The 72,089-nt window shown below is 35.6% G+C and overlaps 3 protein-coding genes and 2 long non-coding RNA genes across 5 annotated transcripts; 1 reads left to right on the top strand and 4 right to left on the bottom strand.

The window, feature by feature from the left end:
* Positions 1–4,063: 4,063 nt before the first annotated feature.
* On the bottom strand, positions 4,064–9,794 carry LOC132036772 (protein trichome birefringence-like 19). Its single transcript, XM_059427152.1, has 4 exons — positions 9,335–9,794; positions 8,556–8,694; positions 5,764–6,053; positions 4,064–4,846 (listed from the first exon to the last, which is right to left on the bottom strand). The coding sequence occupies exons 1-4, from the start codon at positions 9,670–9,672 to the stop codon at positions 4,330–4,332; spliced, it is 1,284 nt and encodes a 427-aa protein (XP_059283135.1). The 5' UTR covers positions 9,673–9,794; the 3' UTR covers positions 4,064–4,329.
* Positions 9,795–11,833: 2,039 nt separating this feature from the next.
* LOC132036960 (protein trichome birefringence-like 19) lies at positions 11,834–16,009 on the bottom strand. Its single transcript, XM_059427379.1, has 2 exons — positions 15,349–16,009; positions 11,834–12,738 (listed from the first exon to the last, which is right to left on the bottom strand). Exons 1-2 carry the CDS (start codon positions 15,772–15,774, stop codon positions 11,971–11,973), a joined length of 1,194 nt encoding a protein of 397 aa, XP_059283362.1. The 5' UTR covers positions 15,775–16,009; the 3' UTR covers positions 11,834–11,970.
* Positions 16,010–29,495: 13,486 nt separating this feature from the next.
* LOC132037602 (uncharacterized) lies at positions 29,496–33,428 on the bottom strand. Its single transcript, XR_009409931.1, has 2 exons — positions 33,264–33,428; positions 29,496–29,756 (listed from the first exon to the last, which is right to left on the bottom strand). It is a non-coding gene; the product is annotated as an uncharacterized LOC132037602 (long non-coding RNA).
* An 8,638-nt stretch (positions 33,429–42,066) lies between these two features.
* On the top strand, positions 42,067–47,125 carry LOC132037364 (uncharacterized). Its single transcript, XR_009409858.1, has 2 exons — positions 42,067–42,431; positions 46,652–47,125. It is a non-coding gene; the product is annotated as an uncharacterized LOC132037364 (long non-coding RNA).
* A 7,290-nt stretch (positions 47,126–54,415) lies between these two features.
* On the bottom strand, positions 54,416–55,478 carry LOC132037072 (stress-induced protein KIN2-like). The gene is made up of 3 exons (XM_059427510.1): positions 55,322–55,478; positions 55,134–55,202; positions 54,416–54,745 (listed from the first exon to the last, which is right to left on the bottom strand). The coding sequence occupies exons 1-3, from the start codon at positions 55,376–55,378 to the stop codon at positions 54,671–54,673; spliced, it is 201 nt and encodes a 66-aa protein (XP_059283493.1). The 5' UTR covers positions 55,379–55,478; the 3' UTR covers positions 54,416–54,670.
* Between the last annotated feature and the right edge of the window lie 16,611 nt (positions 55,479–72,089).

Raw genomic sequence — 72,089 nt, 5'->3', positions numbered from 1 at the left:
AAGGACTTCTTCAAATGACAGGCCTTTCTATACTCCCCCCTGAGCAGCAAATCCTGGTGGTTGCTCCATATACACCTTCTCATGGAGATCACCATGAAGGAATGCATTCTTGATATCCAAAGCGATGCAAAGGCCAATTCTCTGAAGCAGCTAGAGAAATGAACAAGGACGGGTGAGTTTGGCAACGGAGAAGGTGTCGAATAATCCACCCCCGCATAAGTTTGAGCATACCTTTTAGCCACAAGTTTAGCCTTTAGTCTCGCCGAAGAGGCATACCGGGTTAACTTTCACCGCAAAGACCCATTTGCAACCCGCGCTTTCATTCCACTTGGTAAATCCACTAAATCCCCAGTGTGATTTTTCTCAAGGCATATGTTTCCTCCAAAGATTGCTTGGACCATCCCGGGATGATTGAAAGCCTCTTTCACTGTTTTGGGTACACTAATGGAGTCTAGAGACGCAATCAAAGATCTAGACTTTGGAGATAAGTGGTCATAGGAAACAAAATTAGCAATGGGATATGTGGATTTGCAAGTACGTGTACCTTTGCGAAGAGCAATAGGAAGTTCAAGATTTTCCGGTGGATCAGGTGGAGAAAGATCTTATGATGAAGAAACTGGTGCAGGACATGTATCATTAGTCCCCCGCCTCCTAGAGTAAACCTAAACAACTGGCGGTCTTGTAGATGGATCCGGTGCGACAGGTACAATAGTCGATTGGTGATCAACTGAACTGGGCGATGTACGAGAAATGACACTATCTGATCTTTCTGGCACAACCCTAGTAAGCTGGTAGACTAACCATTCATCTTCCTCCCCCTAACTTGTAGAAACGGGAGGTGCATAGAAGAATGGTGTAGTTTCCAAAAATGTAACATCAGTTGATACCAGATATTTTCCAAGTTCAGTAGAATAACAACAATATCCTTTCTGAAGGCGAGAATAGCCCAAAAAAATGCACTTCAATGCCTTGGGATCCAACTTGGTAATAAATGGCCGAACATGTCGAACATAACATGTGCTTCCAAACACCTTATGCTCCACCGAAAATAGTGACTTATTTGGAAAAAGAACATTGTAAGGCATATTAGCAGAAAGCACAAACACTGTAAGGCATATTACCAGAAAGCAAAATAGATGGCATACGATTAATCAAAAAACAAGCCGTATAGACCGCATCTACCGAAAACTGTTTAGGAACCTTCATTTGGAAGAAAAGTGCTCGAGCTGTCTCAAATAGATGTCTATTTTTCCTCTCAGCAACTCCATTTTGAGAGGGTGTATCAACATATGAGGACTAATGGAGAATACCGTGTTTTCTCATATACGACTGGAATGATTCTGACATATATTCTTTAGCGTTGTCCCCCCTTAGAATACGTACCGAAGCATTAAATTGAGTTTTGACTTCAGCACAAGAGGAACAAAAGTGAGTAAACACTTCCGAGCGACTCTTCATAAAATAAATCCAAGTCATCCGAGAGAAATCATCCACAAAAGTGACAAAATACTTATGCCCACTTTTGGAAACAACAAGACATGGTCCCCAAACATCAGCATGAACTAACTCAAAAGCCGACTCCACCCGCTTATTAATCCTCGGACTTAGTGAGGTGCTATGATGTTTTGCAAATCGACATGACTCACATTCCAATGAAGAAATGATTATTAACCGAGGACGAGCTTTTTCAACGAGAGAAGGTTGTCCTAATCGACAATGTGCTTCAAATGGAGACACGACACTAGAGCAGGCAACAGAGTGAGGCTCCCATTCATCAAGGATGTATAAATCACCAGATACATGTCCTTTACTAATAACCTGACTCGTCTTAAGATCACGAAACATACAATGATTGGGGAAGAATGAAATATAACAATTAAGCTCTCTGGTAATTTTGCTAGCATAAATCAAATTAAAAGCCAACTTTGGAAGAATTAATACAGATGACAAGGTAATAGAGGAGGTTGGTTTAACAGTCCCATATCCAACACTATTACAAGTTGATCCATCAGCTACAGTAACGGGAGAGGGTGCTTTGTGTGAATGAAAGTCAGAAAATATATTAGGATTACTTGTCATGTGATTTGTAGCACCTGAATCAATCATCCATTTGCTTGAAGAGGAAATAAGACATGTTTTTCCTGACTCAGCAAGGGTAAGAACTGAAGTAGATTCCTTCAATGACTTCTGACACTGAGAGAATTTGGCAAACTCAACAAGGGTATTAACTGAAGGGGATTCTTTTAACGATTTCTAAGATTGAGAAAATTTATCCAACTCCTCAGCTGACACCAAAATCATTTTATCATAAGATGGACTAGAAGTAACAATATGATTACCCCTCTTGAGTTCTCTAATTGCGACCTTGCAATTTCTTACAGTACCATTTCATATGTCTCGGTTCATGGCAATAGTGACAGACAACACTACAAACGTCATTGTTATGTGCAGCCTTTCTTCCTCCTTTATTCATTTTCCAACAGATTTTTTTTTCTTTTTCCGTGGGCAAGATCGCAATATCTTAAGACAGGTTAGAACTCCGATAACCAGCAGTAATGACGACCAAAGACCAACCACGCAAAAATAATTGAACAAACCAATAGGTTATTCCACCAAATGCAGACCACGTTGATGATTTGGTCTCCCAATAGTCAAAATATTGAAAAGACAACTTTCCTTAATACTAGAAAATATTCCCATCAAACAATTTCAAAGAGCAACAGAGTCAAACTATAATCGTAAAGTTTCAGACTCAATCACTAGCAGATTTAACACAATATTCAGTCTCAAACAAATCGAAAAGCAGCAGCAAAAGTAGATTCGAAATCAAATCTGTTCGAGAAAGAACCTGATTTGAACAGCAACAAAAAAAAAAAAATCAAATATGTTCACGAATGAACCTGGTTCGTGGTGTTTATCCTTCAAAATCGTGGTCTGTTGATCATGAGACCACAAACAAATGTGTCGGAAACTTCAGTGCGAAATCAGATCAAAGTGGAACTCTGGCGAGTCGCCACAACTTTCGGCGACGGAAGTTAACAAAACTCCGATGAAATATTAAAGCCTGCTCTGATACCATGTAATTCAGAGAAGGTATGCAGAGAATAACTTATCTATTATTCAAAGAATACAATGATTTAAATACAGGTAAAGAAAAAGCTAACTAAGGTAACTAGATATCTAAATCCCTAGAAATAAGCTAGAATATTATACACAAGGAAACATATATCTCTATGATTCTCTAAATACTTTTATGATTCTCTAATTATCTTTATGATTCTCTAACAATTTACAAAAGCCCTTTAAATGTTACCTTTTTGAAAAAAATTTGATGTGAGGGATGACTAAAAATTATTAACAGAATGATTTTTTATTTGCTACTAAGTAATAACTTTTAGATGTGCTTCCAACACATTTTTTAGTAAATTAGTTATAAATTACTCATCTAATTTCTATATATGTAAATAATCAAAAATCAATTTTAGGATGTACAATTTAATTTCTGCATCAATTAATGTTGACTTCATACTTGAATTTGATTTTTCATAAGATTGGTATTTAGCTTACAACACTTTTACGATTTCACCTGATCACATTAGATGCCAAAAACAAAAACATATTGTCAATTGGAGACTTATAATTTTGTCTTTAAGGAGGATTGCTTGGGTTATATTGGGCTGGTTGGGATATGACCCGTTATTTTACACATATTGGCCCAACCCATATTGACCCAAGTAACTTTGGGCGGGTTGGGTTATGACCCGCCGAAATTTGACCCAACCTGCCCATTTGCCACCTCTCAAATGCCTCAAAAAAAAAAAAACACTTTGGGGGGGTGGGGGGTGGGGAGGGGATAAGCTTGGCCAAATAGGCTATAATTTCAACCCGTTATCTTTTTTCTTTTGAGCTGTGAGTATGACTTTCCTGAATTTACCAAATATTTACATCAAGTGCAGTCGTCAAGAAAGTATACCCTTTTGGGTTCCACTTAAGAACGCCCTATGTTTTGGGAGCTATCAAAGTTTTCATAGAACAAAATTTCATTACATAAACTGCAAGCTAGTTCTTAAAAAGATCCAAGCCAGTAACTCATTTCACATTAAATAAAAAATTACTACAAGTGTGCTTCAATCTCAAGTAAGATGGGATCAACTATATGAAATCTCTCTATAACAACATTCTGTTTAACCTCATCTCAGTTCAATAAAAGTAAAAATAAGAATTACAAGTTTTCTATATTTTCTATTGACTTAAAAATCTCCGACATGGCTATAATAAAAAAAAGTTATTTGTTTTTTTTTTTTTTTGGGTGAACTTTAACTCTTAGCTCTACTGATTCATAAATTGAAGCATTTCTTCATGGGATCTCCTTCCCTCCAACTTCAACATATGAAGCAAGAAATCACTCCAAGAATCGATAGGACCAGGCAAACACCAATGCACACAATCATTATACAACACTACATTTTCATTTGGCCAATGCCCATATCTACTTGGATGACCATCTGGTCTCAATAACATGGCTTGTGTTGTGTCCAATAATCTAAACCTTTTCCCCTTTTTCTTCCCTTCCTTTTCTGCTGCCCTAAATTCTTCAACTTGGATAGTATACAACTCCAAGTGAAGGCCCTCCAAAGATGTTTCATAGCTTGTAAATGGCCTTTTCCTCACACAATTCCCACCATTATTCCATTCTCCCCCTTCAAAATGAGAAGGTGCAAATGTCCTAATAAAAGTTATGCCCTTAAAGTTTTCCAAGTTGTTGATGGTTCTCAAAACAGTCCTAATTGCTTTCTGGTAGCCATAAGTAGATGGGAGGTCAGTAACATTTGGAAGTTGACAGTACCTGCAACAACAGGTTAATTTCACGTAAGGTCACTGAACTTTATGCACTATAATATTAAAGCTACAACACTATTTTTTGTCACATTAAAGTAACCGAATTATTAGAGGCACTAGACTTTACCAACTATAACAATAAAGTCACGAAATCTTTTGTGACATAAAAGTAATTAAAATTTTACCATTATAACAGTAAAGTCACTAGATTAAATCACGATAACAATAAAGCTTATCCATTAAGGTGATTTTAATGTTATAGTGGGTAAATTTTTGTGACCTTACTGTTATAGTCGATAAAATTTGGTTAATTTAATGTGATAAAGATAATTTTATGACTTTATTGTTTGAGTGAGTAAAGTTTGGTGGTCATACATGAAATTAACTTTACCAACTATAATAGTAAGGTTACAAAGTGTATCTTTTGTTATAATAATAATAAATTTTACCTATTGTAACAGAAAAGTCACTAAATTGAACTACTATAACGATAAAACTTACCGAACAAGGTGACTCTACTGCTATAAAGGGTAAAGTTTTGTGACTTACTGTTATAGACGATAAAATTAAAATGTGATAATTTTGGGACTTTATTGTTATAGTGAGTAAAGTTTAGTGGTCATACATGAAACTAACTTTACCAACTATAACAATAAAGTTGCAAAGCATATCTTTTAGTCATAATACACGTAATAAAATTTTACCTACTGTAACAATAAAATTTCTAAATTTGACCATTATAACGACAAAACTTACACAACAAGGTGATTTTATTGTTGTATTGGGTAAAGTTTTGTGACTTTGCTATTCTAATCGGTAAATTTTAGTTAATTTAATCATGTAAATTTTAGTTAATTTAATCATTTTGTGACTTTACTGTTATAGAAAGTAAATTTTAGTGATCATACGCGAAATTAACCGTACCTGCAGCCAACTAGTTGGTTATTCTCATAGTAAACACTGCACCTAGTAAACCAGTGGCCACCATTGATGATGACATAGTCGAATTCTTCAATTTGGGTTGCCCACTTCTCATCAGCTTCATCAAGATAAAGGTTGAAGAGTCCAGTTTTTGTTGGACCATCAGCATCTGTATCTTTCATTCTTACCCAGAATGGTGACCAATATGTTGCTAGGGTAAAGTTGTAGTCAACATATTTCCACCTTTTAAAATTTTCATCTGGACTAATAGAGACATCAATTGGATACACTGCCTGTACAGGGAAATTAAAAATAATAATAATAAAAAAAAAAGAATCAAGAAAACCATGAAATATTGACCCTCACATAATAATAGGGTCACGTAACATGGCACATATGGATTTGTATTTTAACGAAGGATTTAATCTATATACAGTACTAATTGTGTAAATTAATTTTATACAACTAATATAGTTTAATTCTAAAGTAATAATAGATCAATTACATTAATATTTTGCAGGTAACCCCTTTATATTTAGTTTATGAAATTGAGATTAACTTCTATATATTGATAATCTCGCTGTATCATAAGGACTAGGGAGTATCTACGAGAAATAGCCATTTTAGAACAATCATTTGGAGCTTGTCCTCATTGAAATGTACATACTCTTCACAGTTGGAATGTCATTTTCTCTTGCCCCTCATAATAAGTCAAGTTCTCACAGGAGGTTAACTTGTGTAATCAAATCGGTTCTAAAAGAAATTTTACACTGTCATATCAGCTAAGTGACAACCATAAAAGGATGTCCGTTAAAAAAAAAAAAGATTAATATCTTGAAAAATAAGACAAATTAAAATAGATTCTAGAATAAATATGATTACATTATCAGTGTACATAAGTTAATCTCAAAATAATTTATTTATTATTTTTCTCGTCCTTTATAAGTTGGGTTTTAGTCTTTTGTTCTTTTTATAAGAAATTTTCATTTTTACACAGAGATTTAAAAATAACACACAGGAGATCTTAAAAGATCATTTTTTTTAATTCTTAAATGATCAGATTATAATATAAAAACTCTTTAGCTTAACGGTCTATAGGCATTATTAAATTGTCTACTGAAACGAATATTTAGACACATGAAGAAGCACATGAGGTGTTTAGGAGCCTGGACAAAAAAAAAAAAAAAAAAAAAAAAAAAAAGAAAAGCCTCGATATTTTATAGAGAATCTGGTGGTTCCTGGCTTATTCTCCAGCTTAATATTTTTAAATTAACAAAAAACTACTATTTTTTAAAAGGGGAAGAGATAGAGATCAATTGTCTTGGAGCTTGGTTTGTCGATTATTTAGTCAACAAATATGTGGAAAGGGACAATTATCCTCTGAATTTCTTAACATCATTATTAGTATTTTCTAGGGAATAACATGGTAGCTGGGAACCCACGTTGTCACTTGCACTCCTTCAGATTTTGTCACAAGGGCTGATAACTTTGAATCTAAGATAGTAACATAGAATTATTGTTACGGATTCAGAATGTTTTTTAAAATAGGTATATTATAAGAATTCAGAAAAAATGGCTGTACTATTATGAAAAGAGGATCTAAAATTTATATTTGATCGATTTAACCTTTAGGTTCTTATCATTGACTTATTACATTTTTGAAATTAAAGGGCGAAAATTAAACTCTATTTACAATTTTATTGATTTTCACGTAATATCTTACTCCGTATTGAACCCCGAAAATGTTGGAATTAATTAGTTGAGCAATTAACTATATGATACGCCCACTGCTAGTAGTTATAATATGGATACTTTTTAATTATATAAAATTTTACTATGATAGAGGTGGAATAAGAATTTCAATTTGTCAAACTTAGGATTTTGAAAGAATAAACCAAACAAAGAAAGAAAAAGAAAAAAAGTACCCCTAAACTCAGGTCTCGAAAATCAGAAGGAAAGAGTAACAATATAAGTGTAGAACTTGAACCACCGATTTCAGTTGTAGAGGTGCACCCAATAATTATTACACTATAATACACTTTGAGCTTGGGTGCGCGCGCACAAACACATCGTAAAATATAATATCGCTATACATGGTCTAATAAGAGGATCAGGGATTCACGTGAACTCATACCCCTGCGCCCCTAATCATTGTGGTTGTTTATTTTGTTTTTCAAATGACTAATTTCCCTTGCTATGGCCCCAAATCTAAACAAACCACTTTTAAGGATGAATGCATGATTGTTGATTTCGTACTCACAAGGAAAACAAGAAGAAAGAAATAGTAGAAATTTTTGTTCCAAAACTTGTTGGTGCCTTCAATAGAATTTCACCTAAACTTTGAAATACGTCTATTTTTTGGTAAACCAAACCTAACCACTGCATTATACTACAAAGATGTGTGCACTCAACCCAAGGTAAGCACAATAAGTTAAATATACATCCAATTTTCTAATCCAAGCCATAGCTTAGTACTATATATAGGAGGTAATTAGCAATAGATTTATGCAAATACTGTACAAAAAGATTTAAATTATACTACTGTATGTAAAGGTTCTTCACACCATCGGTATAATTTATTAACTTGCAATAGCGGTTAGTTATCATTTTTATCAGGTTATCAATTATTGTTCATTGTTAAATTTAACTTATAATAAGTTTATTAGTGACCTGATCATATAAATAATTTTTTACTTACCCCCAGCCAGTATATAGAATTTAAACTAGATAAAGATGGAGGAAAGTTGTAAGCAATGAACAATAATAAGAAGCATATATGAAGAGGAAAATGATACCCGGGATAAAAGACATATTAAGGATTGCATTTGGTTTCTTCCAACTGAGTCTCCAACAAATGCCAATGACTTGTTTCTCAGCATATCCAAGAATTGATATGGGTTGAAGATAGGCAATTCACATCCCTTAGGCTTCCACCTGTTGAAAATATAAAATTAATCAGATTCATTTCGAATACATGAATTTTTTTTTAGTTCATATTAAGAAATCAATATAAAAGTATATTTTCCATCTAGAAAAAAATTAGGATTAAATTATACTGCAATACATATAGATTTAGACTAGAAATTCTTCAGAAATAATTTCGAAATAAGATCCTTACATTGACCCTTTCCTAAAGGGAGAGGATTAGAGGAAAACAAGATCAAAATGTCCTATCTCCTCACACCCATAGGAGTAAGCACTAAGGAGCTAGCCCATTCATGTTAGAAAAGTACCTATAATTTATAGGTACTTTAAGTGTCTTACTTTTCCTTTTCCGTCTATCTAAAAAGAGTATCTCTTTTTATATTTGGTAAGTTTTAGATCATAAGATTTAAAAAACTATACACATCTTTAATTTAAGACCACAAGATTCAAAAATCTTCCTTTGTTTCTTAAACTCCGTATCTGGTCAAACTAAGACACTTGAAACTGGGACGAGGGAGTATATACTATAGCTATATAATTTATTAATGTCATTTTAATAGAAGCAAAGGCAATTTTTTTTTTCCATTTATCTTCAAAAGAATATGATTGATTAAAATTGCTCGTCCTGTGATCCACATTTCCAACATACCTCCATTTCAAGAAGTCGGTATCAGGCCTTCCATATTTCATGCAATTTTGGTGTTCATGGATCGCCCAACAAGTTGTGTTCGTATAATATGGACCATCTGGATTCGGAATCCACTCTCCTATGGCAATATCACATGTTTCATCATCCATAATCTTTATCTCCATATCTTCCATATGATATGTGGATGATTTTTCAGACTGCTTTGTAGCATGATACCACTTAGAAGTGTGGTGAAGAGGGATAATACCTAGAATAATAAATGTTAAAGCTAGAAGTATGAATATTTTTGGGGTTCTCTGAGATGCATATTCGGGATTTTTCCCACAAGGGAACTCCATTTGCTTGGAGCAAACTTCTTCAATGGAGGATTGAAAGTGAAAGCAAAGATGGGAGGAAGCAGAAAAAGTTAAGCTTTTATTTAAAATATAAGTTATGGAAATGGCATCAAGAAAAAAACAAATGACTAGTTGGCACTTATATGAGACACAAGCAACGTGCTAGTAGTATAATACTACTTGTTAGATTTAGTTGATGAGTTTAATTTTATGCACTGCCAATGTATAATATTTTTGCGTACTGTTACCTTATTTATAAGGTAATTACAAGTAGTAGATTTTTATAATAAATATAAAGTAATATTTGACTTGGTAAAATTAGTGTCTAACCAGTTATCATAGGCTAAACTATGTACATTGTTTATATAGTGTATAAAATATGTATATTGTTAGTGGATATAACTTGATTCACTTTCTATCACAGCGTTGATGTGGTATAAGATGAAAAATAGTATAATAATTTGCCATATATAGTTAAATTACATTGTAAATGTTCTTTAGTCAATGTACATGTCGATAACTTAGATCCTTTAGTTTGTACTTTATTCTCCTTAAGTGCCACCTTTTGGATCCTGATATGATCCTAAGAAGCTCATGGGCGATTATGGGGATTAAAATTCACGTTGGAGCTTTGGACGTACATTCTCATGTCACACGTCCTTTGGTGATGAAGATTGAGCCTTTGGAGGCCATGGAAAAACAATTCACAAGGGTATACATAGTGTGGATGATTGCTTGGAAGAGGCACAAAGATGATGGCCAAAAGATGGAAGCCACAAAAAGTGGCTAAGAGCGCAATTGGGTGTGTAAAGGCCTAATGTTGGGTTATTTGTGCAAAGGCCACTTTTGGACCTTTATTGTAATAGGGATTAATGGTTAAATGCCAAATGTGGCTAGTAGTTAATTAATTGTGGCTATGCATGTAAAGGCAAAACTATATAAGCTTGTCTTAGCCTATTTTCATTCCTTAGCTTGAGATTTATGATGAAACTCTTTTGAGTGTAGTTCTCCTTCTATGGAGTTTAGGTTAAGCTGGCATTAGCTAGTTAGGTAGTGGGTGGATTCCCTTTACTCTTACCTCGAATCTCTCTTGGATAATCTAGGATTATATTTCCATGTATGAGTTTAAGTCTCTTTCTCCCTTGGATTGAATTCATATAATTGTTTGTTGATTAATAGGTGTTGGTAACCAATCCAATGTTGATTAGTCTCAATAGATAGATGAATTGATCCCTTCTCATCCCTTAATTTCGTACTATCATTTCAAAGATTTGTTGTTTGATTTCGGATTCTCCCCGAGTCGAATCTTATTCTCCCGAGAGGTCACAATTGCCGCGAGCAAAGATATTAATGACGAGGAAGGCTTTTTTTGTTATGCTACTACTACTTGCTCTGCTATTCTGCCCAAGCCTGGCTGAAAAAGAGTTACAGGGTGTAAAACTATCGATCTATCTAGATGGGATACAAGCTAAATGATCCTCATATAATTGAGGAGTGCATTAATCAATGTATTGCTCGTGTTAATTTTTATGAATTGTCCTAATTTGACAATGTAATAAATTATCACTCATCTAAATGATCAGCACAACAAAAAAGTAAATTACAAAAATCTAATTATAGATCTTTCATTTAATAAGATTTATGTAACTAACTTCTTTAGTCAAATGGCGTAACTAACTCGTTTCACAGTACATTTGAAATTAGCTAGTAAAACCTTCACTTATTTTGTTTGTGGACCCAAATTTAAATTGCTCATATTCTTTGGCTCTTCATTCGAAAGTCTCTTAAATTTTTTGAACTAAATGGAAGCGTCGTGCCTTGGAGTTCCCACGGGGGAAAGTGAACAAATGACCGCTTGAAAGACTACTATTTAGAATATAGTCAAAGTTTATAAAGTATATAAATTTTAGCTATTTCAAAATCAAAGTTTAGACCTGTGATATGAAGTTTCAAATTTTAGTCGTTAATTAGTGTCTCAAGATAAAATTGGCCAAGTCTAACTTAAGACCCCAGGTAAGAAGACTACTTTTTGAATATGTATTGATAACTTAGCTCCTATAAATTGATTATATTAAACTTCACGCCAACCTTAACAATGTAATACATTCTTGAATTAATTTCATGTATGATCATTGAACTTTACATACTATAACGGTAATGTCACAAGACTACTTTTTGTTATATTAAAATAACTGAACTATGTGCATGTGAATTACTCAAAAGATACAAATAATTGGATGATCAAATTTCTTGTATCAAATTATGACATGTCACTCACCCCATCAAACCTTTTTACTCAAATTAAAGTATCTCCTGCTCTATCTTCAACATATAAAGTAAGAAATCATTCCAAGAATCAATAGGACCAGGCAAACACCAATGCACACAGTCATTATACATAACTACTTTCTCATTTGGCCAATGCCCATATCTACTTGGATGACCATCTGGTCTCAACAACATGGCTTGTGTTATATCCATCAATCTAAACCTTTTCTTCCCTTCTTTTTCTGCTTCCCTAAACTCTTCCACTTGAGACTTGTAAAACTCCAAATCTAAACCCTCCAAAGTTTTTTCATTACTAGTAAATGGCCTTTTCCTCAAGCATTTCCCACCTGTATTCCATTCTCCACCTTCAAAATGTGAAGGTGCAAATGTCCTAACAAAAGTTGTACCCTTAAAATTTTCTAGACTATTTATGGCTTTTAATGCTGTTTTAAATACCCTTTTGTACCCATAATGATTTGGGAGTTGAGTAATATTTTTTAGTCCACAACGCCAGCAACCAACTTGTTGATTTTTCTCATAGTAGACACTCAATCTACTAAACCAATGGCCAGAGTTAAGGATGACATAATTGAACTCATTGATTTGACATGTCCAATTTTTGTCAAATTCATCAAGATAAATGTTGAAGACTCCATCATGCCTTGGACCATCAGAATCTGCTTCTTCCATTCTGACCAAGAATGGTGACCAATATGTTGCGAGGGTAAAATTGTATGTTGTGTATTTCCACCTTTTGAAATTGGAATCAGGAGTGGTAGAGATATCCAGTGGATGTTCTACCTGTAGAGGGAAAAACAAATCAAGAGATTAAGAAGTTTCCAACTTAAGTATTCCCTCTGTTTCAATTTGTTTGTCTTAGTTATTTTTTTTTTTTAGTCCGTTTAAAAAAGAATGACTCTTTCCTTTTTTGGCAACCTCTTTAATTCCAACTTTTCATGTGATTATGTTTAAGACCATAAGATTAAAGAACATTTTGGTGCATTCCACATTTCTTTAATTTAAGAACCACAAGATTCAAAAGTCTTTTCTTACTTTTTTAAACTCTGTACCAAGTCAAAATCAAATAACTAAATTAAAACGGAGGGAGTAATTATTTTCAATCAAGTAAACTCTTGTATTTTTCAGACTAAACGAAGTGACTTGATTGTGTAAAAATATATATGTAGATCAAAGTACACTCACACCGTACAAAAAAATTGTACATTTTAGGGGACCCAGACATTCACATTTTTTCTAACTTTTCCAAAATATATTTAGATATTTAGAGATATATTAAGAATTGTTAAGTGTACTCTCACGTTGATTGAGGGATGAGTTATTTGTTTTCTAATGATTTTAAACAATTCTCACTTTATGAGTTAGTTTTAAGTTTGAGTTAGCCAAAGTCCATTTCTTATCACTATACAACTTTCATAACTAAAACAATTGAAGCCTCCGAGAGGTTAAAAAAAAAATAGGCACTGTACCGGCAGCCAACTCTAAGGTTTGGCCAAAAAGACACGGAAACGCATGCATAATTAGGCAGTTGGACACTTGCGTCGTTGGCAGTCCTAGATTTATTTAAAAAAATACTAGTTCAGAGAACTCAACAACTTGTGCCAAATATTCTATAGGTATTAAAAAGTTCATTAAATATCTATAAATATTTGATTGTAAATCTAATTATTATTATTATTATTATTATTATAAAGCCGCCCCTGAGAGAAATAAATGAATTCCAATGATCTTTGGCAAATTCAAAGAGGATTTTCCTGTACATTCATCACAAAATATTTCTAGATCCCAATACACCCAATGCGAAATAGCTACCAAATAGCATAAGGCAGAAAACACAATATGTGCTTCAGCTACACCTTTGTAACACCAAATACCCGGCTTCGTTACAACCTCCACCCACTCCCACCCTCCCCCCCACGCCCCCACCCCCACCCCCACCCTCCCCCGGTGATGAATTGGTTATTCCTAAATGAGTCATGAAAGGTATAACGAACATACACTGTTATTATATTTATTTAAAATTATATAAAAACTCATAAATTTCAAGTTTTAGATTCACTTTTGAATCTGTTGTCAATGATTTGGCCAACAAATCTCAGGAAAGGGAGAGGTATCTTTATTTCTTAAACATTTCTTCATCAAAGAAAGTTAGAAGCCCACGTTACGAGTCTTGGATTCTTTAACAGAGAGTTTGTCGTCATTTGAGGATATAATTTAATGTGAAAAATCCCTAGATCTGGCTAAGCTACGGTATTAGTTGATATTCTTCTGAAGGTAAATTTGCAATATATATATATATATATATATATATATATATATATATATATATATATATTTTTTTTTTTTTTTTTTTTTTTTTTTTTATTATGCTGCAATATAATATACTCGTCGTAACTTTAATTCTTTGTAAAGTAAGAAATGATGAATGAAGTTATAAAGAAACAGTGAGTATGTTTCACTAAGCTTTAGAACCCACTTTGAGAATGACAATGACTATGTCATTGTAAATTCGTTTACATAATTGTTGAGGAAAAAAAAAAAAAAACTAGTAGCAATTTGAATTTTGAACTTGAAACCCTTATTGGTGCCTGTCATAGAATTTCACCTAAACCTTGAAATACCTCCATTTTTGGTAAACCAAATCTTCATCTACATGCACCTAACATCTGCCTTGTTATCTCTTGGGAAAACAAAACCCTTTGCGTTACACTACAAGCCATTTGCACCCAACACAAGAAAAGAAAAAATTACTGTCAATCCAATTTAATTTGATCATCCAAGGAAACATCTCTGACAATGTAAATTATTTTTGCACTGTTGATTTATTTTAACAGGTTTTACTACTTGTCGTGTCTTTTTTTTTTTTTTTTTTTTTTTTTTTAATCTGTTGTTGTTACTAATTGATGTGTTTATTCTTTACTTGATCCGAGGGTATAGCGGAAACAATTTTTCTGCCTGTCAAGGTAGGGTAAGGTTTGCGCATATCCTATCCTCTCCAGACCTCACTTTGTGGTAATACACTGGGTATGTTGTTGTTGGTGGTGATTTATTTTAACAAGTTACCTCATTTTTCAAGTTACTAGTTTTACTTTTTATAGAGATTCGTCTATAATATAAGAACTTAACTTATATACCACAGTGAAAAAAACTTTTACATCAATATATTTTAGCATGTTATCAGTTGTAACATGTCTTACTTTTTAATTGATGATTCTCTATTGTGGATGGTAATAACTTGTAATTATCTTTTAGAAGCGTTAAAAAATCTTTCACGCTATTGATGCATAAAAAAACTCAATATTTTTTTTTCATTGATTTGATAGTCAATCTATAAAAGTTAAAACTCTTTCTAGTATACCATGTGCAAATATATTGCAGAGAAGAGAATGGTACCTGAGACAAGAAACATATCAAGGATTGCATTTGGTTTCTTCCAACTGAGTCTCCAACGAATGCCAATGACTTGTTCCTCATCATATCCAAGAACTCATACGGGTTAAAAATAGGCAACTCACATCCTTTAGGCTTCCATCTCCATTTCATAAAATCTGCATCTGGCCTCCCATATTTCATACAATTTTGGTGCTCGTGGATCTCCCTACATGTGTTGTTGGTGTAATATGGACCATTCGGATTCGGAACCCACTCTCCTCTAAAAATATCACAATATTTCTCATGGACTTGATAAGGGATTAATATATTTGTGACATAAGAAGGGTGGTAAAAATGAAAAATGGTTAATGTTAAAGCTATAATTAGTATGAGTATTCTTTGGGTTTTTTGAGATGTAATGAAGTTTTTCCAGAAGGGAAGCTCCATTACATGGAGCTTCTTCAACGGAGGATTGACAAAGCAGATCTAGTTTAGGGGGAAGTAGAAAAGTAACTTTAAAAATATCACTTGGCACTTCTATGGAACTTAGGAAACGTGCTAATGACATGGAGCATTATAAAGTTATACTTTGTGTTAGAAATTAGATGAAGAGAATAGAAAGGAAAGGCTTGAGGCATGATACACTGTCTCAAAAGAGTGTTTGTCTGTCTATGAGGTTAGCAGACAACGCTCCTCTGGGATACAACAAGCCTATTATCAGTTGAATTATAAGTGACAGATATGGAGTAACTACTTCGCTATTTATAGAGAAGATAAGTAGTTGAAATCCAAAAGGTGGTGTCCTTATGCAAAACAAACACATACCCAAAAAAGGTTTTCAAGGATAGTACCTATTTCATCTATGGTACCCAAACTAGTTATTTCAACTGTAGTACCCAAGTAATTTAAAATATTATTACTCCAATAATACAAACTATTTAACAATCCCCTACTAGTTTGTAATACTACTCCTAATATCATACATAATAGAAAGTATCTCATAGATTTAAATTTTGTAGTAGTGTAAATATTTTAAAGCTTAGACGAAGTTATTGGCATTACTAAGGATTGAACCATAACTTCCTTGTGCCTAAACCAAAAACATCACACACATGATATTATCCAGCTACTTTAAGTCACCGATTCGCTCAAGCACTTAAAGGCCATGCCCTAATCCCAATTCATGAATACTTACAAGAGCAAACCCTATTAACTCTTGTTGAAGCGGCACCACTCCTATATTCATATAGGTAAAAATGTTTAAGTCCCTGTTACTCCAGACAATTGACATTTTCATTAAGAGCTCTTGCTCATCGTCTCCCTGTAACAGTATCCATTGATCATCCTGAGACAAGGCTTAAAGATTTGATGCTTTTCTTTTCGGTACTCAAAACGACATTAATAGATTGTTTTTACCCATTGAATCTTTATTGTTAGTTTTGCTAACTCAAGCTTGGGTTCCCTCTAATAATGTACTTATAGTTAAGGTTTTTAACCCCATCCCACTAGATGTTTTTGTAGTAGCATCTCTAGGAAGTGCTTTTGTGAGTGGATTTGCTAAATTCTTGCGGGACTTAACATATATAATTGTCATGACATCACTTATAAGCAATTCTTTCAAATAGGCATGCCGCAGACTAATATGTCTAGACTTTCCATTGTATATCTTATTATGAGCAACGCTTAACGTTGCCTCATTATCACAATATATGGGAATAGCTAGCATTGGTTGTGGCCACAACTTTATATCTAATAACATGTTTCTCATCCATTCCGCTTCTTTTCCAGCAGCTGCTAATGCCAAAAAAAAATTTTCCATTGTAGAATGTTTAATACAAGTCTACTTCTTTGATGCCCAACTTATAACACCTCCTCCCAATGTAAATATCCATCCCGATGTGGATTTTTTATCATCATCATTGGTTATCCAATTAGCATCAGAGAAGCCTTCTAACGTGCTAGGAAAACCATTAGAACATAATCCAACATTCTTTGTTTTCTTTAAATAACCAAGCACTCTTGAAATAGCTTTCCAATGTTAAACACTTGGTTTACATGTATATCTTGAAAGTTTGGAGACTGCATGTGCTATATCCGGTCGTGTGCTATGTTCTACATACATAATACTTCCAGTAGCACTAGCATAGTCCAATTGTGCTGGGACCCTTCCAATATTTTCGGTCAACTTTATATTTGAATCTAAAGGAGTTTTAAACTCTTTGATTTCCATGGGACTAAATTTTCGAATCACATTTTATATGTAATGTGATTGATTTAAGGAGATACCTTTATCGCTTTTCTTGATCTTAATTCCAAGAATGGTGTCAACTTCATTAATATCTTTCATTTTAAGGACTGAATTGAGATACTTTTTAGTATCATTAGCTCCAAGCATGATTGTACCATAAATCAATAAGTCATCCACATAAAGACTTATTATGACACCATGATCTTTTGTAAACTTAGAATAAATACCTTTATCAGCATTATTATGTACAAATCCATATGATAAAATGGCATCATCAAATTTTTCATGCCACTGCTTTGGAGCTTGCTTTAACCCATAAAGGGATTTTACTAATTTGCAAATTTTATTCTCATTTCTAGGAAGAACAAATCCCTCTGATTGTTCCATATATATTGCTTCACATAAATCAACGTTCAAGAATGCAGTTTTCATATCCATTTGATGCACACATAAATTATAAATAGAGGCTAAAGTCCAAAGCACTCTTATGGATGTTATTCGTGCAACAGGAGCATATGTATCAAAATAGTCCATACCTTCCTTTTGTGTAAAACCTTTAGCAACCAACCTTGCCTTAAAGGTTTGTACACAAACAATAGTATCATATTTTCTTCTAAATACCAATTTACAACCTATAGGTTTAGAACCAGTAGGAAGATCTACTATTATCCAAGTGTTGTTGGATAATATAGAATCCATCTCATCATTTATAGCTTCTTTCCAAAAAGCTGCATCTCTAGAAGACATTGCTTCTTTAAAACTTTTTGGATCACTTTCAGTATTTAATAAAATGGGTATACATTGATTGACTTTGCTCCTACTTCCTTCTACAAGAAATACAATGTCTTGTGAAGAAATAAAATCGAAGTCTAAATATTTTTCTTTTCTCACTCGTTGACTCCTCCAAGATTCAACTTCATGTTGAGAATCATCTCCTTTTTTCTTATTTATCATTTCAAAATTACTTTGAGTAGGAGAACTTGTGCTTTGCTCTTTTCTAGAATTCAAACTAGAATTATATAGAATTTTTTTTTCTAAAAATTCCACATGCACTGATTCTACAATAACATTTGTCTGCAAATTCAAAAGTCTATATGCTTTTGAGTTTTGTGCATAATCAACAAATATGCTCTTAATACCTCTTGGACCTAACTTTGATCTTTGAGGGTTAGGAACCTTATAAAAGGCTAGGCACCCCCACCCTTTCAAATAATTTAAGTTAGATTTTCTACCTTTCCATAACTCATATGGAGAGGTCTTAGTTTTCTCAAAAGAAACTCTATTAAGAATATGACAAGTTGTTAGTACAACCTCTCCCCACAAATAAAGGTAATTGAGCATTTAAGAGCAAGGCATTAGTCATATCTACTAACATTCGTTTTTTTCTTTCAGCCAAACCATTCTGTTGTGGAGTGTAAGTTTTCTAATGTATAATTCCATGAACTTCACAAAATTCATCAAATTCATTGGAGAAATGCTCTCCTCCCCTATCATTTCTTAACATTTTGATCTTTTGATCCTTTTGATTTTCCGTAACAGATTTAAATTCCTTGAATTTCTGAAAGGCTTCATCTTTTATTTTGATTTCATAGACATAACTATATCTAGAAAAATTATCAATGAAAGTAATAAAATATCTCTTTCCTCCTCTTGTTAAAATTCCATTTAATTCACATATATCAGAATGTATCAATTCAAGTAGTTGTAAATTTCTTTCAACACTAGGAAAAGTTTTCTTTGTCATTTTTGCTTGAATGTAAACCTCATACTTATCCAATTGTTTATGATTGCATTCTAAGTATCCAATCCTTGACACAAATTTCATAAAACCAAAATTCATATGTCCTAATCTAGCATGCCATAACAAAGAATTTGACTCAAAGCTATAAGCAGAACTCTTAATATTATTAATACTCATTTTGAACAAACCATTACAATAGTGTCCTTTCCCAATAAACATATAATTCTTAGAAATAATAACACTATCAGATTCTATGACAATCTTAAATCCTTTCTTGGACAACAAACTTGTAGAAACTAAATTCTTCATAATTTCAGGCACGTGACAAACATTCAACAAAGTTAGTTTTGTCCAGATATACGCTGCCTTTGCCTTCAACTTTGACTTCAAAGATCATTGCCTATAAAAACACCTTCAGGCATCTTGCATTCTTCATATGTCTTGTATAAGTTTTTATTGTTGCAAACATGAATGGTAGCGCCAAAATCTAGCCACCATCTTCTGACTTTGAGGGATCAACCATGTTTACTTTTGTTGCCGTTCCAACTTTTAAATTTGATATCATAGCAACCAAATCTGTAACAGCTTCCTCAATCATGTTTGCCTTTTCGGAATTTTCTGAGATTCCAAAATTCTTTCCCTTCTTTTTAAACCTGCAGTCACGAGAAAAATGGCCTTTCTTGCCACAATTAAAGCAAGTAACTGATTTTATAGCCTTTTTCTTAAAAACCTTTTTATTGTCTTTAAGATCAGAACTAGAACCTTTTTCATACTTTGACTTGCTTTCAACATAGTGACACAGATTATTAATCTTTGAAACAGGTTGAAACTCTGAGTCGCGTGCACGAGTTTCACTTTCGATTTGTAGATGGGTTTTGAATTGCTCAAAAGTCAGAGTTTCATGAGAATTCAAAATTTTCTTTCTATAATTCTTCCATGAATTAGGCAGTTTGGAAAAAATTGCACCAATTTGATCTGGTAGTTTAGAAACTAACACTTGCAGTTTATAAATTTGATCCATGATTGATAAGTTCTCTTTAATTTGAAACTCAAAATACTGCAAAGAAATAAACTTATCTTTGCCCTTTTTTTTCGATTTGATATGTTTCCTCTAGCGCATTCCATATTTCTTTTGGAGTCTTCAAATTTGAATAGAGATCATTTAATTGATCAATGAGCGTATTGAGAATATGCCCACGATAAATTAGCTCATCCTCTTTACGTTTCTTCCTTAATGCTTTCACAGTTTCAGATTCTCCCTCAGTTGGTTCTGGAATTGCAGTGATTTCAGGATCCAAAACATAAGAAATTTTCAAAGTTGTGAGAAGAGACACCATTTTATCCTTCCAGCGAGTGAAGTTGGTTCCATCAAACCTGTTTGATGAAATCCTTATTCATGAAAGAGATTCCTGAATTTTGATTGATTTCCATAACAGTGAGAAATCACTCTATTGAATTGTTAGAAATTAGATGAAGATAATACAAAGGAAAGGCTTGAGGCGTGATATTATCACAGTCTCAAATGAGTGATTGCCTGTCCATAGGGTTAGCAGACAACGCTTCTCTGGGATACAATAAGCCTATTATCAGTTGAATTAAAAGTGACAGATATAGAGTAATTACTTCTCTATTTATAGAGAAGATAAGTAGTTGAAATAGACACTTGTTCCAAAAGGTTGTGCCCTTATGCAGAACAAACACACTGGAATATTTCACCAGTGGTACCCAAAACAGCTTTTCATAGATGGTACCTATTTCATCTATGGTACCCAAACTAGTTATTTCAACTGTAGTACCCAAGTAATTTAAAATATTATTACTCCAATATTACAAACTATATAACACTTTGTACATTTACCAATTTCGGTGGAAACTTATTCACATGGAGTGTTACAACAAATATACGTGATATTTGCTTTCACATAAATTTCTATCACGTAACTACAAGTAATTAATATATACTTTTATCTTATTAAATCACTTAACTATCAGGTCTGATTCTGAATTTGAATACTTGTTTGACTATATATTCAGATGTGTATTAACATTTAGATGTCTGAATCTGAATCACAGCTGAATATTAAGATGATGTATTAGAATGTTAATATTAAATAATTAAGACTCTCATCTTTTAAACATATGAATGTATAAAACTTACCTTTATGTAAATATTAGTGAATATAAAATTCAATAAAATACTAAATCAATCTAATACTATATCACCAAAAACTTATATGACAGTTGGTGGTTGTGATGGATAGTAGTAGTGGTTGAGCGTGCCGATTAGAAATCATGTTGGCTAATGGGGGCTTTATAGGTAGTAGCTAGTAGTAATGGTGGATGGTAGTAGTAGTTGATTGTGACGGCTATTAGTTGTGATGAATGATTCAATGGCTAATGGTTGTGGTGACTGATGACGGTGGTTGGCGATTTATAGTGGTGATTGATGGTGGTGATTGTCGGTAGTGATTGATAATTGTTGTGGTAATGACAATTGGGGTGATGATTGTAATGGTGACTAGTGGTGATGACGATTGATTGTAATGATTGATAGTGGTGGTGTCTGTGGAGTGATGTGCCGTGAATTTCGGCACATTTTGTGTCTTTTTCACTAGAAGTGTTGCTTGTTTTTAAGTGTTTTTACGTCGTTTCTTATGTTATTTTGGTGTTTTGTAGGGTTGGTTGACTAAGGAACGGAATGATAAGAAATGCTGAAAAACGGACAACTTAGAGCAAAAGGACGGTCTCAGAACTCGAGTTACGGACCGTAACGTGATCCGTACCCTGAGAGGAAGATCCAGATACGTGCCGCTCAAAGGACGGTCCGTAACTCATGTTACGGGCCGTAACGTGTACCGTAATCTGAAGAAAATTTCCAGTAAGAAGCCTAAGTGTTGTCACATGTTACGCCCAGAAGGACGGTCCGTAACGCAGGTTACGGGGCGTAACGTCATGGCGTAACGCATTGGCCACTGAACACTGAAGCCATAATCCACTGGAAGATACGGACCGTAACCTGTGTTACGGTCTGTCGCAAGAAGACGTAACGGTTGACCTAATATTAAGCTGACAAAGGACGGAACCGAAGGACGGACCGTAACCTGTGTTACGGATCGTAACGATGCCGCGAAGGGTGTTTTTGTCCAGAACTTTGACGCGATTTTTGGCCCTATAAATAGTTAAAGTTAGGTTTTTAACATTTATTCTGATCTTTTGGGAGCATTAACTTTAAGCCTTGGATATTTGTGAAGTGGTTGGAGCATTTAAAGCACCAACTTCACCCTCATTCCACATTGTATTAGCATTGTAAGTACATTATGTTAACTTTTAAGCTTTATTTGTTAACCAAAATGATGAGTAGCTAATTTTAATTCTAAGGTTTTGGACCCCATGATGGGTATTATGTGAATGGGTCTCTACTATTGATATATACATAATGGTTGTTGGTATTTATTCTATCTTTGTGCGTTAGCGTTGGGTAATGATTGCAAGCATTAGCCTAAGCCATTATACTAACTTTTCTTTGAAAAGAGAGTTAGTATTGGTAAGATTGAATAACAATGACTCGGGCGTTAACCCTCGTTTAATAGACTAACTTAGGGATAAGAACAAGTCTAATTGGCATTATTGGTCGCTCTTCGAGTTCAACTCTTTCGCATTTGGAAAAATCATAAAGAGGAAATACGGCCTAACTGTTGGGAAACATTAGAAGTCCTTAAGAGATCAAGTACATACTCTTAGAACAATCATTAGAAGTATATCACATTGAAACCTGAAGCATAATATCTAATCAAAGCTGGGAACACAACCTTAGTCTCTCTCTCGCATTAATTACAATTCAAGTCAAAGCATTCGTTTACATTACACAACAAATATGTCAAACTATTCGGAATAGGATTAAAGCCTTTAAAGACTAGTATCGCATACAATTAGTACCCTTTTCTCTCCATATTCCCTGTGGGATTCGACCCCAACCTTGTTTGGGTTATTATATTTGACAACGATCGCTTTACACCACTCATAGGTGTAATTTGAGCGTATCAAATTTTGGCGCCGTTGCAGGGGAAGAAGGAGAGTTTGTCTACAAAATTACACAGAAAGATACAATCCCGGTCAGAAAATAGGTAGCCTCAGTGATTGCACGATTGGCAGATCCCGAATGGGCAATAGTGCCAAAATTGACGTACCACTACGAGGATTTGGAAAAACACCCTCACACTTGAGGAAAAGTTTTGGTGGCAGATTGTTCTGTTCCGCATCCGTCCTACCCAGGCAGATAATTATTTGACCCCGAACAGAGCTGTTCTTGTGGCTGCCCTTATGTCGAGGTATAAGATCAACATCGGATGACTGATAGCCGCAGATCTCCGAGAGAGAGCCACACAACCAGCCACTTCCCTGATTCATTCATGTTTGCTCACGCTCTTATACTTGCGAGAGGGACCAGAACCCCTCTCCTTTATCGACCACAGTGTGATCGCCAGGAGTATCTATGACATCACAAAGGGCAGAGATGATATGTTGTACAATGCCATCTACCTCGTCTTCTGATGTGCCGGAGGGGCCAACGGGATCAGATGTTCTACATTTAGCTATTATGGGTGCTGAGGCAACTGATGCGGGTCAGCCCACAGATTCTGCGGCTCCACCGGCTGACTATGCTCCACAGCCCATGCTAGATCCAGATCCACCTACTTCGGGTGGTCCCACCTCTTCCACTGGAGCGAGCCCAAAGACCGCTCGGGCCCATACCGGAGTCCCTCCGTAACTTGCGAGAAAGATGATTTTCAACCGAGAGAATTTTGGGGCGTGGTCCCGTGCGTATAGAACGATAGGCGGTCAAGCGCATCATGACCGAGCTGAAGTTGTACACAAAAAAGGCTATTGATACAACTTTAAGGCCGATAAAAGAGCAGATGGCTGCTGACCACCTACAGATCCACTCTCGGATAGATGGTATTGAGAATAGAATGACGGAGCTGACTAAGACACACCCCGCTGTGGAATTGGGGACTGTTCGAAGTGAGTTGAAGACACTAAAGGATGATGTGCAGAAATTGAAGGCACGAGGTGTGGTCAGCGACTTGCATATTTCGAAAGTACACACAGAGTTGGTACAGAGATTGTATCAGCCGGTTCAGAGTCTACTTAGGGATGATGAGATTGAGGAAACGGCCGATGAAGAGCATGAGGAGTAGTTAGAAGAGGATACCCACTCTTCACGAAAGGGAAGCGCAAGAGAGTCGCGGCCCCAGATGATGAAAACCTTGATCCCATTCTCAAGAGTCTTGATCCGTTTGATGCCATGCGCCCACAGAATGAGGAGGAGGAGCGGCTAACATTGAAGAAGATCCGACAAGAGTCCCGGCTGAGTTCTGACAACACTGGAGCGACTTCTAGCTCAGCCCATCCCATTGAGCCGGCCCACCATACTTCTGCCCCACCTACTGAGACTGGGATTGCTAGTGTTGGCCAGCATGATACCACCCTTGCCCCGACCTCTAAGGTTATCCAACCTCATGATGCTGCAGCAGATCCAAGCGCCTAGTGCGCTCCAGGGTGGCCCTACATTCTATTAGTGGATTATATAGATGCCTTGGGGGCAATGCATGTTTCTAAGTTGTGGGTGTAGGGTAATTGCTGGTATTGCTGGTATTGTTTTAGTATCGGATATTGTTTTTGTTTTTGTTGGCATTGTTTTTGTCTTAAATTGTGATATTAAGTATGTGTTTAGGACCCTCCTCGGTTGTTCTTTGGCAATGTGTTCTTTTCCCGAGGAGTGTTATTTTATGTTGAACCTGGCATGTTTAGGTTGTTTAGTTAAAAGTAAAGTAAGGATGACTTAAGTGGTGGTGGTCCGTGTTTTCTAGCATATCTAAAAGTGTTTTACGAGTCAATAATATCCCTCGGAAAAATAATTTGTGATGTATATCAAGAATGGGTTGTTGATATTGACATGTATGGTTCTTTTAATGACATTGCAAATAAAGGGTGTCCATGTGTGTGAAATATTCAAACAGAATTCAAGTCAGAGTATTAAAACAATCCTTATGCCATTGTGTGGTGAGTTCTTAGTTTCTATTTGTGTATGATGCTTATAATCTAGAACTTTCCCGGTTGGTCGTGCGTGAATTCTAAGGAGAGTTTGATTGTGAAGTGATCTTAAGCTTTCTTTGTATTGACTCCAGAGCTTGTTTATCTTAAATGAGCCTAGCCTATTCAGAAAATGATCCCTAGTCTCCCATTTTGAGCCTATAGACTTTTTCTTTGATTAGCCGTTAACTAACCTCCACCCCTTCTGTGAATAAACCCATTTGGCACCAAGTCCCTCCTTGACACTAAAGAATGACAAAAGAGGCTAAAAGCCTAAGTTAGGGGTGATAAGTGAAAGATGCAAAAAATGAGGCTAAAAGCCTAAGTTGGGGGTGATAAGTGAAAGATGCGGAAAATGAGGCCAAAGGCTTGTTGGGGGGTGATCATGGACATTGCGGAGCATGATTCGGTGTGGTTAGAATAGACATGAAAAAACAAATGGTGTATATATATAGATATATGTATATATATATATATATACATACATACATATATATATATATATATATATATATATATATATATATATATATATATATATATATATAGATAGATAGATATATATAAGTCCTAAATAAATCCACGCCGGAGCTATAGGGTCAACAACAAAAGGAAGAAAGGTGAAGGAAGTCAAAATGTAGTGTCAAGGAGGGTGAGTCACCACTATCCAAATATTTATCCTACCCGTCCTTAAGCCATCGTTACAAGCCGCAAAAGTCCTAATGTGATCACAAATCAACCGTTCAAAGTCAAGGCATTGAAAATAAAAGCAAGCCTATGGTATGTGCAAGTATGGTATGCAAATTTCTTTGTGAGTGTGAGTGTCTTTCTGTCTCTTTAGTCTCTTGTCCCATTTATTTTGTAAATATGTGTGTGGGGACATTCTTTGGTCTGTGAGGGCGTAAGGATTGTAGATTGCGAAGTAACTGGCTTTACGGAAGTTGAAGTTCATGTGCATAGAGACTCCCATACTATGATTGTGTCATTAATTGAGGTTCCATAGTGAATTGCAATTGTTCTAAAATGTGCGTCTTGTGTCACAAATAGGACGTGGATAAGAGCCCAATATTTTCTTGGATTGAAGAGTCTGTGCTAGTAATACATGCCAAAACAACCGTAGGCATTCTTATTTTGCTAGATGTCGTATGTTAGTAGTGAGTCTTGTTGTAGTTGCTTGAGGACAAGCAAAAGCTTAAGTTGGGGGTGTTGATGTGCCATGAATTTCGGCACATTTTGTGTCTTTTTCACTAGAAGTGTTGCTTGTTTTTAAGTGTTTTTACATCGTTTCTTATGTTATTTTGGTGTTTTGTAGGGTTGGTTGACTAAGGAACGGAAATGATAAGAAATGCTGAAAAACAGACAACTTGGAGCAAAAGGATCGTCTGTAACTCGAGTTACGGACCGTAACGTGATCCGTACCCTGAGAGGAAGATCCAGATACGTGCCGCTCAAAAGGACGGTCCGTAACTCATGTTACGGGCCGTAACGTGTACCGTAATCTGAAGGAAATTTCCAGTAAGAAGCCTAAGTGTTGTCACATGTTACGCCCAGAAGGACGATTCGTAACGCAGGTTACGGGGCGTAACGTTATGGCATAACGCATTGGCCACTGAACACTGAAGCCATAATCCGCTGGAAGATACGGACCGTAACCTGTGTTACGGTCCGTCGCAAGAAGCCGTAACGGTTGAGATAATATCAAGCTGACAAAGGACGGAACAAGGACGGATCAGTAACCTATGTTACGGTCCGTAATGATGCGCGGTGGTGTTTTTGTCCAACTTTGACGCGATTTTTGGCCCTATAAGTAGTTAAAGTTAGGTTTTTAACATTTATTCGATCTTTTGGGAGCATTAACTTTAAGCCTTGGATATTTGTGAAGTGGTTGGAGCATTTAAAGCACCAACTTCACCCTCATTCCACATTGTATTAGCATTGTAAGTATATTATGTTAACTTTTAAGCTTTCTTTGTTAACCAAATGATGAGCTTGCTAATTTTAATTCTAAGGTTGTGGACCCCATGATGGGTATTATGTGAATGAGTTTCTACTATTGATATATGCATAATGGTTGTTGGTATTTATTCTATCTTTGTACGTTAGCATTGGGTAATGATTGCAAGTATTAGCCTAAGCCATTATCCTAATTTTTCTTGGGAAAGAGAGTTAGTATTGGTAAGATTGAATAACAATGACTCGGGGTGTTAACCCTCGTTTAATAAACTAACTTAGGGATAAGAACAAGTTTAATTGGCATTATTGGTCGCTCTTCGAGTTCAACTCTTTCGCATTTGGAAAAACCATAAAGAGGAAATACGGCCTAACTGTTGGGAAACATTAGGAAGTCCTTAAGAGATCAAGTGCATACTCTTAGAACAATCATTAGAAGTATATCACATTGAAACCTAAAGCATAATATCTAATCAAAGCTGGGAACACAACCTTAGTCTCTCTCTCGCATTAATTACAATTCAAGTCAAAGCATTCGTTTACATTACACAACAAATATTTCAAACTATTCGGAATAGGATTAAAGCTTTTAAAGACTAGTATCGCATACAATTAGTACCCTTTTCTCTCTGTATTCCCTGTGGGATTCGACCCCAACCTTGTTTGGGTTATTATATTTGACAACGACCGCTTTACGCCACTCATAGGTGTAATTTGAGCGTATCATGGAGTGATAGATGGTGGCAATTGGTAATGGTGTGCGACGGTGGCAGCAGTTGATCATAATAGTGGGAAATGGCAGTAGTGGTGAAAGAATGAAATTGATGAACTGCCAACTTTATAGACATTATTGAAGAAACACCTTAATGATATTTACACTTTGTTACAAATCTTAATCATTTAGATCTACTCAAATTCATTCAGTAGTTGTAACATTAAAAAATGCACTTAATATTTAAGATCTCAATGAATAAGATTTAGTTTGAAACAGACTGAATGACTGATATATGGATGATTAAGAATAAGACCTTTATTAAGTGTAAACTATTACGGTTCGCATTTCGCAGGCGGGGTTAGCGCTCGGAAAGCTACTTCGAACCTGTTGGTGCTCTTTCGGACTTGTTTTGAAAAAGAGTCGCCACGTAATTTTTAGGAAATTAGGAAAACTAGTTTTGAAGGATTTATTCATATATAGTGAAAAAGTCGTCATAATCCAAAGTTAGGGGTAAGGGTTCTGGTGATCCCCTAGAGAAGGTGTTATGCACCCTAGTATTAAGGATCCGTACTATATGATTGACCTTCGAATTCCAATGTATGAATATTTGCATGAATTGTTTATTTAGTGTTTATTCCCGCATTTATAAAGTCTGTCGTTTGCATATCATTTTTTTGGAAATAATTTGAATATATCCCCTTTATATATAGGGTATTTAGTTTTAGATTTATAACATCCAGATACAACTAGTTTCTTTTTATATATAAGGATAGTACTGACTTTGTCAAGATATGAAAAAGTTGTTTATTTAAAGTGTGGAATGAATGGGTTTTGCTCATGCTTGACTCATACATGGTTCAGGATAATCCGTTTAATACGTTTTCAAAATGTCGTTATCTAAAACTTTTATGTTTATGAATGATTTATACGGATTTCAACTTATAAATATAAAAGGTTTTTTCTTTTATAAAAATGAGCTTTCTTTTGTTCTTTGAATTTTAGGCCCAATACCAGCAAAAGAGGTTCCCTTTTACGTATGGGCTAGGCCCAAAATAGTCATTCCCTTTCTGAAAATTAGTTAAGTGTAGTTCAAATAGATGTGGTTTTAGTTGGGCCTTAGCCCCAAAATTCTCATTTTTCTGATTGGGCTTGGTCTGAAATGTTTTATTTGTTTTAGGCAAAAACTGAGTTTAAAGGAAATGTTCTTTTGGTTTAAAACGCCAATTTGGTTTATTCAAGAAAACTGTGACAATGTTCCATAATGATGTAATCCGCCTTTATCTTATTATTTAACTTGTATGATTCATTTACTTAGCCATTTTACTTTTAAAAATCATTTATACTAAGCTCGGGTTTTAAATATCGTGTGGGGACCTAAAGTCGAACTAAACGGCGTAGGCACCCTTGTCCTAAGACGACTATTCATAATCATAATGATTCCAATAATATATATGAGTTTTAAAACTTTACAAATACAGGATACAATCAATTACATATAAAAGAAAATACAAATAATGCATAAGTAAAGAGGAAGGGAAGACTAGGGGCGTACCAAGCCCCTAGTTGGCCATTTTCACCCATGGTTGGGCCTTCTTTGCGTCTTTAACAATATTAGCTTTCATTTCTTTTCTTGGACTCAATAATCGTTGAAAGAATTTTCCTATTGGGCCAAGTGGCTTGACCTGGCCCAAGTGGGCATGCAGTGAGGAGAGGGCAAAAAGAGAGACCCGGTTAGTTTATATTTACTGAATTTATCATACATGTAATTATACACATATATATATGTATCACACTCATTCGCAATTAATGTAATCAAGGTATTTACATATATGCTATTGGGCCTTAATGGCAGAGATTCAGACAATAAAAAAAAGGGGGGGGGGGGGGGTGGGTGGTGGTGGTTATCACCAACTGTATCCTCGATGCCGCACAAGATCAAAAAAGGTTTCATGAACCTTAGGCATGACAGGCTATCAGGGGAAAACTAAACCAACCCCAAGCTTTCCTTGATTTCTCAGCCATACACAACAGCAGAAAGAAGGATGATAAACAGAATTCCACACCCAACTCATAAGCATGGTATAAATAGAAGCAAATTGATATATATAGACATAGTATAACAAGAAACCAGCTGAAACAAACAGGCATGGTATGGACAAAAACATATTGACATACATAGATGTAGTATAACCAAAAGCAAACTGAAACAACTAGGCATGGTATGGATAGAAGCAGATTGCAACATATGGATGTAGTATAACCAGAGGCAAATTGAAGGCACATAGACATGGCATAGATTGAAGCAAATTGCAACACATGGATGTAGTATAACCAGAAACAAATTGAAAGCACATAGGCATGGCATAGATAGAAGCAAGCTGCAACACATGGATGCAGTATAACCAGAAGCAAAGTGAAAGCACATAGACATGGCATATATAAAAGGAAACTGTAGGTCTAATGCTCATAGGGATAGCACAAGGCAATTCACATAATGGCAACAATAAAAAGGGACACATGTAGGATTTATACATAACCAAGCAAATATATATACAAGCTGGACTAAAGCATTCACTGAATTCACGGGGCCATGTATAGAATCATGGTGTTGTGTAACAAGACAAGTTGGGATCTAAAGAAGCAGGGTATAATTGAGCATACAAAACCAGGCTTCTCTGAGTCTAACTGATCATTGCAGGACACAACAATATACAGGAAACAACTAACAATGCAGGCAAGACAAGATACATATCAATCTAGTTACACGTAAGTCACAAAAGGTGGTTCTCATGTTTTCAATTGAATTTACCATGGTGACAGTAGCAGGTAACAAGGATATGCAAGATTCATGCAAAACATACAGTTCAGGGAAGATTAAGGACAATAAAAAAGGAAAACAACCATGCCCCTTTACAGACTCATTCTTAGGAAGCTGTCTAATGAACTCAACATAGAAACAGTGTCATACTTGAATAAATTTATCCTAAAGGAGGACAACAATCATGAGAGATCTCAAGGAAACTTCATGATTCATTGATTATTTTCTCTATTATTGAATTAATTTAGCATCCAGACTCCATCTTTTGTCAAGTCCCTTTCTTTTAATCCACAACCCGATCATCTACACACTATTCATCTATTAAGCTTTAACAAACACAACCCTCACAAGATAGTTTCAAACTTAAAAAACCCTTTCCTTTGGTTTATTGATAAGAATAAGGATCAGGAGGACATGCATAGTGAGTATATGGCCCACAGATCCTTGAGGCATGCCATGGCACCTTTTATTTGAGGGAAAGGTACTATGAACCAAGTTTGACCTTGGTTCTTCCCTATTCCTTCCCCAAGATGCCATTAAAAGACTTCCTCAAGGTCAATGTGACTTAAATCCATCCATACACATTCCCTGATTACACTACCTTATTAGTCACCCAACTTAAATGTCAACAAGTGACCCTACTGACTTCTATAGTTGAGTTTAGTCTAAGGGTTATAGTCAAATTAAAGTCTCAAGCTTCACAAATTCCCAACTGAACATCATCAATCTAAGAGTCTCCCATATTTAGGTTAGTTTATCTTCAGCTTCTTGCATAAAACTAGACAGATCTCTGAATAGGGCATGGAAAGTCCTCATGAACTAAATATAACATGTTTCTCTTTAGCTTAATCAATTAATACTTATCACACCCTCCCCTTAATCATACTTATTATCAGAACAATGAGCCATTAGACAGCATGATCCTACCAAACTATTAAGTATATAAACAAACTACAGAAAAATGATCAAACCCCTTATTATACAACAATTCAGTGCTACCAGATATCAGGAGTGAGCAGAGCATTTCATATACAGATTCTCATATGCAGACTTAATATGCTTTTAACTAGGGATGCAAGCTTAGAGTATCACATCATCACAACTCAGGAAGAAAGAAATAACACAAGCCAGATAAATAGGGGTTGCAGGCATGCTCAAAGTCTAGAACAGGGATCATACAATAACATCAAGAGGCCTATGTAGGGTTCTAGACAGTTCAAACATATCAAGTGGGTAATTGATTAAGCAGTGATCTCATAACATGCCATACAGGTACTTAGAACAAAACACTCTTATTAACAAGTCATGCAATTCAAGTTAACACTCAACAGCCATGTAAAGACTTCTATGTCCCCTGAGTAACTAAACAAATCACTATATTCAAGTACACTGCCAAAATGAACCTAATTAATCTCATCAAAGCCTTAAACTATTCAACCTAGATCATTACAACGTTCTAACAGTTTCATAATGGTTAATAGGTTTGGCATTAATTTGGAATATCATTAAAGTTACTAATGTCAATCATACAGCTCTACTTCACTACGTTCAAAGGAAGAAACAGCCAAGCAGGAACCTATTCCTCTAATAAGCACACCTCAACTTATACCTTTTATTAGTGGGGCAGCATCAGAAACATTATTCGGATGCACACATACTCAACTCATCTTTAATCAAGTAATCAATCATGATTAGGCTAAACATACAATTAATGAGGACAAGAGTGCAATATCTTCCTCAAACCCTTAATGAACTTTAAGCACTATTAAGGTAGTAGATTACCACTAATCACATGTAAGCAAACTAACAGCAAGAACAGGGTGTTATCACATAAAAAAAAACTATTAAAAATAACAACAAGATTAAGGAGTTACCTATTTTAAGTGCAGTCGTGTACAAGAATGGACCTTGGAGCATTTGTGCTTCCAAATCCCCAACTCGAGCCACACAAAAAATGAAAGAAAAACAACGCAAATATTTAGAATTAAAGAGACTCGAACCCCCAAGAAGGTTAAGTCTTAAAATTTTTACTATAAGCCTAACTGTCGAGTTTTTGATACTCAAATTCAGGCTCTTGAGGTTATGAAACTTGTTTTTATGGTGAAGGTTGGGGCCCAAAGTCCATTCCCAGACTTGAAATTTCGATGTGGTACCAAATAGATTTTCAGATGCAAACACTCAATATATGAATTAACGACTAAGATTCAAAGTAAAATAACACATACATGGTCGGATCTGACCTATCTAGATCGATTCGAGGCATTTGCTCATTAGCCAATCAAAATGCAGTTCGTACAACATCAAAAATCTAGAAAATCACATGCTTGATTCGAGAAATGAAAAGAAAAATAAAAGTAACGAAGATTAGTACCGTGTTTGGGACAAAACAAAGGATTTGAGGTTGAAACTTTGAGGGTTTCAGCAAATGAACCCGCAAAAGCCCGTTGTGGCTCTGTGTACTCTGAACTTTTCCATACTAGGAAGAGAGAGGGGAGAGAAAACAAACGCAGCTACGAGGGTTTCTAGGGAGAGGAGAGAGAGGGGTGGGGTTTGTTTGGTATGTGACAAATGAGGAAATGGAAAGGGATATGACCCTTATGTCTGATGTGCTTAGTTGGGCCGGACCAGGTCCAAAAAAAAAAAGGAAAGGGAAGGGGCCCTAATTTATGTATGTCATACATGTATATTTACGTATATTAGGTGTATATATGTATGTAGGTGGTAAAATGGGTGGACCAAAATAAATAAGAACGTCCAAGTATCGATTATTGATCACATCATAGAAATTATGACATGATTAGCATTTTTAATTAATTTTAAAACACGTCTAATTATTTAAACAACCCTGATTTGCAAGTATAGCCTTAATTGGTTTTAAATCTAAATGAGTGCTGCAATTATGATCCTTTTGTTAACTAATTGCAATAATGTCCTTAGTTAATCTTAATTCAATTAATTATTTCAATGGTGGCCTTATTTATCCTAATTAACCAATTAAAGCTGAATTTGCACTAGTGACCTAAATTGATTTGCTAATGGATTTGGTCATTTCAATCAAGGCCCCTTAGAGACTAATTTGCAAAAATGACCCCAATTGTCTTAAACCATAAATTGGTTAATTCAAATGTGGCCATAATATAAATGAATAGTAATTAAACTAATTTGCAATAATGATCCTCTAATTGATTAATTAATCTAATTAAACACTAAAATAATTTGTTAATTTCAATCAATTATGTAAACACACAGAATTAAAGATTGAGGGATAAAACGGTCAATTCCTTTACTTACTCAAATTTCTTGGATTAAAGGGAATAAATTATTTGCTAATTTGACTCTTGATAATTTAAAAAATTAAATAAATAATTATTCAAAATTGTTTTTCTTTTGGTCTGTTCTAGTAAAATATTCCATAAATGTCATAAAATACTAATTAGTAACTAAATAATTTATAATGTCATAAAAAAACACTTTAAAAATTTAAAGGGATAAAATATTGACCTGAACAATTTTATAAAAAATCATTTAAACCCTTTTAAGATGCATGGCTCATTTTATTTATTGTCCAAGGACTCTGAGTAATTAAAATAATTTATCGGAGGTCAAAAATTAGGTGTCAACAGAAACAAATGAGACCTTAGTAAAGTTTGGTAATAAATACGCGATAAGAATAAACTTAGACCAATCAGCTTTTTGATCCATTTTGTAACAACCCGTTAGGTCGTTTTGGGTTTTAGAACCCCTTTCTCCTATTTGAGATATCCCGTAGGTTAAAGTTTATGACTTGCGGGTATGGATGGCATGAATCCCGCGGGGGCTGAGGTGGATTTCGAAACACAAAAAATAAAACTACTGATTTCAAAGATTAAGAGTTGACCAACATTAAAAACGTGATTAGACCACTAAAAAAACAGAAATTAGCGACAGACAAATTCTGTAGCTAAATAGAAAAATATGTCGCTAATCCTATTAAGTGGTAGATTAGCGACAAGTTATCAAGAAATTTATTAGCTACGAGCAATTTAGCAATAGAGTAACAATGAAATTCGTAGTGGATGGGCTTTGATTGATGATTTGAAAGTTCCAATACATTCTTATTATGATTTTAGACTTGTACGTATGTTTGAATTGCAATCCAAGGGGTTCGCATGAGGTTCGAGGATTAAAACCAAATAGGAGTTGCACCAGATTTTATGCTTTTTGTGGTACAAAAGCAGACCTTCGTGGTAGAATGGTCGGCAATCGCGATTGCGAAGGGTTGGCGTGGATTGGGCTCGTGATCGCATGAGAAAGATTATCAGTGTGCAGGGCCTCGACTGATTGCTCTTCGTGATTGTAAAAGTTCCCATCACGGTCGCGAAGAGTTAATACCTGGCCGTGCTAAAAATATTTCAAATCGGGATTTGACATTTCAAAACACAATTTGGGGATTCGTAGAGCTTGGCTCAAGGCGATTTTCGAGGGAATTTTAATAATTTGACTCGGGGTAAGAGTTCTAGCCTTGAATTTGGTTAACCCACTTGATTTTCTTATTAGGTGATTAATTCATGATCAAAGTGTATAGTTGGAAATTTCTAGCCCTAGATTAAGAGGCTATTAAATGATGATTTAGAAGTTGATTTGGGATTAGATTGTAATGAAATTTTAGATTTGAAATCCCTAAGGAATGGGTAACCCAATTTTGGAATCGATTTTATATTTTGACCCAAGGCTCGGGTTTGACTTTTTGACCTGGATATTTTATATTGTAATGTGGGTATTGTTGAATTCTTTTGACATTATACAGTACACTTTTAAAAAGATAAGACACATCCAGAGACTTAAGGAGAGAAAAGGTCGTTTGGGATTTGTAAAGCTTCAGATTGGGGTTAGTTAAGACTTGACTTCGATGAGGGATTTTTCCCAGTTAGGTAAGTAATGAAATGATCTAAGGGTAAGACGGTGATGTATAAGCTAGGTGGCGAGCGCCGATGCGGGCACCGGGTGACATGTACGGGTTATTGCCTTATGTTCTCTATTTGATTGATTTTTCTGATTATTTAATATACTTAGCACAATTTCATGCTAATGTGGTTGTCATGACTATTGTTTCCATGCTAGGTTCTATTTTTAGGTATGTGGATGTAGTTGACATGTTTAGCTGATAATTATATTTTATTAGGCCAAACCCATCGATAGACACATGTGGTCGTCCGATTCTTTCACTTGAACAACTCAACTAAACCTTGTTTCGTTTAGACACCTGAGGTAGGGTCCGACAGTGCCATTTAGACATTTTTTGCTCAATTAGCCAAATTTACAAAGTGTGTGCAATACACTCACTGCTGATGTGGTAAATGACGAATAAAATGAGGACATGTGTCTTTTTTAATTAAAAAACACTATTTTAAAATATTTAATAACAAATTAAAAGTAACTATCAAAAAGAAAAGAAAAACTTGATTTACACTCAATCAGAAAAGGACACATTATTAACAAAAAGAAAAAGAAAGAAAGAAAGGACACATTCAAAATTTTGAAATGAATAGTTGTTCTTGGTGTTCTTCACCATCTTCATGTTGTCCTTGTTACAATGACGATTTTAATCCAAATTTTCAAGAGAAACTCCTCCAAATTTGTTATAACTTCAGCTAAAGATTCCCCACGAAGACTCAAAGACAATCCAACATTAATTTCTCAAAATTTTCATCAAATCAATTAACCCATTTTAAACCTTCAAGCTTCTAATGACTCCATTAATGGCACTTTTTTTTTTTTTTAATCTTTTTGGAATTTCATTTTTCTTTTGTTTATTAAATAGATTTATCCAAAGAAAAATCATCTTTCTTGTCCCGTAAACGCTTAGGGAGAAAGAGGGTGGTGGCGGTCTTGATTTTTTCCGGTGAACAACATAGCAATGGTGGAAGGTTTGTTAATGGTGGAAGGTTTGTTAAATGGAGAAGAAAGAGGAAAAGAATAAAGAAGAAGAAGGAAATAAAAAGAATTAAAAAAAAAAAAAAAACTAGCTTTTGGGCTCTTCACGCGCCAGTTTGGTGTGGAAATCACACAAGTTGCTAAGTGAGCGAAAAGTGTCTAAACGACACAGTCGGGTCCTACCTCAAGTGTCTAAATGAAACAATGTTTAGTTGAGTTGTTCAAGTGAAAGAACCGGACGACCACAGGTGTCTATCGATGGGTTTGGCCATTTTATTAATATACCATACACTGCTATTTCATAAAGCATGATATGCACGTGTAGATCATCTACGTTGAATATAAGTTGTGCATGTTAAGATTATTCTTGTTGAGTATTGATAAGTACATGGACATCGTCCACTGCACATGGAGACCGTCCGTGCGGCATTAGACAACGCGGTTGTCCCCATTGGCTCACTAGCCTAGTAACTCCCTGTCGAACTAGTGTCTATGCATAGTGTTGGATTCAGTGATTGACACGGTTGTAATAAATGGTTGTCACTACATATTTCACATTATGACTCTTATTTGTGCATTTTACTATGTTGTTAAGTGAATCTTTACATATCTCCTACATATGTTGATTCTATAAAATTCTACTATGTTGTTGGTTGAATCTGTGCATAATTACACTGCATGCTAATTCTGTATACGTTTATTTCATTGTTTAATTAGATTTACTTTATTGTTGTTATTCTGCATTTGTTGTTATTAACTGATCAAGAAGTACGACAAGTATTTCAAAAGTCTAACCCTTGCCACTACCTTGTTGGAGTCAATCAATAATATTGGTTGGGTACATGTTGCTCTTTTATACTCATACAACACTTGCTACACTTTTTGTTCAGATCTCAACCGAGGTATTAGTGGAATCCTTGATTATGTCTAGTAGCAGGTTTCCGGAGATTTCAAGGTGAGCTATCCGCAATATCTGACTCCTTGTATCTTTATTTTCTGTCTTTCTATCTCAGATATTGTTTTAGACTTGTATTTACTTTACTCTTAGACGCTCTTGACTCATATCACAAGGTTTTAGATTTTGGTTGTATCTCCTGCACTGCTATTGTATTAGACTTAAGTTATGGTACTTGTTGCTTTAATGCCTTTAATTATCTATGCTAATTAAGGAAAATGGATAAAACTGAATTTCGTTTGCCTACCTGGATGGCTATAGGTGTTAGCATGGCTTAGGGGGATTTTGGATCGTGATAAAGTAATATCAGAGTACTAGTTAATCGATCTTATGAATCTTGAGAAATGTTTAGTAGAATCTTGGGTATCTGTATAGAGACGTTTGTACTTATCTTCAAGAGGCTATGTGAGATTTATAAAAAATTTGTACTTAGCTTAGGCCCCAGCAGGATTCATAACTACCCCCGTGCTTCAGAACATCTTGATTCGAATAATTAATTTTCTAGAGAGTATGACTCGGGCGGGTATCTAGCTAGTTATTCATATGGTTCTTTTACCGCCAAGACAGTTTCTTAACTATCGAAATGACAATGTCCAAAGGGAACTTCTAGTCTGTAAAAAGAAATATTATCAGTCCGATTTTTTGTCATCGCTAAAGGTTCTTTAACGATCGATTTTAATCTGGTCATGTACTTTTAACGTCAAAACTATTGGCGACCGGTGACTACCAGATTTGTTTCGATCGTAATTGACTAATAACTACCGGATTAGGACTTTTAGCAACCGAATTTCCCTAGCTAGCCCCTTTTCTTGCAGAGAATTGGTACAAACAGCAGGTATAAATTTATTGCAACAGAAGATTTAAGCATATCATTAGAAATACATAAACTGTTTAATTCAGCTGACTTGGAGTTCCTTTCAGGCCCCCTTCATACACAGAGATGAACAAATTCACATATACAAACCAACAGTGCATCTTTCACACTGAAAAAGACCATATGCCATAGCTACCCCAACAAACAAACTTCCAATTTTAGTCCTCACATAATAAGAATCAATAATCAGTACCAAATTAATAGGCATTGAAAAAATAATCATTTTAAACAGCCCAAAGAAATGGAAGAACGGAGACTTTTAAGCAAACAAGAAGAAAGAAACTTTAGATGGAGAAAGAAGAAATAAACTTATTTTTGATGTCGTCAAATGATGCCAGAAGAGATGAACAAATGAGGTTGAGACTAGAGTTCAAGAGAGAAATTTGGAAGAGGCCCAAAATTTGAGAAGTGAGGGTTAGGGATATTTGGTACGATCTTAATTTGATCAAAACAGAGAGGGGCTTAGCTTCATTTGCCTACACTCAACGAAGGACTTAATCTTAATCATTAAGTCCCTTTTTTACGTCCGAATCTTAATCATTCAGATCTAAATTTTTAATGCGTTTTTTTTAATAAAAAAAAAATAAAAAAATTCAACCACTTAATGAATCTGAATAGATCTGAATCATTAAGAATTGTAACAAAGTCTTATTATAATAAAGATATCTATTTAATAAAGATATTTACAAAATGGTAGCGCATCCATTCACTGCTACCACCACCATCCACCATTATCAACTACCGCCATTGCTGCTTATCATTATCAACTATGTACCACCACCCACCAACAACAACCGCCACCCTCAACCACAACCACCATCGCTACCATCACTATAATATGATGTCACTACCACTAGTCACCATTTATGTATCATCATCACACCATTACCACAACAACCACTAATAATCACCATCAGTCACCACGTCATATATCGCCAACCGCCGCCATTAGCTATTACTATCATCCACCACAACTATCAACTGCCACCATCAACTACCACTATCAGCCTTTACTGTAAATCACCATCACCACTAGCTACTACTCACATAACACCATTAGCCAACATCATCCTCAACCGGCATCCTCAACCACCACTGCTAGCAATCACCAACCACCATAAGATTTTTTAACATATATTGTTGATATGTAGTATTAGATTAATTTAGTATTTTTTAAATTTTGCATTTATTAATTTTAAAATAAAGACAAATTTTATACATTAAGGTGCTAAAATACAAACAATATTAATTATTTAGTATTCAGATCTTAAATACAATATCTTTACAATTCATATTTAGACATTTAAATCTTAGTGCACATCTTAATATTCAGAATTGTATTCAAATTCAGGTGTCTTAATCTTAATGAAAATAAATGAGGCCTTAGTTGTGCTTGCGGGGATTGGACGTTCGACATTAAGGAATGCACATATACGTCAAAGTTTCATAGCATCATACACTTTGGTCCCCAATCATTTATATATTCAAAAATTGGTATTTGACTCAGGCGTGTACCTTATGATCTACGATAATTAGAGTTGTTAATGGTTTGATCGACTCAATTTTACAGGGTCTCACTTGTAAGTTTCAAATATAATTTAAATAAATAGGCGATTATATCTAATTAATTTTGATTAAATAATTATATCAAATTTAACCAAAACTTCAATAAGGCCACTCAAGCTTCATCCTGATCAAGTGTTTCGAGAATTGTTATTTGACTAGAACATGTTCCATCAGAATATACATTTATCGATCTAGTGTAACTAGAGGATTTAATCGTTCGACGTAGGCCTTGTAAATTTGAAATATAATTTCAACAATAAGTGATTATATATCTAACTAATTTTGATTAACTAAGCATATCGGACTTAAACAAAATTTCACTAAATCTCACTGAAGCTTCATCTTGATCAAGTGCTTAAAATTATCATTTGATGCAGACATGTCCCGTCAAAATAATGCATTATCGATCTAGTGTAATTAGAGGTGTTAATCGTTCGATTCAATTCAATTTTACTTGTAATTCTTAAATATAACTTAAATAAATAAGTGATTATATTAACTTCGATTAACTAATTATATCAAATTTAAACAAAACTTCAATAAGTATATATCACTCAAACTTCATCCTGATCAAGTGTTTCGAGGATTGTTATTTGACGCAACATGATCGATTGGGACAACACCTTTATTGATTTAGTGTAATTAGAGGTGTTCTTCATTCTACTCGATTCAATTTTGCAAGATGTACTTGTAAGTTTCAACATAATTTAAATAAATAGCTGATTATAACTAATTGCTTTTGATTAACTAATTACACCGAATTTAAACAAAACTTCACTAAGTCTCGCTCAAGCTTTATCACATTATCAAGTATTTAGGGAATTCATGTTATTTGACTCAAACATGATCTATTGGAACATAACCTTTATTGACCTAGTGTAATTACACAATTTAATTTAACAATATCTTACTTTTAAGTTTCAAATATTGTTTTTTTAAAATTTATAGCCACCTTCATGGTGATCAAGTATAATTTTAATAGGTGTTATATCTAATTACTTTTGATTAACTAATTATATCGAATTCAACAAAACTTCACTAAGTCTCACTCAAATTTTATCTAGATCAAGTATTCTGAGAATTGTTATTATACTCAGACCTAATCTATCCGAATAATACCTTTATGATCTACTATTAATATGAAATAATTAATATTTATTAGAAATTTAATTATAATTAGTTGAGCTAAGGATTAATGATTGAATATAGTTACTATCGAAGTGTATCTATACCATACTTTCTATATATGTATTAAATTTAAATAATATTCAAAGATCAATAAGTTATATAATAAAAGGAGTAAATCTAATTCTGCACATGGAACAGCGTGGCATTTTGCACCCTTAATGTGTGCTCTTTTTTTCAACTTGCACCCTATCCTATTTTTTTTTATAATTTAAACCCCAATCTCTTTATTTCCTTGCAAAACAATAAATCCACACTTTTTATAAATTTACCATGAGGGCAAAATAGGAATACAAATAATATTTAATAAAAAATAAATTACAAAAAATTAAAAGAGAGCTCACCACATACATTTCTCTCTCTTTCCGTCAAAGCACAAAGGTGCTTACTTTCTAAAATGGGTTCTTTGCAGCTAAGACCATTAGAAGCAAAATACCAACAAAATCAAAAAGCAAAAAATCAAGGAAAATCGACTAGATCTACGGATCTTCTTCCTCTCCGCCTATTCATCAACTTGGAATGGATGTCCGGATGATCGTCGCCTCTACCGACTCGTTCTTGAAGCTACAACCATCGAAAAAACCAATGTTTCCTCGACCCGTCGATTTACGGTGAGTGACCTATTTCAAATTAATTTCGTCGTTTCATGGTGGGATTATGAAGCGCGGTAGAAGATTTCCCAAATAGAAGCATGTTTGTCTTTGCGCCTCTTTAGTTTAGTGATTGAATCTGACCTTTTGGTTGAAATCGATCAACAAGAAAATAGGCAAAGCTACATCGGGTTCTCTTTTGTTTCCTCGGCCCATCAATTTCTGGTGAGTAGACATTTTCAACTTAATTTCTGTCGTTTAATACTCTCTGCATATGTATTAGTAATGGAAAATAGGCAAAGTTACACCGGGTTCTCTTCCATTTCAGCTGGGTTCTTTAATGCTTGATTTTCAGCTCAAATGAAGCAATCAGTTTGCTTATCAGCACATTCGCCGAAAAAAGCAATAAACGATGCAATAATTAACAACTACAAAATTTCTCATCTTATCGAACAGGTTATTTCTTATCAAAACATTCACATTTTTTATCTCCTCCTTTTGCTTTCTTTAGTGTGTATTTTAGATTATTTTTTTGGGTAATATGTTTGAGGTTCATGTATGTGCTCCATAATTTTCTTTACGAAAGATTGATGTGGTTCTTCTCTCTTTTGGGATAGAAGAAGTAGATGGGTGCGTGTACTTTCATGTTGGCCGGTGCGATCGAACTATATTTCTCTACGTAATTTTAACCGAATGCACACTCTAAATCCTTTATTCGGTTTGCTGAATTTTAGTTTAGTAGGAGTTGGTATTTGATGGTCGATAAAACAAGCTAAAGCTCGGCTCGATTATAGAATCTTTGTGTCTTCTTAAGAAATGTGGCGACTCTTATGCTTCTTTGGGAGCGATTCGGTGCATAGCATTGAGTGGTATCTAAGAGACAAATGTGCTCATAGGCCAGCTAAAGGTAAACAACATTATTATAATAATTAAAATGCTTCTACTAGGTCATACAATTTATTTGGTAAAGCTAGAATTATGCTTGTATCTAGAAAAGCAGCTCTTTTACCAACTTACTCTTTAGGATTTGTTGAAGCCAAAAAGAATTTAGAGAAGTCTTACATGTCTATATTCATTGAGTTCGAGCAATAGCATATCATATAAAGTATTTCATAAATTAGTAGTAATTAAATTATAAAGGAAAAACGACAAACTTGTAACAATGAGAACTCCAAATGTCTAGCAACTATTGATAGAGAAATATCTCTTAAAATTAAAAAAAAATAGCTTTGAAAATAAAATTTATTGTTGTTGCAGTTCTTCATTTGTTAATTGCTTCTATTCTCTTCCTTGTCAAAGCTCTTATTGTTGGACTTCATTGAAACACTTGTATTTTGAAGGCTTTGTAAGCTAATACAATTTTTTCCATTCCACTTGTACTTCTCAGCATTTATCACAATACGCAACTTGAGCTTGTGCGGGCATCCGAGATGAACCGTCCTCCGCCGGCCTTCTTGGCAGAATAAAAAATAAAATAAAAATAAAAACTGTAACTGTCTTTCAAAGAATTAAATCACTAATAGCTAAGGTTCCGTGCTTACATTGAGTTTAGAAGGTTCATTTATATGCCCAATCCAATTGGTGGACTCAAAATGGATTTGCTTACTTGGGTGGGATTGACTTGTAGCATTTTGTGACCAACCTCGAGTTGTTGGAATAGCTTGAGGTGGAGTCATGGAATTCGGAGAATCACTATTCTTCTTGCAAGTTGTTTTATTGTGACCAGTTTGCAAGCACTTGCGCATCTCCTAACCTCCCTTTCTTACTTAATTTGGTAACATTTGTGGCTGCTACATTCAAGTCATTTGATGCAGATTGTTTTCTCTTTTTCTCTCTTCTCTGTTTTTTCATCTCAACAGCTTTTCTCTTGGAGGCTTCAATTTCATCAGGTTCTTTTCTCCTATTTTTGTTCAACTTACCTTTCTTTGGCTCATAAGTAGGAGGTTGAACGGGAAGTAGATCGATAGTTTCCCACATATCGAGTCCGTCCATAGGAGCAATGGTAGCTCGTAAATCCTCATTTGAGTAGCCTTCTTGTAACAATCATTTATGAAATTTTCTGGATTCTCTCGTATACTAAATATGCGGCTTATTGCATGTGCGCATGGGATTCTGTAAGGTCCCATTCCCTACAAGAACGGTTCTCCCATTCAAGTCAACACTAAACTTTTCACCATACATAGTTTTTACTTGAAATAGAAATTGTCCGACCCAGTAGGAATTGATGCAGATGCTACCTTTTTCTTTTCTTCTACTAATTTCCGAATTCGAGGGCATAAACTTCATTATAGTAAGAAATTGTTAACTTTCATGTTAAATATTTTGTATTTCGGATAAGTTGCGGTAACATTACCTTGGTACTTGGAGCACCTCCTCTTTTGATTCATTCTTTTCATCAGGTATACTCTAATTCCTTCCAAAGAATCCAAGTATAGGTTTCTCCCTTGCCTTTAAAATTGGTTTTATCCCATTGAATGACTCACAAAGATTATTCAAAAGTATATCACACTTTGTTGTTGTTCTAAAATGCGACTTGCTCCCGGAAATTTGGGTGGTTTATCGTTGAACCAGTTTCTAGCTTCTTTGTCCTCCTGTTCCAACATATCCATCTCATATCTATACTTACTTACATAAGTTGCCTTAGCAGCTTTCCAAACTCTTGTCTCCAATGATAAACCATTATCAGCATCTATCCCAATTGCTGTCAAAAGTTGACCACCATATGGTCCTTTAAGAAAGCAACCATCCATCCCGATAAGTGGCCTACAACCTGCCTTCCAACCTCTTTTGCAGGGCTCAAGACATATGTAAATTCTTTCAAAAATAGGTTTGCCATCCTCTTCATTGGGTATTGTTTCTAACAATACGATTGATCTGGATTCTTTTTCTTGAGTTCTGCACAGTAGTCCTCTAATTTTGCATATTGTTCTTTGTAGTGACCTTCGATCATCTCTTTAGCTATTCTCTTTGCTCTATAGACTTGACTAACTGAGATTTCAACATTCATCTCTTCATGTATTTTCTCCATGAAATCACCTACTGATTCATCTGGATGTTTTCTTAAATAATGTAGGTATGTTTTGGCAATCATCCTAGATTTGACATGTTTGTTGGCATAAACAAACAAACAATCATCAGAATGTTTCCCAACCAAAGTTTTTATCTCGATGGTAGGGTCATCTTGCCTTTCTAGAGGCATATATACGCCATGGACATCCATCGAACATTTTGCGGAGAAATTTTACCGGACTCATTCTTTTTAAAGGAAATGTTTCTATTGTTTTTAACGAGAGTAAGCTCTCAAAGCGACTCTAAATTACATTGCATTGATGAATGTCATTCCCAATATAAATTCTGGATTAGCCATCTCTATATCCGCCTAAATGCAACATTTTCAACTTTGATCATCATCACCATTAATATTCCCCATGTCATCATCACGATTATCATCCTTAGCTTCTGAACTTGAGTCCTCTAATAATAACCACCAAAATTGGTACCCTTAGTTTCTTCCATCAATTTATCTTTCTTTTTTTCCTTCCCTTTTCTACTCTTTGTTGCACCAACTTCACCACTCTCTGTTAGATTTTTGTTTTCATCCTCCTTTCGTTTAATTCTTTCTTTCCCTTTCAGCTGCACAGTTGCCTTTTCTTTTCCAGTGCTATCCCATATTCCAAGCCATTCACTGTCTGAATCCATCTCCAAACAATTCAACTCTTCTTCACTTTCATTCATATTTTCAAAATGCTCCAATTCTTGGTCAATATCATTATTCTTATCCCCGCTACATTCTGCTCTTTCCAATTCAAAGTCGTCTAAGTTAATACTTATCTTTGTAGATCTGGAAATATGATTATCTCCTCCAACTTTAAACGCACCCAAATCTGTTTCCACCCCGTTATCCTCACAAACGTTATTAGCATTGGAGCTTACTTGACTCTGTAATTTTAACACATTATCAACTTGTGTAATGTATACTTCAGCAACTCTGTTAGCTGGAAGAGTGTTTACCATTAGATCACAATCAGCATCAGTCAAACATTGAATATAACCAGCACCAGTGTCCGTCATAGGTAGTTTGAAGTGCCAACCAAGAATATTATTGTAGCCTAATTTTGTTGTTCCAATCAAGTTTAAGGTTTGCAATGACCATATGTGTGGATCACACTTGTCAATATAAACAACAGAACCTCCCAAATAAATCCTTTACGTGCATTAACAAATTCACCTCCATGGTGAATCTTCAGTGTAAAAAGTCCATCATCCTTACCTGTTACAATGCAACATATAAGACTATTTTACCAAACAAATAATTTCTAAATAAAATCAAAAAACAAACAAATTGAAGAACTACATTTGATACCAGAACATTTGTTTGGTGTTACAGCAGTACTCTAGATAGGATGGACCAATATTTGGACTTTTTGGATCTTTTTAGGGGGGAGGGGGGGAGGGATTGTTGAGATGTGATAGCTTTGTCTTGTACTTGGTCCTGTACCATCTTGGTACCATATTAATAAAACTTTTACTTATATAAAAAAAAATTACAATTACGATAACTAGGTAAGCTCACCCCTCCCACCTTTGCTCCTTTTCTCTTTTAGGTATTGAAGCAAATTCTTTTTTTTTTCCCAAGAAGATTTGAGTTTTTTTCCCTTGTGTGTGTTTCAATGCAGATTGAAGGAGGGAATGAAGAGGAGGAGTATTAACAAGGGAGAAGCAATTTAAAGTAGAGACAACTCCAAGTGAAGTTGAATACAAGCACCATCCCACAACTTTGCACTCCAAAACAGAGAATAAAGGCAAAGGCTCCAACAAAAAGAGGCGGGAGAATAGTGAAATCACAATAGGATATAATGACACAAGAGTTTTGTGCAACAAGTGCAAGCCAAACAATAGAGAGAAAAGCCACCGTGGTTGCATCACACCAAGATTATTATATTCATCATAAGTTGGGTCCTCTTCTGGTGGAGGATTAAGAGAGGAACAATGCAAAATTCCAGTGGTTGAGCTTTCACATAAGCTAATTCCAGGATTGAAGTTTTCTATAGTTGAGCTTGAGAAATGTAAACGAGCTTGAAATTTACTGTCACAACTTGAAATTCAAGTATTGCATCTTGACTCAGTTTAAGGAATTTCATTTGGTATCATTATGTTTACGAAATTGACATGTAATGGTGACTTGTGATCTGTAGTTTTCATAAGGGAAAATAAAAAGAAGAAGAGCAAAAGCAGATACAAGATATCTTACCTTTCAATTTCTCCTTCTTCAATTGATCTTTCTCCTTGCTTTTATCCATGAACGATTTACTGGTATTGAAATATGTCTTTTGTAAATTATTTAAGCTTTGCTTTCTTTGATGAAGGCTTGGAGGGCTTAACCTAATTTCAACGATATCAGGGTAGAAGGCGGGAAAAGTTTTACTTCATCTAATCTCCTAATAAAATAAATAAATTGAAGGAAAAAAAGATATATTATTTGTATTCCTATTTTGTCCTCATGGTAAATTTATAAAAAGTGTGGATTTATTGTTTTGCAAGGAAATAAAGAGATTGGGGTTTAAATCATAAAAAAAAATAGAATAGGGTGCAAGTTGAAAAAAAGAGCACACATTAAGGGTGTAAAATGCCACGGACTCCTGTATTACATAAAGAAAATTCTACCAAATGTATTATGGTTATTACGATTACGAGGGGAAAATGAATTGACAAATTTAAAATATCGAGAACGAAAAAAAAAAATGCGTCCAATCTATTTCGGTCAATTATTTTGTTCCCAAATTACAGCCTTATTTTCCTATTAGAGATTAGAGAGCAAAAATAAAACTGACAAAGAGGACTGGAGAGATTAAAAAGCCAAAAAACCTAAACATTCTTCTTGTAAGAAAGGTACGTCTTCTTAATCGCCGGAACTATCCTCTTTTTTTCTTTTTCTTTTTCTTGTTTGGCATTTTAGATTTCAATCACCAGTCCACTTTCAGTTTTCTTGTATACCCTTTTTGCTACTTTGAAGTGCCGTCTTTTGATCCAATTTTGGTTAAAAAGTGAACACTCATTGGTTTGTTTGTTTGTTTGTTTTTTTTTTTTTTTTTTTTGCGTGGGTCTCAATATATGCAATTTTACTTTCAAAAAAGTATCTTTCGCCACGTTTTTGGTATTTTAAAAGAGTTCTTCGATCAACTAACAAAAGTCATGTACAAGTTACAACAGATTATTACTTACTATGGATAGAGGGAATTTGCTAGGTTTAATATGATATATAGACTTAGGTCTATGTTTCAAACTAAATAAAATGAATTATGTAGCCTAGCAAAATCAGCCTATTATATGTTTGCCTTGTCGTTCTTCTCCTACCCTTAATGGGTCAGTTTTACAACTATCAACATCAAAAGAAAAGAACTGAATTTTTAAAAAGAACAAAAGGAGGCTGGCGATGCCTTAATAGTTGGAGGTATAAAAGAATGCTTGTTTTCCTTTCTATGTGAAGTTCACATGATATTATAAACTTCGTTTGATATGAACCTTTTCTTTCTAGTTGACTGTACTGATTTAATAGCTGTGTTTTATCCTTTTTCTTTTTTCAAAATTTTTATGCATCATTCTACTAATTGAGTTGCTTCGCTCGCATTTATTTTTCTTTATAAAATAGGACAGTTTGATAAACTATTTCACTACTTGAACTCTTGAAGTTCTACTCAGTTGTGAACGTTGATATCGACTTATCTAAATCTGCATTTTTCAAGTAATCGAGTTAAACTGAATCTGGTTTACAACTACTATGGCGAGAAAATAAACAACCAACAAATGCTTGTGTGTAAAATACTAAGTACTTCGCTAGTAGCTTGACTAATAATCATGACGTGACACTTGTTACGAGTTCTAAAAAGACTTCTGGTAAAGAAAATTTGTCCACATAATAGAACACATTGTTTATCCGGGTAATTATAACCAGGAGTCTGCTCCCCTATTCCTAGTGTGGCTCTGCCCTTTTGGTTCTCTACCTCCTTTTACAGTTTTCCTAATCTATCGAAGTATACTCAGCACCCAGTTCTTGTCGCTCCTACTTTGTTTGTTGCATATAAATGTATCTTGTCTGTATTGAATCTCCTGTTTAATCGATCAATTATGTGTGATGGTCTTGGGACCTTGTGTTCCCATAGTGACGTGTTCCTTGCTTTCCATATTTTGTAGATTAAGCTTGAGAGCACCGCTGTTATCAGCTCCTTGCTTCTTTTCCCTTGTGTGCACCGTGTTAGTCTTCTCCATATCCCCATTAATTCCCAGTTTTTAATCCCTTTGCCCAGCCAGTTCAAAGTTTCTCTTAGGCATTGTGTCGAATATGGGCACTCAAAAAATAGGTGCTCCACATTTTCTGAGTATGCTCCACATAGTAGGCAGTCCAGCATCTTGGCTTACTCCCATTTTGTGCAGGCCTATCTTTGGTTAGAAGTCTTCATGCATAGCTAACCACGGATGAAGTTGTGCTTAGAGACGTTGCCTCTGCTCCACACCCATCCGTTCCAAGCCCGGTCATTACCTTCTCCTCTCGCGCCATGTATACCCACCGCTTATAGTATATTTGCCCGATGCTTCCACCACCCTTGATTCACATAGCCGGTTGCAAATATATCCCGATTTTACATACTTTCTTCCAATACCAACGAAGAATCGGCCAGGATGTACATACGCCACCAATAGCACCCCTTTAAGTAGACATGATTGATCCACTTTACCCACAGGTTGTCAGCTTTTTGGGCTAAATTCCATACATATTTGCCTACAGCTGCCTCATTCCACGTGATACACTCAGTGATACCTAACCCTCCTTGTCTCTTCGGCCTGCATACAAGGTCCCAAGCTACTAGGGGGGTTTTTGGTAGTGTTTGTTTTCCCATCCCATAGGAAATTTCGACATATAGCAGTGATCCCCTTCATCACCTGTTTTGGTAATATGAACATTGAGGCCCAGTAGCTATGTATATGTAGGAGCACTGAATTGATCAACATAGTTCTGCCTGCATAGGAGAGGTGTCTAGATCCCTAGCTTCTGATCTTAGCAGTGAGTTTATCGACTAGTACTTCGCAGTCCATCTTTGAAATTCTCCTGGCGGATATAGGGACACCCAGGTAACAGAATGGGATATAACTTTTGAACAACATTATTATTAAATCATTTTCAATTAGACAGATTAGCATGTTTATCTAATAATATCTAGAAAACTCATGTTCAACAGTTCAATAATATTTTAGGAAGCTTTGAACATGCTAAGAGAGACAGCAATTAGGTACTATTATGGTAGCTATTTTATATTTTCCTCTTCTAGAAAATATGTGAGTACTGGTCATTTGATGCAAACAAATACTATTGACATTGATTTCATTAGATTTTTTGATCTGTTGGATGATTTGAAAAAGCTTTTTAACTTTTATATTTTAGATGAAGATTTTGTCTAAGAGGTGATAAAGTTATTAGTGATCATGATGGGCTCGTCCAATGTCGTGACAATTCGGATGTTAAGAACATACTTGTAAGTTACAAGATGTATAAGAAAAATCCTATAGAGTTTATACATTACCACAAAATTGTGATATTTTTATGAGTACTTCTCTTGAAGAAAATAGTTCTAGGAATAATGTCTGAAGAAGTGAGTAGAGCAGTTGCAGCACGACATGAATCAGCAAATTCGACAGGTAATTTTTTTATTTTTTATTGACTTTAGTCACTTCTGTTGGTATTTTTATTTGACGTTATTTATTTAATCTTAAAAAGTAGGTTCAAACATTGTGAACAGAAAAATTAGAGGCCCTACAATGCGTGAAAATAATCAACTTACAGAAGGGACAAAGAATACCTGTAAAATTTGATGAGGATCATCAAATTATTGGTGAGAATGCAACCAAACACATTTGATTTTTAGGCCAAATAGTTAGAGGTAAAACTTGTTGTCCTTTAAAAGTAAATGGTTGGAAAGTGATTAAGACAAGCGACCATATGTGGGACATCCTCTTACTAAGAAAACTAGTAAACTAATAAAGTTTCTAATATTCTTTAATTTTTTATGGGATGAAAATTATTATAACATATGATCATAAACTATAATGAATGTATGGAATGTTTCATTTCTTATAGGAAAAAATTAACTTTGATGTGTCTGAGAGAAATAAGATGTAACTCTTGATCATATGAAGGACCTCTATAGAGATTATAGACGCAAGTTGAAAAAGTGGTAGTTTGATTCACCCTATTTCGAATGAGTATCGACCTTGAGCTACAATGACTGTCGATCTTGGACTGCAAAAAATCATCCGAAATACTTCTTTTCAACTTGTGCCTATAGTCTCTATAGAGCTCGCTCATATGATCAAAATTTACGCCTTTTTTTGCCTCACACATTAAAATTAAACCTTTCCTATATATAAAAGAAATTAAACATACCAATATAGTTTATGATCATATGTATAATTATTGTCAATCCATCAAAAATTAAAGGAGATTAGAAACTTTATGAGTTTACTAGTTTTTCTTATCAACATGATGTCCCACATATAATTAATCTTGTCTTGCTCAATCTCTTTCCAACCGTTTACCTTTAAAGGGCAATAAGTTCGATTTCTAACTATTCGGCCCAAAAATCAAATGAATTGGGTTGCATTCACTAATAGCTTGATGATCCTCATCAAATTCTACAGGCAATTTTTTGTCCTTCCTGTAAGTTAATTGTTTACGCACCATGTAGGCCCTATGGTTTTTCTTTTCACAATGTTGGAACCTACATTTAAAGATTAATAAATATCATCAAGTAAAAATTAAATATCAACAGAAGTGACTAAAATCAATTAAAAAAAAAAAAGTCTGTCGCATTTGTTGATTCATGTTCTTCTGCAACTGCTTCGCTCACTTCTTAAGACATATTTTCCCTTGAACTATTTTCTTCGAGAGAGTACTCTTAAAAATATTACAATTTTTAGATAATGTATAAATCTCTATAGGCTTCTTTTTATACATCTTATAACTAACAAGCATGTTTTTAACATCTGAAACATCACGACATTCCACCAACCCATCATAATCATTAATAATTTTATCACCTCGCACATAAAAGAACATATCTCCATCTAAAATATTAAAGTTACAATGTTTTTTTAAATCATCTAACAGAACAAAAATGCTAATGAAATCAATGTCAATACATAACCATGAGTTATGGCGGGATGGATATAATCCCTTTATCCTTAACCAAAAGTGTTTTTTTTTTTTTTTAAAAAAAAAAAAACATGTTTTCATCAAATGGCCACTCACATATTTTCTAGAACGGGAAAATATAAAATAGCCATCATAATGGTCGCTAATTGCTACCTTGCTTAGCATGTCCATGCTTCCTAAAGAATTATTGAACATGAGTTAGCTAGATATTATTAAATAAACACGCTAATTTATCTAAAAGATTTAATATTAATATTACTCAAAAATTATATAATTACCCGGATACATAATTCTACATGTTATGTGGGCAAATTTTCTTTACCAAGTCTTCTTAGAACTCGTAATAAGTTCCATATAACGAATTGTCAATCAAGCGATTATTTCTTTTTCGAAAACCATTCCTACCCCGATTACAAACAAGCATGTGTAAGACACTAAAGTACTTCGCCATAAATACAAATGTAATATATGAGTACTAAGTATTTGTTACACACAAGCATTTGTTAGTTTACTTTTTCGGCATAGTAATTGCAAGAATCCTTCAGTTTAATTCGATTTTTGAGAAATGGACATTTAGATAAGTTTATATCAATGTTCGCAATTGAGTAGTCAAGTTGTGAAATATTTTATCAGAGTACAAACTTTTATAAAGAAAAACAAATTTGAGCAAAACAACTCAATTACTGGAATGATGCATAAGAATTGTTTTTTTTTTTTAAAAAAGAATAAACCACAATAACAAAAATCAGTACAATCAGCTAAAAGAGATGGTTAATAACAACATGTGGTCATTCATCTCTAAGTTTGTTGGACTTGCACAAAAGAGGTGGATGTACCCTATGGAGCCGTATGCTTTTAATTTTTTATTTAATTTTACGTGGCTTGTTAATTATTCATCATATATACTAAGTAATTTAACTGCATGTTATATGATGTAGATTCTTGCGAAAAAATACATGTTATGTCCGTAATAAAAATCGACCTGAAGGATTATGACAGAAGGGTATATTGTTGAAGAAAGTCTAATATTTTATTCAAGGTATTTACATGAATGTGCGGAAGGGTATAACAAGAATTATCAAGGTCATCATGCTGAGTCATACAATGAATTATTAGTATTTGAACAAAAGGATTGTCCCCTATTAAAAGATACATACATTCTAAAATCTTGAACAGTTTGAGCGGAAACAAGCTCATCTTTGTGTCTTGAGAAATCGTGAAGAAGCTCATTCTATATTTTTGTGTTTTTATAATTGGCTCTCTGAAAGAGTAGTGGTTCTTCTTTGTTTTGGAATTAATAGAATTAGTAGATGAATGCGTGTAGTTTGTGTTGGTATTTGAAGTTTCTCTTAGGAACTCTAATTTTATCTTTGTTACATTCGATCTTTCTGATTGTCGTTGATCATATGTATTGGTGATTTATTATTGATGCAAGTGTTATTTACTTAAGAAAAATATTGTGCTTGGAGAGCTCAAACCTAATTTCACCTACGCTATAATAGAAGATGGCAGAAGAGTTTTCAGCTATAATATCCAGTCTCCCCCATATTATAAAAATAAATGTACGGATATACTATTTGTATTTTGCCTATTCTGTCCTCGCAAAAATATAAGCAAAAGATTAGTTTTACAGTTTTGCAAGGAAATAAACAAATCAGGGGGTAAATCATTAAAAGAAATATGATAGGGTGTAAATTTAAAAAGAGAACATTAGGTGCAAAACCTATTCAAATTGTATTTCTGCATATGGGCAATTGCGTGTTGAAGCTAGTGAACTTTGGCCTATTTACAAAAAGGACATCACATTCCTATATTTCTTCTTTTTTTCTTCTTCTAAGGTTGGCCAGCAAGTTCTTGTTTGAGTGTTATGAAGTCAAATTTGGAGGAAGTTCTGAAATTATTCCTTCATTTCTTATTACGTAAGAGTTGCTAAACTACTTCTTTTATCATACAAATCACTCAACTTTGTCAAAATATCACATAAAGTGACTACACTATTTTTTATAATGACAAATAATTCAACTTTGCCTATAGCAATACATAGAACTTAAACTCTAGTTTAATCCGAAACTTAAACTCTAGTTTAATCCGAATGGTTTTATTTTTATCAATTAACGATCTTTTAGGGTTTCAGATTTCGAGGTATCTTCAGAAGGGATTTCATCCCACAGTTTCTACAAATATAATAAAAATATTTAGCAATTGACGAATATCCATGGAATACTATAAGGACTAGTTTAAAACCATGAAATCATATTATTGATATAAATTGAGTGGTCTCTCTCAGTCTACATGGTGAAAGAAGAGAGCCGTGGCACTAGCATTTAAAGAACTTAATGCCTTTATCTCAACATGAAAACTAAGAAACTACAAAAAAAAAAAAAAAAAAAAAAAAAAAAAAAAAAAAATCTAAAAATCCAGGTTGGATATATATATGATAACCAACATTATATGAAATTTAAATTAATTAGAACTAAATTTCTCCCATAATTCACTTGTTTGCTCCAACAGTATCTTTCACGGCATCAGCAGCTCCTTGTGCCTTAGCCTTCATCTGCTGTCCAGTCTGCAATCAATATTATGATGAAAAATAAAAATAAAAAAAGCATTTAATATAACTCTCATGAGGTATACGCTAGGGATTACAGGTCATCCAACTTTTAATTTATTACATTAAAAATATAAAACTAATTAATTTCTAGTGGAGAAATAATAATTAATAATTTATGTATGGACTATTTCGACTAGTTTATTACATTAAAAATATAAAACTAATTTTAATATATATATATATATATATATATATATAGTCATTGAGTTATTTTTTGTTAAAATAATTAATAATTTATGATTTAGTATAATAAATTGAATGTTGATTGAAAAAATTAATCCGGAATATGCAATATTCGGGGGAAAAAAAGGTTTATTAATAAAATTAAGTTGCAGAAACAAACCTCCTGCATGGATTGCTGAGCAGATTGGACAGTATCTCTAGCTTTGTCCATCATCTGGCTAGCTTTCTCCTGAAATATCCACCAAAAAATTATGAACCAACTAACATGACATGTCATTAATCTAAAATTAATTTGTCTGCTTAATTAAAGAAGGACAATTTGGAGACTCTTGATACTTAATTAATCACCTGAGTTTGGCCCTTAGCCTCTCCTGCATGGTAACTGGCTTTCTGAGATGCATCCATCTTGCAATTGAAATTAATGTAGAAAATAAATAATATAATAGAAATTGTTTTGGTACTGGTTAGTGATGTTGAAGAATAAAGCAAATGGCTAAGGTTTATATAGGTAGCAAGAATGGATCTCTGACAATATGTGTATAGCTTAGAATAAACATCGGACAACAATGCCGTTTGATTAGGACAACTTCAATACTTGTACGGTTGTACGTACTAGTGTTAATCAGTTGACGAAACAATCTCCATGTTGCTGCCGGGAGATTAGCCTAGCTAGGATTTGACTTGTATATATTTAAAATATAATTTTTTAGGCTATCAGGTATTTTAAAGTATCATAGCAGTGTTTTGAAAGGCAGTTCCGGGACTTGCCTCGAGGATCGCTCCGGGAGGAACACTGGCAAAATGCCTTGAGACTTACATGTGGGGCTTAGTTTCGTGAGGCTTACTCCCTAAGTGCCCGACTATAGGCCCTAAACATGCCTAACGCCCAATGCTCGGGGCTTGCCTAAGAGTTCTTACACAAATTATGCGTCAAATTCCTCAGTTAGCATTATTGACCCTCATTATTCTTTATTAAATGAATGATGCTTAATAGTTTTCTTCATCTATAGAAATAAGATGATTGAGAATAACTCAAACAACAAACCGTAGTATTGCATATTTACTACTCCCTTTGTTTCAATTTATGTGAACCCATTTCTTTATTAGTCCGTGTAAAAAAGAATGACCTTTTTCTATATTTAGAAACAGTTTATCTTTATGCAATGATTTATAGCGACACAAAATATATGTGAGTCATTTTACACCACAAGTTTAAAAGTCTTCTCTACTTTCTTAAACTCCGTGCCCAGTCAAATGGGTTCACATAAATTGAAACGGAGGGAGTATTTGAGAACACTGCGAGGGTGAACATCTTAACATTTCTTTTCAGAATACATAGCCGAATTTTACATCTTCTTTTTGGTGAAGAAATTTTTTTTTTTATTAATCCTCACGAACCAACATTTACATTGTATCCTCCAGTTTAGTCCCTATTTAGAGTATGCAAATAAAACTTTTCATGTACAATTGTATTTTCTATCTTAGTAGCTCCTCTAGCCACTCCTTGTGTTCCTGCTTTTGTCTTCTACTGAGGAAGTAGGCTTTGCGGGTCCTGCATTCCTGTTGTACTTGAGTCAATAGGATGTGAGGTCTTGGGAGGAATCCCATACGGCTGAGTTCCTTGCCTTCCATATTCTGTATGTTAGAGCTGCTAGGGCCCCCATTACCATTTCCCTGCACCCTTTTCCATGTGTTGCCCTGTCTAGTCTTCTCCATATGCCGTTGAAATCCAGTACCTGGAGTCGTTTCTGAAGCCAGTGCAATAACTCCCCTAGGCATCTGTTGGAAAATTCACATCCATAAAATAAGTGCTCGATGGTTTCTCTCTCGGTTCCACAAAGTACACACCTGTCATCCTGGCTTATTCCCATCTTCATTAGTCGATCTTTGGTTAATAATCTTCTATGTAATGCTAGCCAGTTGATGATGCTGTGTTTAGGTAGGATTCCTCTTCTCCATATCCACCTGCTCCATGGCCATTGGTTTTGCACTCCCATACTCCATTTGTATCCACTGCCAATGGAGTATTTTCCCGTCAAAGTTAGCCACCCATCTTGTACATAACCTGTAGCAAATTTATCTCTGATATGACATACTTTCCGCCAGTACCAACAGCGATGGGGGGTGTGTATATTGCCACCATCCTTTGTCTTTTATGTAAACATTGTGGACCCATTTTACCCAGAGGTTATCTGCTTTTTGGGCTATGTTCCACACGTATTTCCCTATAGCTGCCTCGTTCCACCTTATGCAGTCAGTGATCCCTAATCCCCCTTCTTTTTTGGTCCTACATACTAAATCCCAGGCCACCAGAGGAGTTTTTGTAGTTGTACTCTTGCCCGCCCAGAGAAAATTCCTGCAGATTGTTGTAATACCCTTCAGTATTTGTTTCGGTAACAAGAACATTGAGGACCAGTAGCTATGCATATGTAACAATACAGCATTGACCAGTAGCACTCTGCCTGCATAAGACAGGTTTCGGGTTTCCCACCTTCTCACTCTAGTGGTTATTTTGTCAACCAGGACCTCACAGTCTATTTTAGATAATCGCTTAGTTGCTATAGGCACGCCCAAGTATCTGAATGGAAGTGTCTCTCTGGTGTATCCCGTTAGTTCACATACCTCCTTAGTGCATTTAGCTTCCATGTTTGCAATAAAAAGACTTGACTTGGCTGCATTTGTGTGCAACCCTGAGGCATTAGAAAAGCTTTTTAAAGCTCTTAGTAGCAGCAAGATGGAGTGGAAGTCGCCATGGCAAAACATAAGGACATCATCTGCAAAACAAAGGTGTGTTAATCGTAGATTTTTGCACATGGTGTGATATCTGAACCCTTCTTGAGAGGCAGCCATGTTCATCAGTCTTGAGAAATACTCCATACATATAACAAATAGCAGGGGGGAGATTGGGTCCCCCTGCCTCAGCCCTCTTTGCCCTTTGATGTTGCCAAAAACTCCCCCATTGATTGCTATGGTATACTGAGGAGTGGTTAAGCATTCCATGATCCAGTGAATAAACATTGGTGGGAACTCTAGAGCATATAACATTTCCTTCACAAAAGCCCATTCTACGGTGTCGTAGGCTTTTTTTAGATCAATTTTGATCAAACAGCTTCTAGTGGAATTCTTCCGATTATACATTCTTACCAAGTCTTGACATATGAGTATATTTTGTGCTATTGTTCTCCCTGCAACGAATGCACTCTAATTTTCTGACACTATTGTAGGCAGTACTACTTTCAATCTATTGCATAGTATTTTTGAGACTATTTTGTAGATGATATTGCAACACGCAATAGGCCTGTAGTCCCCTACTCCTTCAGCGTGATCTGTTTTTGGGATTTATGTGATCACTGCCCTATTCCATACCCGTAGCATTTTGCCATTTCTGAAGAATTCTAGGACTGCCTCCTCGACTTCAGTATGGACTACTGTCCACGCGTCCTTAAAGAATTGGCTCCCATAGCCATCAGGGCCTGGGGCTTTATCGCCTGATATTCCCCATAATGCTTGTTTTATTTCTTGTGTTGTCACCTGCTCTTCTAAGCCCTTCCGTTGTTCTTTTGTGATAACTGGTCCCTGCTTCACCACAGCACTGCTCACTGCGTCTCTTTCGGTATTGCACGTTCCTAATATAATGGTGTAGAATTCCACAAATGCTTGTGCAATGTCATTCATATCTGTTTTTGTATTACCTGCTGCGTCAGTGATAGTGAATATTCGATTTGTGTTTCTTCTTGCTTTTAGCATCTGGTGGTAGAATTTTGTGTTCATATCTCCCTCTTTCAGCCATTGACATTTGCATTTCTGCTGAAGAAATTTGATTCTAGCCTCACTCCATCTTTTAGCCTCCTTTGTACAGTCAATATCCTTCTGAATCAGGGTACAGTTCAGGGGATCTCTTTGTAGTTCCAGTTGACATCTTTCCAGTTCTGCCAAGGCTTTCTCGGTGCTCTTTTCCACCTCACTGAATCTTTCTCTGTTCAGGGCCCTCAGTGTTGTCTTGAGTCTGTTTAGTCGCCCTACTAGTTGGTACATTTTGGTTCCATTTATAGGTTTTTCCCAACTATTCTGAACTCTTCCTGCAAAATCTGGCACCGAACTCCACATGTTGAAATATTTAAATCGTGGTGTCACTGTTGGAGTGCCTACCCAGTTGATGATTGCTGGGCAGTGATCGTATAACCCTTGAGTGCCGAAATGGACTTCTGAATCAGGTAGCTCTAGTATCCATTCTCCATTAATTAATACTCTGTCTATTCGGCTGTATACTTTATGCCCCTCATTCTGTTTGTTGTTCCATGTATAGAAAGACCCTGATGATTTTAGATCTTGAAGTGCACAGTCAGTGATGCATTGTTTAAATTCTCTAATTTCTGACATTGTGACAGGTCTGCCAATCCTATCATCTCTATGAGTAATGCAGTTGAAGTCTCCCATGGCAGCCCATGGCCTCTTCACCGTGCTGTGTACCCAACCCAAGTCTTTCCATAATTCCCTTCTTAGTGCTTGATCGTTGAAACCATATACAATGGTGACACTAAAGTTCCTTTTTATACCCCTATGAGTTACCTCACAGTGCATTATTTGTGGGGTGACCCGGAGTATATTTACTTCATAGATCCCCGATTTCCACAGTAGCCATATTCTTCCACCTGGGTGCTGTGCCAAGTTTGTACTAAACGACCATCCATTGCAGAGGTTAAGAGCAGCATCATGCGCTTTAGCTCTCTTAACCTTTGTTTCTAGGAGTCCAAATAGCCCAGTTTTACTATTATGCAAAAAGAGGTTCATCTCCTTCTGCTTCTCTGGTCTATTAAGGCCCCTAGTGTTCCAAAAACCTATGCTATCCATGAGGTAGGGGGTTTCCCCCACCCCTTCCACTTTTTGGGACGTTCCCAACTCCTCTTCCATCGGGTAATGGAGGAGTATTTGCCTGTACCTGTTCTGCTATGCCTTCAGTGTTAATTAGGCCTTCGGTTCCTGTTGGAGGTTGTGCCCTTGTGCCTTGTGCTACAACCTTCATACCTTGTTCCACTTCAGGTTCTTCTAGTGCATTAAAAGTATTCCCAATTTTAATAGGCAACTCCTTTACCCCTGCTTCCGGTTGGATTTTCTCTGGTCTTGTCTTTACTACTTTATTACCCTCTTCCCCCCATCTTGTGTTGTTGTGGTTGTTTACCCTTATTCGCTTCCTCATCTGCCCTCTGTTTCCTACAGTATGGTTGGTCATGTCCAAAATTCTTACAGTAATTGCATAACACTGGCTTCCATTCATATTCCACCTTTTGATCAATAATGTTTCCAAATTCATTTTCAAACATAATGCAGTCTGGAAATGGTTGTTCCATGGAGACTTCCACCATCACCCTAGCATACATCAATTTCTCCTTCGCTGTAGTGGCAGAGTCAGCTTTGAGTGGCTTGCCCACTAGGCTTGCAATCTTTGTGAGAGCTGTCTTGCCCCAGTATTTGAGATCAAGATCCGACAATCGAATCCATATAGGAACCCTGTCCACCATGACCTTGCTCATCTCCATACCAGATTTCTATGGTTTTACCACTACAGGTTTCCTATCAAACATTTGGACTCCTCCTTCAATCACTTTGTCTCTACTCTCAATATTATGGAATCGTACAATAAAAACCCCTCTACTTGTTTGTGCAATCTTATCAATTCCCAGTTGACCCCAAATCCTCTTAAGGAAGCCCTCGATTACTGTCAATGGGGGATTGGACCCTAGTACATAGCAGACCACCGCTGAGTTCCAATATGCAACTTCCTCCTTGATATCCTCTATAGTAATTTTAACATTTGTAGTCTTTTCTTCATCACTTTGTAGATCTAAACCCCCTTGTTGTGGTGTTCCTATTACTTCACTCCATGTCCCCACAGATCTAGGGTTTGGCGAAATTCCAGCTTTCATAGTTTTTCCCTCGTGCTCCAGTTGGTCCGCCCATGAGGTGGATCCAGTGGCGTTGCCTTCTGTGTTTTTGCATGTACCCATCGGCGTGGTGGCGGTGGTCGTCGCTGGCAGGATTAATGGTTGGATCCCCTGCAGTACATTGACGCTTTTGAGTTTCTTTGCATCTTCCGTTTGGGGGATTCTCCTCCGGTCTGTGATAATCGCCGGAGTGGTCGTTTGTGGTTATTGCCCTCTTCCTCCGTTCTTTGATTTCTTGGCCATTGTCAGTTTCCACTGAATAGAAATCTCATTCTAGAGGAGAGAGAAAATAGTTTGTCAAGTTATTTCAATTTCACTTTTAGGATTAATAATTTTACATCTTCTCTTCCCATTAGTCTTCACATTTTTCTCCTGTGTCTCAAAATTATCATAGTTTGTTATTTTGCTATTTAAAAGTAATTTTATTTTTATTCATGAAGGGGTGATGCTTTAATTATAATTTGATAAAGTTTATCGATTATTTTCTTTTAAGGAGGTAAATTGCATATTATATGTGATAGTAGTATGCTTTAAGAAATTGTGATTCTTTTATTGTTTGAAAGTTAAGAGGTTAGAGTTGGTTTACATCTCATAATAACTTTTAAATCATTTCAATTATTTATACTTGTAAAATCATGTTTGAAGTTTTGCTTTTTTATGAGTTTCTTTAATCATGTTATTAATTTTTTAAAACTATTAATATATTTTTTATAATTTTTGTGTCACTATACTATTTTACTATATTATAAATTAAAGATTTAAAGATCCATGGGGCTTACGCCCCATGCCTCGATGCTTATGCCTCGCCCCGTACTAAGTAAAACGCTCCGCCTCACACCCCTGCCTTTTAAAACACTGTATCATAGAAATTGTATATTTTATTTTTTAGGTGATTAGTGTTGAAAATCTTACGGAAATTACTTGGTAATTCTATAATAGTGTTTAAGCTCAAAATGACGTCCAAACATCGAATACGGTCTTAACACGGTCAAAACACGGTCCGAAACTCATCGGAATTTAACCAAAACTTGCGGCAAGTTTAAAATCATTACGTGAATCTGTTGGGACTTTCAAATCATGAATCCGGGCTCGTTTAGACAACTACTTTATCGTGGTCAACTCTTATTCTTTTAATTCACTAGTTTCGAACTTAAGTATCGCCTCTCGATCGGGACCGTCTAAACTATCCAACTAAGTCCTACAACACCATATGGACCTATACGAACTTTCCAACCGTGACTAGGAGTTCATTTACCTTGAATATTGACTTTAGTCAACTCTTATTTTTTTTTTTTTCAAAATCTCTAGCTTTTAATTTTCTTCTTTGATACTCATCTGATTGCCTTGAGAACTATGCCATCCATCCACGCAAGTAGGGGTGTTCACGGGTCTGTTTTTGGTCAAAATCAAAACCAAACCAGCTTAGTCGGTTTTCTAAATATTAAAACCAAAAGAATATAATATATATTTATCAGTTTGGTTGTTGTTGTTCGTTGGTTATCTCGGTTAGTCGGTTTTAACGATACATAAATATATACTCTTTCCTTCTTTTTTCTATTGTGTATTATTTCTTCGCATTTAACAAACAAATAAAGTGATAATTTTTATTAGGTAAATAATGTAACATCATTTTGTTAAAATATACTCAGAATAAGTCAAATATATTTAACTATACAATGTCTTATGATATATTCTGTGTAAGTTGAAATGCTCAAAAGCTAAAGATTCTTGAAACTTTATCTTTCTATGGCGCAAGAAATATTGGCTACTCCTTATGGAAGAAAAATTTATGACTAAATTTCGTGAATTTCATGGTAATTTTGATCCACTTTAATATATTATGTATATATATAACTATAAAAATTATGTATATAATTTGTCGTTTTGGTTTTATTTTAATAAAACCAAAACCAACCCGAATATTATCCGTTAAAAATTTAAAACCAAATCCATAAAGTATCGGTTATTTAATCGGTTGGTTCGGTTTGGATGTTTTTTAACCAAACCATGAGCACCCCTACACGCAAGTCATAATCCACATTTTAAACCTACAGAAAGTGCTATTTAGAGAAAAGGGGTTCTAGTACTCAAAACGACCTGACAGGTCGTTACATCTTCCCCCACTTAAACAAATGTTCGTCCTTGAACCTATTCTGAATAGTACCAAAACTGTCGGGAAACACTAAATACCTATTATAGACCTCATGTTAGCATTCTCATGCAAAAGTTACACTGATAGCACTTCCTGTTTACTTTATCCATCCAATCTTCCTTTAACTTAGCTCAATAACATGTATCTCCTTTATTCATATCTAAAACTTCCCCAAACAGACTCTTCATTTATTTGAACTATCTCCATACGAAATACCTGATTTTGATTATATCCCTACTCTTAGATGTAGTTGATTGATATAACTAATACCACCAAAACCACCACAACCTATTAGCTGCAGTCGCAATCCATTATCAAACCTGTACCGATAAAATACCCTGATTTTCAAATTTTCTTTCTTTCACATTCTTCAATACCGTTATTGGTACTATAATTCTTCAAAAACATGCCGCCACACACTGTAAGTCTAAATCATGACTTACTTTTGCGAAAAGGAATTCTTGATTGTTCTGAGCCAATTCTAAGCATTTATGTAAAACTTCACCTTATCCAAGTCGGCCAGTTGAGCTAATTCCATATCCGTTGCTTTTGTTTCTTGAGTTGAAGCTACTGAGTTAGCACACATGTCCAATTCCTCCTAAATCTTCATATGATGTGCTTTGTGCCTGATTCTAGTAATTATCTTGTTGTGTCAAATATGTAGGAAACAACTGATCATTCCAAAGGCTTCCCATATCCATTCACACATCATCAATACATCGCCAAGCATTTGTATAACGCATAAGAATTGTCCGTACAATTGGCATCAACAAAAATTTCCTCTACACCACTCATACACCCAGAGAATACCCATAAATCTATCATATCTCCACCTTGAACTGTCCCTCCACCGAATCTGGTGGAAAACGGGTTACTGGTATAACTATAAACCTTCTCGCTAATATATCCATAAGTCACCGGCAGAAAATAAGAAAATATGTCCTGATTTAAAGTGCACAACCTCCCAACTTTCACCAATAGCAACCTGAACTGACCAAGTCCTTGCAAAATACTCCCTCCATGCCAAAAAAGATTGTCTTAGTTTGACTTGGCACAGAGTTTAAGAAATAAAGGAAGATTTTTGAAATGTGTGGTCCAAAACAAACCTTAGATATTAGTGTGGTTGTAAATCATCTCATAAAGTTAAATTGTTTCTAAATATAGAAATGTGTCGAACTTTTTGGGACAAACAAGAAGAGTAAGACAATCTTTTTGGGACAGAGGGAATAAGTAATAAGTCCTTCATATGTCTATAGTGACCTATTTCATCTCTCATTCATAGATGACCAACCTGGTGCTGACATTCCCGCCCTCAATCTAATTCTACCTGATTCATCAACGCAGTATTGAGGAGCTATACCTTATGACTTTACTCTTCACGTGTCTCAAGTCACACCAGTCATGCAAATCTGATAAAACTTCATGGAGTCTGAGAGTGTGTGTGTGTGTGTGATCAGTTATAGCTTTTCATAGTTTTGATGATTTGACAAACGGGCCAAGGACCAAGTCCCATGGGAGTACTACACGGTACTTAACAACAGTAAAAAGCATCTGTTATTCGAGCGACGTCTGCAACAGCACAACTATATGTATGCTAGAAACTAAAAGCCCTTGAAAAGTCACTATCCACGGTCACATGTTTCTCACATGCTCTCTATTTGGTCGCATTTATATACAACATGTTAGGATTATTTGACCTAACACTTGAAAATCCAAAGGCAATATTTCTCTCAAGTGTGCCACCTTTCTCAAGGTGCCCATAAGAACAAGATCTCAACAATCAGAGGGACCAGTTCCTGCTACTGAAGACATCTGAAGTCCTTAGGATAGTTGAGTCTAGTTTCATGTTCTTAATTTGTATTCCCACACTGCTTATCAAGAAGCATCATAGTAGAACATATTTCAATCTTTGTAACTTTATTTTCTTGGCTAGAGTTAGCTAAGTATCAGTTAAGTTGTTGGCTAGAATTAGTCAAGACTTGGAGCTTTGCAATACAGTTATTGTAAAGGTGCTTACAATGGGTGTATTGTAAGGGTTAGGGATTAAGGTTTTAATTCCTAGGTTGCAATAGGTTGTAATCTGAAGTTGCTAGTTTTTAGTGAAGTTGAAAATCCTACTAGGGTAGGTCATGGTTTTTAATACCTTGAGCAAGGAGTTTTCTACGTAAAATTACTTGTCTTATTTACTTTCTATCATTATCTGTGAAAACAGTTTAGGGAACTGATCCCTTAGACTGTTTTAGTAAACTCTCAGGTTGTGAACCAGCAAAGTGTGAACCCATAGATTCTATCAATTGGTATCAGAGCAGGGACTTTCTAAAAAGGTAATACTTAGAAAGGATCCTCTTGTGGTCAGTTCACCAAACATAGAGAAGGGAGAATCTAGCACAAGATCACCAAGATTCAATGTAGAATATCATGAATGGTGGAAGGCAAGAGTGCAAAGGGTTATAGAAATGAAGGACAACGAGCCTTTTCAAGATCTTGAGAGAGGAGAGTCAAAGAAAAATGACTCAAAAAGTGACGACCTCGACATGTAGTATTTCACTCAAAGATTCCATGATAAGGCTCGAAGAAACAGTGAGATCCCAAAGAAAGGAAGATCCAACAGGAACTGTAAAGAAAATAATTGTTGCCACAAGTGTGGAAAGCATGAACACCTCTCAAAGGAATGCTCTCCTCATATACAGATTCATTACAAAAATCACACTGAAAATATAGCTGCATGGAACTAGGTCCCTATCAAGAAAGGCAACAAAAGAAATGATGTTGACCGCTTGGTGAAGCAAGCTATGGCTGCCAGAAAAGACTTCTTCAGTAAGCCTGAAGATGAACAACGTGATACAACTATGATGAGTGTTGACAATGAACCTGCAGAACCTGAATCTACATTTATACTCAAGGCAATATCTATTGCTGATAATGGTAATGAAGAGGTAAAAAAGGAAGACTAGGTTCCTGACAACAAAGCAAATTTTTTTGATACTCAAAAGGATTTGGAAAGCTACTCTCAGAAAAATTTGATATCTCTTGCAGATCTCTTGATTAATATCTATCATGGCTGTGCAGATGTGTTTAAGCAAACGAGAAATAACGGGACTGTATCCACAGTGAATCCAAAGAAACAAGTTAAGGGATAAACCATACAAAATGCCTTGAAAACCAATCAAATGAAGAAGTTAACTAACATTTATCCTAGACTAAAACAGGAGATCTGCGAGATTCATTTTAAGATTGAGAAAGAACTTGAAAAGGCCAAAGAAAATCTCATTGCTGAGCTTGCAAAGAATAAGCTATTTCAGGAGAAGGTAAAGCAGACAAAGATAGATCTTGAGATGTCATATCTCTGGACATGGCCTTTTGGTAAAGATACCTCCATCCGAAATCGATATGATAGGAGAAAGAACTCTGGTGTTGAAAGAATCAAAGTCTCACACTTTGCTCAGGGAAAATACATATCTGTGTTTGAAAAATGGAGCTGCTCTCATCATAACCACACTGGTTAGCTTGAGACTTGGGACAAAGCAAAGGCTCAGCCTGAACGAACCAAGAGATGTGGGACATGGTCCCTGGAGAATAAAAGGTAAGCAACAAGGATGTGTGAACAAAGAAGCCTATCCATTTTACTGTCACTTGAGACCCAAACGGAATTGGGTTCCTAAGGTGAACAGGTGATCACAATAGAAGGCTGGAGTAAGAGAAGTGCTACACCTCGAAAAATTTTCTGTTGATGTACAAAGGAATAGACTAATGAAGGGCACGAAATATACGATGTTTTAATAAGTAAGAAATAGTAATTAATGGTTCTAATTGAGATTTTAGAGACATTCGAGGTAAGAGAAGAAAGTTCGTCAAGAAAGGCGAGGTATACGTGGTGTATCGGAAAGGATTCACAGAGTACCAAGTTGATGATGTCATAAAGAAGAGTTATAACGTCCCTTATATTGTTAATGAGGTGTTAAACAAGTGTTAAGAAGGTTCCATAAGGATTGGAGATCAAACGAGTCGACGAGAACGAGTTTCGGAAAGCTGGGCATTATACGGTCCAACATACTGACCATATAAAATATACTGGCCGTATGTTAGGCCGTATATTCTGCCCAGAATGGGGACCTTCACTGGACCAAAGGTAAGGCCATACAAACGGTCCGTATAAAGTATACGGACCGTATATTGGTCCGTGAAACTAAGTCGGGATAGATTTTAAGAGATATAAGGGACCCCAACCTCATTTAATTCATTTCATTTCTCACTCCACACTTCAAGAACTCTCTAGAAAACTCTCCACACTTCTTCCACAAGAACTCAAGAGAAATTCATGATCAACTTCATAAAACCAAGAGAATCAAGTTCAAGAAACTCATTAGGGTTCATCTAAGACAAGGAATCTCATCGGAAGTGGAACTAGGGTTTTGCTCAAGTGAAGTATTTCCAGTACTCAAAGCTCATTCTCACACTACAAAAGGTAAGTTTTATTATCATTCCATGTTGTTTAAAGCATTGAGGGGTTGAAAGACTCGGATTGTAGAAGGAGATAGAAAATGGGTCATGAATGTAAGAATAGTTGCATTTTTGAGTAGTAACTTGGAATGAGTCATGATTCTTGATATGTTGTGATTATAGCTATGTTATAAATGACATTAAGGACATGGGATAAACATCATCTATGAGTGAATGTAATAGTGTACTATGACCATGGTTATGGATGATTTGAAGTGAAATTGGGAAATGTGAACAATGTAGGTGAATGGAGATTATTGCTATGATATTGTGAATGCTATTATAGATGTTTGGGAGTTGATATATGATACTGAGGAAGTTGTATAAACAAAGGAAATGCTGCCCAATTTTCTCTAGCTTTAGTTAAGCATGTTCATGTAATTGATTAGCTAATGTTAATACGAACTCTCTTGAACGTAGAAACGTGAGCATTGGAGGAGAACGTTCAAGCGATAGAGTAGCTAAACGAAAAGGTATGTAAGGCTAGTCCCTTCTTTCTAAGGCATGACTCCTATGGCATGAATCCTCCTATCTTTCCATGATTTTCCTACATATCGGAAATTATGAGTCCATGCTTACAAAGAGCTTTTCATAAGATAAAGAAAAGAGATACGTTACGAGCATGATAATGATGATGATGAGTTTAAGTCTAAGGAATTCTAAAGCAAGATATGATGTCCATGAAGTTAATGATCCTAAGTATGATCCATTGATGTTGTTCATTGTGTACACTCACCTTACAATGTTAGTTCCTTCAAGGTGAGATATGACGAATATGATCACTCCATAATGTAATCGGGGGTTCTCGACCTTATGTCACCCCGATATAGTTATATATTGTCTTTAAGCTCTAATGCATCTTCTATGACGAATGTATGATGATGATAAGTTATGATGAATTCATGATGACACGATTCCACCGTGCCTTGATGGCCGGACATGTCACCACTGTGGCGAGCTGCTTATGGTTCCACCGTGCCCCAATGGCCGGACATGTCACCGCTAATGCGGGCTGTTTGTGAGTACACCTTGCCTAGAAGGCCGGACATGATCACCACTAGTAGGCGGCGTATGAGGGTACCCGGACGCGGGTTAATGAGGATGATATATGTGACATGATGATGTATGTGATATGTTAAAAATGCATTTACTCTTAAAAGCTAAGCAGGTCATATCTTCACCTTATGTTTCATGACTTATTTATTATTCTCATTATATTCATGCCTTACATACTCAGTTCAATGCTCGTACTGACGTCCTTTTCTTTGGACACTGTGTTCATGCCCACAGGTAGACAGGGAGGTGATCCAGATTCGTATGAGCTATCAGCAGACTTTGAGAGCACTCCATTATTCCGGAGGTGCCATTGATTTATTATTTTGTGTATATATATGTTTTGGGAACGATGGGGTCCTGTCCCGTCCAGACGTCTAGTACTCTAATAGAGGCTCGTAGATACGTATATGTGGGTAGTATGGTCTCACGATTTCCTCAGTGTATATATATTATTTTGATAGCTGAAGAGCTTATGTATATGAAGGTAAATATGCTTCAAAGTGAAAAGGGGTTTTCCTATGATTAAAAGCATGAGAATAATGAATGAACGCAGAATGTGTATGATGAGTAGTATTATGAGTGGTGCTCGGTGGTCAGCCCTGGGTACCCGTCATGGCCCCTAGTCGGGTCGTGACAAAAGTGGTATCAGAGCAGTTCAGTCCTAAGATGTGTCTACGAGCTGTGTCTAGTAGAGTCTTGTTTATGATGTGTTGCGCGCCACACTTATAAACAGGAGGCTACAGGGCATTTAGGAAAAATGACCGTTCTTCTTCTCATGAAATCGTGCGATAAAGCCGTGTTATAAGATTTTCTCCTCCCTAATTGTGCACTATGATTTCAGAAATGCCGCCAAAGAGAAAAACTACAGCCGCCCAGAAGGGCAAGACTACGGTAGAAAGGCGGGTAGAAAGGGAGCCGCCAACGAATATAGAAAAGGGTGAATCACACAATGAGGCTCCATCTAATACTTCTCCCACTGTGCCTAACTTAGAAGAACAAGAGGGGGCTTCAGTTTCAGCTCCTATGCCTACAGTTCCTCCACCGGTTGCTTCGGGTCACCAAATGACCTAAGCGATTCACTTATTGACACAGTTAGTTGCCGCCCAGGCACAGCGGCAGAGTTCGGGTCCAAGTGACCGGGCAGTTAGTACTAGAGCCCATGATTTCATGAGCTTGAATCCTCCGGAGTTTTTTGGGTCAAAGCCGGATGAAGACCCACAAGGTTTTATTGATGAAATGTTGAAAACACTGAAGATTATTCATACCTCCGAAACTGAATCTGTGGAGTTAGCATCTTATAGACTCCGGGATGTGGCGGTACTTTGGCATGATAATTGGATATCATCAAGGAAGGAAAACGCACCTCCTCCAGTTTGGCAAGAATTTATAGATGCCTTCATCCGGCGCTATTTGCCACCCGAGGTTCATCGGGCCAGAGCTGATAGGTTTTTGAATTTAAGACAAGGAAATATGAGTGCCCAGAAGTATAGCCTTCATTTTAATTCATTGGCTAGATATGCTCCAACTATGGTGGCCGACATGGGAGATAGAGTGCACAGATTTGTGAGTGGCCTAGGCCACATTTGTTCAAAGATTGTTTAACGGCTTCATTGCAAGATGGGATGGATATTTCCCGCATTCAAGCCCTTGCCCAGAACTTAGAAGAGCAGCAACATCCACAAAGGGGTGAACGTGATACTGACAGAGGGCAGAGTAAGAGGGACAAATCTATGGGTGCCGATAGCGACTATAGAGGGGGATCGAGACAAATCATTTTAGACACTCGTGCCGGTCGGCGACTAGTGCACCTTCCACGATTTGCGGGCGGGAGATTTGACCGATCTATTCATTTAGGGCGAGGTCGAGCTCGAGAGCTTCGGTTCCCGATTTGGGGGTGATTATAGCCGAGAGAAGACCACCGGTCCACGATGTAGTCAGTGCAGAAAGTTACATTCGGGGCCATGTCGCCAAGGATCAGACGCTTGTTATGTTTGTGGACAGTCGGGCACGTGATGCGTGATTGCCCCTCGAGGTACGGTAGAGGTGGGGTTCGATCCACGGGATCGGCCGGCGGTTCTTCTTCGGTGCGCCCGGTAGGGGCGACTCCCCGCATTCTGAAAGCCGAGGTAGGCGGGGGAGCGTCTAGTTCAGGTGGTATCCAGCCCCGTATCTATGCTTTAGTCGGATGACAGGATCTTGAGTCCTCCCCGGATGTAGTTACAGGTATATTATCTGTATTTTCTCATGATGTGTATGCATTGATAGATCCGGGTTCTACGTTATCTTATATCACTCCATATATTGCTGGTCGTATTGGGGTGAAACCCGAGCCAATTAAACCTTTCGAGGTATCTACTCCAGTTGGTGATCCCGTGATAGCTAGACAAGTGTACAAAAATTATGTAATTGTGATATGTAACCGCCAGACTAAAGTTGATTTAGTTGAGCTGGAAATGCTAGATTTCGATGTGATTATGGGTATGGATTGGTTGGCCTCATATTATGCTAATGTTGATTGCCGGATGACAGTAGTTCAATTTCAATTTCCGGGAGAACCTGTGCTTGAATGGAAAGGTAATACAACATCTCCAAGGGGTAGGTTTATTTCCTACCTTAAGGCCAGAAAGATGATATCTAAAGGCTATATTTATCACCTAGTTCGAGTTCATGAAGTCACCAACTTTCCAATCCATTCCAGTAGTGAATGAATTTCCGGACGTATTTCCAGATGAACTTCCAGGCCTTCCTCCGGAAAGAGAGATTGATTTTGCTATTGATGTGTTGCCAGACACCCAGCCTATTTCTATTCCTCCTTATCGAATGGCTCCTACAGAATTGAAAGAGCTAAAGGCAAAATTGAAAGATTTGCTTGAAAAAAGATTCATTAGGCCTAGTTCATCACCGTGGGGAGCACCAGTTCTATTTGTGCGAAAGAAATATGGCTCTTTATGGATGTGTATTGATTATAGGCAGTTGAATAAGGTGACGATCAAGAATAAATATCCTCTTCCAAGGATTGATGATTTGTTTGATCAGTTACAGAGTGCCAAGTGGTTTTCCAAAATAGATCTAAGGTCGAGTTATCATCAAGTGAGAGTTAAAGAAGAAGATATTCCCAAAACAACTTTCAGAACGAGATATGGCCATTATGAGTTTCGGGTGATGTCATTCGGGCTAACTAATGCTCCGACAGTGTTCATGAATCTGATGAATAATATATTTAGGCCTCTCTTGGATCTATTCATAGTAATGTTCATTGATGATATTCTGGTATACTCTCGGACAGAATCGGAACATGCTGACCATCTACGTATTGTTCTTGGAATTCTTCGAACTCGAGAATTGTATGCAAAATTTTTGAAGTGCGAGTTTTGGCTGAATTCTGTGACATTTTTGGGCCATGTTATTTCAGATGATGGCATTCGAGTGGATACTCAGAAAATTGAAGCTGTGAAAACTTGGCCAA

The sequence above is a fragment of the Lycium ferocissimum genome, chromosome 11, assembly GCF_029784015.1.
Source record: "Lycium ferocissimum isolate CSIRO_LF1 chromosome 11, AGI_CSIRO_Lferr_CH_V1, whole genome shotgun sequence".
Lineage (NCBI taxonomy): Eukaryota > Viridiplantae > Streptophyta > Magnoliopsida > Solanales > Solanaceae > Lycium > Lycium ferocissimum.
Note: the sequence above shows the minus strand (reverse complement) of the source record. Positions and strands in the feature narration are given on the sequence as shown.

What these genes read in the sequence shown, in the direction of transcription:
- LOC132036772 (XM_059427152.1), bottom strand. Translation starts at nt 9,672, where the DNA reads ATGGAGTTCCCTTGTGGGAAAAATCCCGAATATGCATCTCAGAGAACC. An exon ending in ACCGACTTCTTGAAATGGAG is followed by an intron (nt 8,695 to 9,334) that starts GTATGTTGGAAA and finishes TATTTTCAACAG; the next exon opens with GTGGAAGCCTAAGGGATGTG. An exon ending in TAATATGTCTTTTATCCCGG is followed by an intron (nt 6,054 to 8,555) that starts GTATCATTTTCC and finishes TTCCCTGTACAG; the next exon opens with GCAGTGTATCCAATTGATGT.
- LOC132036960 (XM_059427379.1), bottom strand. Translation starts at nt 15,774, where the DNA reads ATGGAGCTTCCCTTCTGGAAAAACTTCATTACATCTCAAAAAACCCAA. An exon ending in TGATATGTTTCTTGTCTCAG is followed by an intron (nt 12,739 to 15,348) that starts GTACCATTCTCT and finishes TTCCCTCTACAG; the next exon opens with GTAGAACATCCACTGGATAT.
- LOC132037072 (XM_059427510.1), bottom strand. Translation starts at nt 55,378, where the DNA reads ATGGATGCATCTCAGAAAGCCAGTTACCATGCAGGAGAGGCTAAGGGC. An exon ending in AGGCTAAGGGCCAAACTCAG is followed by an intron (nt 55,203 to 55,321) that starts GTGATTAATTAA and finishes TGGATATTTCAG; the next exon opens with GAGAAAGCTAGCCAGATGAT. An exon ending in CTCAGCAATCCATGCAGGAG is followed by an intron (nt 54,746 to 55,133) that starts GTTTGTTTCTGC and finishes TATTGATTGCAG; the next exon opens with ACTGGACAGCAGATGAAGGC.